Source organism: Lolium perenne, chromosome 6, assembly GCF_019359855.2.
Source record: "Lolium perenne isolate Kyuss_39 chromosome 6, Kyuss_2.0, whole genome shotgun sequence".
In the NCBI taxonomy this organism is placed as follows: Eukaryota; Viridiplantae; Streptophyta; class Magnoliopsida; order Poales; family Poaceae; genus Lolium; species Lolium perenne.
In genome coordinates, this window is record NC_067249.2 from 93,329,494 (window position 1) to 93,401,582 (window position 72,089).

Sequence of the window (72,089 nt, forward strand, 5' to 3'; positions counted from 1 at the left end):
CACATCCACAACCTTAGAACTTTCTGTCACTGTCCCAGATTCAATGGAGGCATGAACCCACTATCGAGCATAAATACTCCCTCTTGGAGTTACAAGTATCAACTTGGCCAGAGCCTCTACTAGCAACGGAGAGCATGCAAGAACATAAACAACACATATATGATAGACTGATAATCAACTTGACATAGTATTCCATATTCATCGGATCCCAACAAACACAACATGTAACATTACAAATAGATGATCTTGATCATGATAGGCAGCTCACAAGATCTAACATGATAGCACAATGAGGAGAAGACAACCATCTAGCTACTGCTATGGACCCATAGTCCAAGGATGAACTACTCACACATCAGTCCGGAGGCGATCATGGTGATGTAGAATCCTCCGGGAGATGATTCCCCTCTCCGGCAGGGTGCCGGAGGCGATCTCCTGAATCCCCCGAGATGGGATTGGCGGCGGCTGCGTATCTGGAAGTATTTCCGTATCGTGGCTCTCGGTAATAGGGTTTTCGTGACGGAGAGAATATGTAGGCGGAAGGGCAGAGTCGGAGGGCTTACGAGGGGCCCACACCATTGGGCGGCGCGGGCCCCACCCTGGCCGCGCGGCCCTATGGTGGCGGCGCCTCGTCGCCCCACTTCGTAACCCCTTCGGTCTTCTGGAAGCTCCGTGGAAAAATAAGACCTTGGGCGTTGATTTCGTCCAATTCCGAGAATATTTCCTTTGTAGGATTTCTGAAACCAAAAACAGCAGAAAACAAAAAGTGGCTCTTCGGCATCTCGTCAATAGCTTAGTGCCGGAAAATGCATATAAATGACATAAAGTGTATATAAAACATGTGAGTATCATCATAAAAGTAGCATGGAACATAAGAAATTATAGATACGTTTGAGACGTATCAAGCATCCCCAAGCTTAGTTCCTACTCGCCCTCGAGTAGGTAAACGATAACAAGGATAATTTCTGAAGTGACATGCTATCATAATCTTGGTCAATACTATTGTAAAGCATATGAGATGAATGCAGTGATTCGAAGCAATGGTAAAGACAATGATTTAAACAACTGAATCATATAGCAAAGACTTTTCATGAATAGTACTTTCAAGACAAGCATCAATAAGACTTGCATATGAGTTAACTCATAAAGCAATAGATTCTTAGTAGAAAGTTTTGAAGCAACACAAAGGAAGATATAAGTTTCAGCGGTTGCTTTCAACTTCAACATGTATATCTCATGGATAATTGTCAACACAAAGTAATATGATGAATGCGAATAAGCAAGTATGTAGGAATCAATGCACACAATTGACACAAGTGTTTGCTTCTAAGATAGAAAGAAGTAGGTAAACTGACTCAACATAAAATAGAAGAAAGGCCCTTCGCAGAGGGAAGAATGGATTACTATTTTTGTGCTAGAGCTTTTATTTTGAAAACAATTTTGTCAACGGTAGTAATAAATCATATGTGTTATGCATAAGACATCCTATAAGTTGCAAGCCTCATGCATAGAATACCAATAGTGCTCGCACCTTGTCCTAATTAGCTTGGATTTACATGGATTATCATTGCATAGCATATGTTTCAACCAAGTGTCACAAAGGGGTACCTCTATGCCGCATGTACAAAGGTCTAAGGAGAAATTTCGCATTGGATTTCTCGCTTTTGATTATTCTCAACTTAGACATCCATACCGGGACAACATAGAAAACAGATAATGGACTCCTCTTTAATGCATAAGCATTCAACAACAGATAATATTCTCATAAGAGATTGAGGATTGCTGTCCAAACTGAAACTTCCACCATGGTTCATAGCTTTAGTTAGCGGCCCAATGTTCTTCTCTAACAATATGCATACTCAAACCATTGGATCATGATAAATCACCCTTACTTCAGACAAGACGAACATGCATATCAACTCACATGATACTCAACAAAGGTGTAATAGTTGATGGCATCCCCAGAAACATGGTTACCGCTCAACAAGCAACTTATAAGAAATAAGATACATAAGTTACATATTCTTTACCACAATAGTTTTTAAGGCTATTTTCCCATGAGCTATATATTGCAAAGACAAGGAATGAAATTTTAAAGGTAGCACTCAAGTAATTTACTTTGGAATGGCAGAGAAATACCATGTAGTAGGTAGGTATGATGGACACAAATGGCATAGTTTTTGGCTCAAGGATTTGGATGCACGAGAAGTATTCCCTCTCAATACAAGGCTTAGGCTAGCAAGGTTGTTTGAAGCAAACACAAGTATGAACCGGTACAGCAAAACTTACATAAGAACATATTGCAAGCATTATAAGACTCTACACTGTCTTTCTTCTTGTTCAAACACCTCACCAGAAAATATCTAGACTCTAGAGAGACCAATCATGCACACCAAATTTTAACAAGCTCTATGTAGTTCTTCATTAATAGGTGCAAAGTACATGATGCAAGAGCTTAGACATGATCTATATGAGCACAACAATTGCCAAGTATCAAATTATTCAAGTCATTATACCAATTACCACATGAAGCATTTTCTGTTCCAACCATAATAATGATGAACGAAGCAGTTTCATCCTTCGCCATGAACATTAAAAGTAAAGCTAAGAACACATGTGTTCATATGCAACAACGGAGCGTGTCTCTCTCCCAAACAAAGAATGCTAGGATCCGATTTTATTCAAAAAAAAAATAAAAACAAAAACAAACAGACGCTCCAAGTAAAGCACATAAGATGTGACAGAATAAAAATATAGTTTCACTACAGGTGACCTGATAAGTTGTCGATGAAGAAGGGATGCCTTGGGCATCCCCAAGCTTAGATGCTTGAGTATTCTTAAAATATGCAGGGATGAACCACGGGGGCATCCCCAAGCTTAGACTTTTCACTCTTCTTGATCATATTGTATCATCCTTCTCTCTTGACCCTTGAAAACTTCCTCCACACCAGACTCAAAACAAACTCATTAGAGGGTTAGTCCATAATCAAAAATTAACATATTCAGAGGTGACATAATCATTCTTAACACTTCTGGACATTGCACAAAGCTACTGAAAGTTAATGGAACAAAGAAATCCATCCAACATAGCAAAATAGGCAATGCGAAATAAAAGGCAGAATCTGTCAAAACAGAACTATCCGTAAAGACGAATTTTTCTGGGGCACTTAACTTGCTCAGATGAAAAAGCTCAAATTGAATGAAAGTTGCGTACATATCTGAGGATCACGCACGTAAATTGGCAGATTTTTCTGAGTTAACTACAGACGGGGCTGCTCAATTTCGTGACAGTAAGAAATCTGTTTCTGCGCAGTAATCCAAATCTAGTATCAACCCTACTATCAAAGACTTTACATGGCACAACAATGCAATAAAATAAAGATAAGGAGAGGTTGCTACAGTAGTAACAACTTCCAAGACTCAAATATAAAATAAAAGTGCAGAACTAAAATAATGGGTTGTCTCCCATAAGCGCTTTTCTTTAACGCCTTTTAGCTAGGCGCAGAAAGTGTGAATCAAGTAACATCAAGAGATGACGCATCAATATCATAACTTTCACAATTTCTCACAATAGGTATATTAGATGCTCCCTCATCCATAGTGGTACTAAGGGCTTTGTCAATTTTAGGCCTATAATAGTTTTTTGGCTTAGGCACCTTAGAGACATACATGAATTTTTGCTCCTTACCCACATAAGCTTTCTCCTTAAACTTAAGAGAAGAAAAAGTTGAACCCAAGGTTCCCATAGCTTCTTAAAGTTCACTAGTCCTATGGGTTTGATTATCATGAGTAGCACAAGTTTCTAAGACGGCAATTCTCTCATTAATTCCACCTAGAGATTTATCAAGTTTATCAGTGCTATTAAGTAACATTCCCAATTTGGTCTTAATACTTGGAAGATTTTGCTCTATGGTCTCCAACTTTTTCATGACATCTTCAAGAGAGATTTCAATTTTAACTTCATTAACAGGTGGTATTCCAACTAGACTCTCAATAATTCAACTAGCTTCTAAGGCAGGAGTGCCTAGGAAATTACCTCCCGCAAGAGTATCAAGAACATACCTATTCCAGCTAGAGATACCAACATAAAAATTCTTAAGTAGGATAATAGTGGAGTGTTTCTTAGCGCACCTATTATGAGCATCACTAATTCTATACCAAGCATCTTTTAAACATTCTCCCCCTTGTTGCTTAAACGAATGAACTTCAACTTCAGGATTAATCATTTTAGTAGTAGTAAATAAAGCAAACTAAATAAAGTAAATGCAAGTAACTAAATTTTTTGTGTTTTTAATATTGAGAACGCAAACAAGATAGTAAATAAAGTAAAGCAAGTAACTATTTTTTTTTGTATTTTGATATAGAGAACAAACAAAGCAGTAAAATAAAATAAAGTAAAGCAAGACAAAAACAAAGTAAAGAGATTGGAAGTGGGAGACTCCCCTTGCAGCGTGTCTTGATCTCCCCGGCAACGACGCCAGAAATTTAGCTTGATGACGCGTAGAGCACACGCCCGTTGGGAACCCCAAGTGGAAGGTGTGATGCGTACAGCAGCAAGTTTCCCTCAGTAAGAAACCAAGGTTTATCGAACCAGTAGGAGACAAGGAACACGTGAAGATCGTTGGTGACGGAGTGTAGTGCGGCGCAACACCAGGGATTCCGGCGCCAACGTGGAACCTGCACAACACAATCAAAGTACTTTGCCCCAACGTAACAGTGAGGTTGTCAATCTCACAGGTTTGCTGCAAACAAAGGATTAAATGTATAGTGTGGAAGATGATGTTTTTTGCGAAGAACAGTAAAGAACAAGTATTGCAGTAGATTGTATTTCAGATGTAAAAGAATGGACCGGGGTCCACAGTTCACTAGTGGTGTCTCTCCAATAAGAAATAGCATGTTGGGTGAACAAATTACAGTTGGGCAATTGACAAATAAAGAGGGCATAACAATGCACATACATATCATGATGACTACTATGAGATTTGATCAGGGCATTACGACAAAGTACATAGACCGCTATCCAGCATGCATCTATGCCTAAAAAGTCCACCTTCGGGTTAGCATCCTGATGCTGGTGCGCAGTTCACGTGCCCGTTGGGAACCCCAAGAGGAAGGTGTGATGCGTACAGCGGCAAGTTTTCCCTCAGTAAGAAACAAAGGTTTATCGAACCAGTAGGAGCCAAGAAGCACGTTGAAGGTTGATGGCGGCGGAGTGTAGTGCGGCGCAACACCAAGGATTCCGGCGCCAACGTGGAACCTGCACAACACAACCAAGATACTTTGTCCCAACGTAACAGTGAGGTTGTCAATCTCACCGGCTTGCTGTAACAAAGGATTAGATGTATAGTGTGGATGATGATGTTTGCAGAGAACAGTAGAACGAGTATTGCAGTAGATTGTATTCGATGTAAAAGAATGGACCGGGGTCCATAGTTCACTAGAGGTGTCTCTCCCATAAGAATAAGCATGTTGGGTGAATAAATTACAGTTGGGCAATTGACAAATAAAGAGGGCATGACCATGCACATACATGTTATGATGAGTAGTGTGAGATTTAATTGGGCATTACGACAAAGTACATAGACCGCTATCCAGCATGCATCTATGCCTAAAAAGTCCACCTTCAGGTTATCATCCGAACCCCCTCCAGTATTAAGTTGCAAACAACAGACAATTGCATTAAGTATGGTGCGTAATGTAATCAACAAATACATCCTTAGACATAGCATTGATGTTTTATCCCTAGTGGCAACAGCACATCCACAACCTTAGAACTTTCTGTCACATCGTCCTGCATTTAATGGAGGCATGAACCCACTATCGAGCATAAATACTCCCTCTTGGAGTTACAAGCAAAAACTTGGCCAGAGCCTCTACTAGCAACGGAGAGCATGCAAGATCATAAACAACACATAGATGATAGATTGATAATCAACATAACATAGCATTCACTATTCATCGGATCCCAACAAATGCAACATGTAGCATTACAGATAGATGATCTTGATCATGTTAGGAAGCTCATAAGATCCAACAATGATAGCACAATTAGGAGAATACGACCATCTAGCTACTGCTATGGACCCATAGTCCAGGGCTGAACTACTCACACATCACTCCGGAGGCGACCATGGCGGTGAAGAGTCCTCCGGGAGATGATTCCCCTCTCCGGCAGGGTGCCGGAGGCGATCTCCTGAATCCCCCGAGATGGGATTGGCGGCGGCGGCGTCTCTGGAAGGTTTTCCGTATCGTGGCTCTCGGTACTGGAGTTATTATCGACGAATGCTTAAGTAGGCGGAAGGGTAGGTCAGGGGGCGCCACGAGGGGCCCACACGCTAGGCCGGCACGGCCAGGGCCTAGGCCGCGCCGCCCTAGTGTGGCGTCGCCTCGTCGCCCCACTTCGTTTCCTCTCCGGACTTCTGGAAGCTTCGTGGAAAAATAAGATCCTGGGCGTTGATTTCGTCCAATTCCGAGAATATTTCCTTACTAGGATTTCTGAAACCAAAAACAGCAGAAAACAAAGAATCGGCTCTTCGGCATCTTGTTAATAGGTTAGTGCCGGAAAATGCATAAATATGACATAAAGTATGTATAAAACATGTAGGTATCATCAATAAAGTAGCATGGAACATAAGAAATTATCGATACGTTGGAGACGTATCAGCATCCCCAAGCTTAGTTCCTACTCGTTCCGAGTAGGTAAACGATAACAAAGATAATTTCTGAAGTGACATGCCATCATAATCTTGATCAATACTATTGTAAGCACATGTAATGAATGCAGCGATTCGAAGCAATGTAAATGCAATGAGTAAACAATTGAATCATATAGCAAAGACTTTTCATGAATAGTACTTTCAAGACAAGCATCAATAAGTCTTGCATAAGAGTTAACTCATAAAGCAATAAATTCAGAGTAAAGGTATTGAAGCAACACAAAGGAAGATTAAGTTTCAGCGTTTGCTTTCAACTTGTAACATGTATATCTCATGGATATTGTCAACATAAAGTAATATAATAAGTGCAATATGCAAGTATGTAGGAATCAATGCACAGTTAATACAAGTGTTTGCTTCTTGAGATGGGAGAGAAATAGGTGAACTGACTCAACATAAAAGTAGAAGAATGGCCCTTCGCAGAGGGAAGCATTGATTGCTATGTTTGTGCTAGAGCTTTTATTTTGAAAACAAGAAACAATTTTGTCAACGGTAGTAATAAAGCATATGTGTTATGTAAATTATATCCTACAAGTTGCAAGCCTCATGCATAGTATACCAATAGTGCCCGCACCTTGTCCTAATTAGCTTGGATTACCTGGATTATCACCGCAATACATATGTTTTAACCAAGTGTCACAAAGGGGTACCTCTATGCCGCCTGTACAAAGGTCTAAGGAGAAAGCTCGCATTGGATTTCTCGCTTTTGATTATTCTCAACTTAGACATCCATACCGGGACAACATAGACAACAGATAATGGACTCCTCTTTAATGCATAAGCATTTAGCAACAATTAATATTCTCATAAGAGATTGAGGATTGTTGTCCAAAACTGAAACTTCCACCATGGATCATGGCTTTAGTTAGCGGCCCAATGTTCTTCTCTAACAATATGCATGCTCAAACCATTCAACTCATGGTAAATCGCCCTTACTTCAGACAAGACGAACATGCATAGAAACTCACATGATATTCAACAAAGAGTAGTTGATGGCGTCCCCAGGAACATGGTTATCGCTCAACAAGCAACTTAATAAGAGATAAGATGCATAAGTACATATTCAATACCACAATAGTTTTTAGGCTATTTGTCCCATGAGCTATATATTGCAAAGATAAAGGATAGAAATTTTAAAGGTAGCACTCAAGCAATTTACTTTGAAATGGCGGAGAAATACAATGTAGTAGGTAGGTATGGTGGACACAAATGGCATAGTGTTTGGCTCAAGGATTTTGGATGCATGAGAAGTATTCCCTCTCAATACAAGGCTTAGGCTAGCAAGGTTATTTGAAACAAACACAAGTATGAACCGGTACAGCAAAACTCACATAAAAGACATATTGTAAGCATTATAAGACTGTACACCGTCTTCCTTGTTGTTCGACCCTTACTAGAAAATATCTAGACCTTAGAGAGACCAATCATGCAAACCAAATTTTAGCAAGCTCTATGTATTTCTTCACTAATGGGTGCAAAGTATATGATGCAAGAGCTTAAACATGAGCACAACAATTGCCAAGTATCAAATTATTCAAGACATTTTACCAATTACCACATGTAGCATTTCCCGTTTCCAACCATATAACAATTTAACAAGCAGTTTCAACCTTCACCATGAATATTATGAGTAAAGCCTAAGGACATATTTGTCCATATGCAACAGCGGAGCGTGTCTCTCTCCCACACAATGAATGCTAGGATCCAACTTTATTCAAACAAAACAAAAATAAAAACATACAGACGCTCCAAGCAAAGTACATAAGATGTGACGGAATAAAAATATAGTTTCACTAGAGGAACCTGATAATGTTGTCGATGAAGAAGGGGATGCCCAGGGGATGCCTTGGGCATCCCCAAGCTTAGACACTTGAGTCTTCTTGAAATATGCAGGGATGAACCACCGGGGCATCCCCAAGCTTAGAGCTTTCACTCTCCTTGATCATATTGTATCATCCTCCTCTCTTGATCCTTGAAAATTTCCTCCACACCAAACTCAAAACAACTCATTAGAGGGTTAGTGCATAATCAAAATTCACATGTTCAGAGGTGACATAATCATTCTTAACACTCCTGGACATTGCACAAAGCTACTGAAAGTTAATGGAATAGAGAAATCCATCAAGCATAGCAAAACAGGCAATGCGAAATAAAAGGTAGAATCTGTCAAAACAGAACAGTCCGTAAAGACGAATTTCTAAGAGGCACCAGACTTGCTCAAATGAAAATGCTCAAATTTAATGAAAGTTGCGTACATATCTGAGGATCACTCACGTAAATTTGCAGAATTTTCTGAGTTACCTACAGAGAATTCAACCCAGATTCGTGACAGCAAGAAATCTGTTTCTGCGCAGTAATCCAAATCTAGTATGAACCTTACTATCAAAGACTTTACTTGGCACAACAATGCAACAAAACTAAGATAAGGAGAGGTTGCTACAGTAGTAACAACTTCCAAGACTCAAATATAAAACAAAAGTACTGTAGTAAAATCATGGGTTGTCTCCCATAAGCGCTTTCTTTAACGCCTTTCAGCTAGGTGTAGAAAGTGTGTATCAAGTATTATCAAGAGACGAAGCATCAACATCATAATTTGTTCTAATGATAGAATCAAAAGGTAACGTCATTCTCTTTCTAGGGAAGTGTTCCATACCTTTCTTGAGAGGAAATTGATATTTAATATTACCTTCCTTCATATCAATAATAGCACCAACAGTTCGAAGAAAAGGTCTTCCCAATATAATGGGACAAGATGCATTGCATTCAATATCCAAGACAACAAAATCAACGGGGACAAGGTTATGGTTAACCGTAATGCGAACATTATCAACTATCCCCAAAGGTTTCTTTGTAGAGTTATCAGCAAGATTAACATCCAAATAACAATTTTTCAATGGTGGCAAGTCAAGCATATTATAGATTTTCTTAGGCATAACGGAAATACTTGCACCAAGATCACATAAAGCATTACAATCAAAATCATTGACCTTCATCTTAATTATGGGCTCCCAACCATCCTCTAACTTCCTAGGAATAGAAGCTTCACGATTTAATTTCTCTTCTCTAGCTTTTATGAGAGCATTTGTAATATGTTTTGTAAAGGCCAAATTTATAGCACTAGCATTAGGACTCTTAGCAATTTTTTGTAAGAAATTTATAACTTCAGAGATGTGACAATCATCAAAATCCAAACCATTATAATCTAAAGCAATGGGATCATTGTCCCCAATGTTGAAAAAAAATTCAGCAGTTTTATCACAAGCAGTTTTAGCAGTTTCAGGCAGTTTTTCACGCTTTGCATTAGAAGTGGAAACATTGCCAACACCAATTCTTTTACCATTAATAGTAGGAGGTGTAGCAACATGTGGAGCATTAGCATTACTAGTGGTGGTAATAGTCCAAACTTTAGCTACATTGTTATCTTTAACATTTTCTTCTTTTTCCCACCTAGCACGCAATTCGGCCATCAATCTTATATTCTCATTAATTCTAACTTGGATGGCGTTTGCTGTAGCAAATGACTTAATATCTTTATCTACATTAGGCATAACTTTCGATTTCAAAAGATCAACATCAGCAGCAAGACTATCGACTTTAGAAGCAAGTATATCAATTTTCCCAAGCTTTTCTTCAACAGATTTGTTAAAAGCAGTTTGTGTACTAATAAATTCTTTAAGCATGGCTTCAAGTCCAGGGGGTGTATTCCTATTATTTTTGTAAGAATTCCCATAAGAATTACCATAACCGTTACCATTATTATAAGGATATGGCCTATAGTTATTACTAGAATTGTTCCGATAAGCATTGTTGTTGAAATTATTATTTTTAATGAAGTTCACATCAACATGTTCTTCTTGGGCAACCAATGAAGCTAACGGAACATTATTAGGATCAACATTTGTCCTACCATTCACAAGCATAGACATAATATCATCAATCTTATCACTCAAGGAGGAGGTTTCTTCGACAGAATTTACCTTCTTACCTTGTGGAGCTCTTTCCGTGTGCCATTCAGAGTAATTAACCATCATATTATCAAGAAGCTTTGTTGCGGCGCCTAGAGTGATGGACATAAAGGTACCTCCCGCAGCTGAATCCAATAGGTTCCGCGAAGAAAAATTCAGTCCTGCATAAAATGTTTGGATGATCATCCAAGTAGTCAGTCCATGGGTTGGGCAATTTTTAACCAAAGATTTCATTCTTTCCCATGCTTGGGCAACATGCTCAGTATCCAATTGCTTAAAATTCATTATGCTACTTCTCAAAGATATAATTTTAGCAGGAGGATAATATCTACCAATGAAAACATCCTTGCATTTAGTCCATGAATCAATACTATTCTTAGGCAAAGATAGCAACCAATCTTTAGCTCTTCCTCTTAATGAGAAAGGAAACAATTTTAATTTTATAATGTCACCATCTACATCCTTATACTTTTGCATTTTACATAGTTCAACAAAATTATTAAGATGGGCAGTAGCATCATCAGAACTAACACCAGAAAATTGCTCCCTCATAACAAGATTCAGTAAAGCAAGTTTAATTTCAAAGAATTCTGCTGTAGTAGCAGGTGGAGCAATAGGTGTGCATAAGAAATCATTATTATTTGTGTTTGTGAAGTCACACAACTTAGTATTTTCAGGAGCACCCATTTTAGCAATAGTAAATAAAGAAAACTAGATAAACTAAATGTAAGTAACTATTTTTTTTGTATTTTTAATATGGAGAATGCAAACAAGATAGTAAATAAAGTAACGCTAGCAACTAATTTTTTTGTGTTTTGTTTTAATGCAACAAACAAAGAAGTAAATAAAATAAAGCAAGACAAAAACAAAGTAAAGAGATTGGAGGTGGAGACTCCCCTTGCAGCGTGTCTTGATCTCCCCGGCAACGGCGCCAGAAAAAGTCTTGATGCTGGCGCGCAGTTCACGTGCCCGTTGGGAACCCCAAGAGGAAAGTGTGATGCGTACAGCGGTAAGTTTTCCCTCAGTAAGAAACCAAGGTTTATCGAACCAGTAGGAGCCAAGAAGCACGTTGAAGGTTGATGGCGGCGGAGTGTAGTGCGGCGCAACACCAGGGATTCCGGCGCCAACGTGGAACCTGCACAACACAACCAAGATACTTTGTCCCGACGTAACTGTGAGGTTTTCAATCTCACCGGCTTGCTGTAATAAAGGATTAGATGTATAGTGTGGATGATGATGTTTGCAGAGAACAGTAGAACGAGTATTGCAGTAGATTGTATTCGATGTAAAAGAATGGACCGGGGTCCACAGTTCACTAGAGGTGTCTCTCCCATAAGAATAAGCATGTTGGGTGAATAAATTACAGTTGGGCAATTGACAAATAAAGAGGGCATGACCATGCACATACATGTTATGATGAGTAGTGTGAGATTTAATTGGGCATTACGACAAAGTACATAGACCGCTATCCAGCATGCATCTATGCCTAAAAAGTCCACCTTCAGGTTATCATCCGAACCCCCTCCAGTATTAAGTTGCAAACAACAGACAATTGCATTAAGTATGGTGCGTAATGTAATCAACAAATACATCCTTAGACATAGCATTGATGTTTTATCCCTAGTGGCAACATCACATCCACAACCTTAGAACTTTCTGTCATTGTCCCACATTTAATGGAGACATGAACCCACTATCGAGCATAAATACTCCCTCTTGGAGTTACAAGCAAAAACTTGGCCAGAGCCTCTACTAGCAACGGAGAGCATGCAAGATCATAAACAACACATAGATGATAGATTGATAATCAACATAACATAGCATTCACTATTCATCGGATCCCAACAAACGCAACATGTAGTATTACAGATAGATGATCTTGATCATGTTAGGCAGCTCACAAGATCCAACAATGATAGCACAATTAGGAGAAGACGACCATCTAGCTACTGCTATGGACCCATAGTCCAGGGGTGAACTACTCACGCATCACTCCGGAGGCGACCATGGCGGTGAAGAGTCCTCCGGGAGATGATTCCCCTCTCCGGCAGGGTGCCGAAGGCGATCTCCTGAATCCCCCGAGATGGGATTGGCGGCGGCGGCGTCTCTGGAAGGTTTTCCATATCGTGGCTCTCAGTACTGGAGTTATTATCGAAGAAGGCTTAAGTAGGCGGAAGGGTAGGTCAGGGGGCGCCACGAGGGGCCCACACGCTAGGCCGGCGCGGCCAGGGCCTGGGCCGCGCCGCCGTAGTGTGGCGTCGCCTCGTCGCCCCACTTCGTTTCCTCTCCGGACTTCTGGAAGCTTCGTGGAAAAATAAGATCCTGGGCGTTGATTTCGTCCAATTCCGAGAATATTTCCTTACTAGGATTTCTGAAACCAAAAACAGCAGAAACAAAGAATCGGCTCTTCGGCATCTTGTTAATAGGTTAGTGCCGGAAAATGCATAAATATGACATAAAGTATGTATAAAACATGTAGGTATCATCAATAAAGTAGCATGGAACATAAGAAGTTATCGATACGTTGGAGACGTATCACATCCGCACCCCTTCCAGTATTAAGTTGCAAACAACAGACAATTGCATTAAGTATGGTGCGTAATGTAATCAACACAAATATCCTTAGAAAAAGCATTGATGTTTTATCCCTAGTGGCAATAGCACATCCACAACCTTAGAACTTTCGTCACCGTCCTGCATTCAATGGAGGCATGAACCCACTATCGAGCATAAATACTCCCTCTTGGAGTTACAAGTATCAACTTGGCCAGAGCCTCTACTAGCAACGGAGAGCATGCAAGAACATAAACAACACATATATGATAGACTGATAATCAACTTGACATAGTATTCCATATTCATCGGATCCCAACAAACACAACATGTAGCATTACAAATAGATGATCTTGATCATGATAGGCAGCTCACAAGATCTAACATGATAGCACAATGAGGAGAAGACAACCATCTAGCTACTGCTATGGACCCATAGTCCAAGGATGAACTACTCACACATCAGTCCGGAGGCGATCATGGTGATGAAGAATCCTCCGGGAGATGATTCCCTTCTCCGGCAGGGTGTCGGAGGCGATCTCTTGAATCCCCCGAGATGGGATTGGCGGCGGCTGCGTCTCTGGAAGTATTTCTGTATCGTGGCTCTCGGTAATAGGGTTTTCGTGACGGAGAGTATATGTAGGCGGAAGGGCAGAGTCGGAGGGCTGACGAGGGGCCCACACCATAGGGCGGCACGGGCCCCACCCTGGCCGTGCGGCCCTATGGTGGCGGCGCCTCGTCGCCCCACTTCGTAACCCCTTCGGTCTTCTGGAAGCTCCGTGGAAAAATAAGACCCTGGGCGTTGATTTCGTCCAATTCCGAGAATATTTCCTTTGTAGGATTTCTGAAACCAAAAACAGCAGAAAACAGCAACTGGCTCTTCGGCATCTCGTCAATAGGTTAGTGCCGGAAAATGCATATAAGTGACATAAAGTGTATATAAAACATGTGAGTATCATCATAAAAGTAGCATGGAACATAAGAAATTATAGATACGTTTGAGACGTATCACAGGCCACGACCCACGAACCACGACCTCTTGCGTAGCCAGGCTGCTGTCCCTCCCCGCACCGCGCCGCTCTGGCCTTCGCTAAAGCCCTCCCCATAGACCTCCAAGGACGGCCGCGACGTGTACCTACATCCAACACTAACACTCACAAACGACATCTACCCTGCGACCCCATCGGCCACGACAGAATATGGCTCTTCTCAAGCCCACAACACTCTGCCGCCACACTACGACAAACTTTCGCGCCCGATTCTCTTGCCGCGTTAGGAACATATATCGTGCTCATTTTTTCTACCCTGGACATATCATCTAATGTGAGTCCCCCCGCGAGCACACCATCCTCAATACCGACTCCACCACCGCCACCACCCATTGTTCATCAAACTCACAACATTACATGTCGCTTACCTAGTCCTCCCGGTCGTCTTAAGCTTACGGTATTACCTCTCTATCCCTCCCAACTATCGATGCAGGATGAGTACGATGCCGTGATGCAGAAGTGCACATGGTCAATCGTTCCCCCTCCTCCTGGTGCAAATATAGTCTCCGGTAAATGGATCTTTCGTCACGAATTTAATTCCAGCGGCTCTCTTTCTCATCTTAAGGCATGCTGGGTTGTGTGGGGTTTTACACACAACATCCCGGTGTCAACTTCGATGAAACCTTTGGGGATGTTGTCAGACCATCCACCATTTGAGGTCTATCCCTAGCTCTTTCGCAATCCTTGCCTATTCATCAACTGGATATCAAAAACTCTTTTCTCCATGGCACTCTCACTGGAGAAGTCTATGGTCAACAACCCTCTGGCTTTATTAATCCTTGTCTTGCATCTAATGTTTACTGCCTTCAAAAATACATGCAAGGTCTCAAATAAGCATCGTGTGCCTGGTTCTAACGCTTTGCATCCCATGCTCAATCTCTTGGGTTCCTAGCAATCAAATGCTTCATGGCCAAAACATTACCCACCTTCTTCTTTACAACATTGACATCATTCTTACAACTTATTCCTCTACCATCCTACATCACATCATCACTTCTCTAGGCTCCGCCTTTGAAATGAAAGACCTTGCCCCCCTTCATCATTTTCTTGGCATCCCAGTCTCTCAGATGCCCACCACTCTCCATCTATCCCAACAACAATACATTATTGAGGTTCTCAACCGGGAAGGCATGCGTTATTGCCACCGTTCTCCAACTCTTATCGGCAAGCAAAACTTTTCGCCTCATATGGCTCTCCATACCTTGATCCGTCTCATTATCGTAGCCTCACAGGTTTCCTACAATACATTATTCTCACTCATCCCGATATCTCTTATGTTGTTCACAAGTGTGCCTCCACATGCACGATCCTCGTGACTCTCACTTTCATCTCATCACACATTTTGCGCTATCTCAAAGGCACTCTTGATCTTGTTCTCCATTCATCTTCTTCTCATCAACTAGTTGCCTACTCGGATGCTAATTGCGCTGGATGTCTGGATACACGTTTGTGTACCTCAGGATTCTGTCTATTTTTGGTCGATAATCTCATCTCGTGGTCATCACGTCCACATATCCTATTGTTTCTCGATCAGCTAAATACCGTTTTGTTGCTACTGTAATTGCTGAAACATGTTGGCTACGTCATCTACTAGTGGAATTTCGCCGACCCATACACACTACAACAGTGATCTATTGTGACAATGTCAGTGATGTTTATCTAACAGGTAACCCAATGCAACATCGTTCAACCAAGCATATTGAAATTGGTATTCATTTTGTGCGAGAAAAGGAGGCGGTTGGTGTTGTCCGGTTTTACATGTGTCATCGAGCTCTGAGTTTGCTGATATTTTTCACAAAGGGTTACATACTGCGTTGTTCCAGGAATTCAGAACCAGTCTTCACGTCGACACTTCTCCACGTACAGACTGCGGGAGTGTGTTAGGCGGATTCTCTCGACCATATCACGTTGGATCTTCTGCCGTTAGTTTAGGTAGTTAATGATCTTGCAGAATCTTCTAGATCAACTTGTATCTCAAATTTACTTGTACCCTAATGTAACCCGGCTATAACTATTTCGAGAGATATGCACAAGGCAAAGGCAATGGGACACCCATGTTTGCCAAACTATCAGCCTAGAAATATGACATGTTTACGAAAGTAATAGAAAATGTTCACAGGATAAAGATCGTTGTGTTATATGCAAAGTGAGTGAGGTATGACCTAGTCAGGCCCGAGATCAGGTCTATACGCAAGAGCAACAAGCTAGCGTAGGCTAATGCAACTACGAAAAGGTTGTCAACAGCTTAGTAAACCATCAAGGCATCAACTGTTTCCGTTGCTTCCGGCCGCGGAGTTAAAAACACTGGCCACGTACTGTTCAAGCAAGATAGGTAAAGTTGACTTCTCTTTGCAGAGATTTTGATCGGTTTACTCTTCCCAATACTTTCGATTGCAGTACGCTAGGGAAAAAAAAAGTCTAGCCTCACGCTAACAATGTCACCGGCCGAGATAAACCGTCCTCCTTACATAAAGGAGGAGGTTGACCAGAGCAGTCGATCTGCCCCAAACCTCTAGTGATTGGTAATAACTGAAATGATTTTGCAACTTAATTTCGGATGTGATCTTGTAATGTTGAAGTTCATTTTTTCGATAAAGAATGTTGCATGTTCATGCATGCAATGCCGATTTATATATCAGAGTTGATCTCTAGCGTACAGAGGCTTGGATGATCTTACTTCACTCAAATCCTCACAGAACATAATACCTTAGAAAACTCGAGAAATGTTATGTATATCACACATGCAAGCCCAGTTTCATGTTATGGAGGTACGCAATTATAGAAGTACTATGAGAATAGTTAGGCCCAAACTGTGACATCTTCACAAACGATTCGGATGCCTAATTAAGCTAATCTTGTCGCCTTGAACGAATGAACGAACGAACGATCGATGCTCACTTGAACTGCAGGTTGCTCGCGAACGTCTGGCCGAACGTCCAGCTGGAGCGCACGATGTTGGAGAAGACGATGGTCTGGCCGTCAGTGATGGTGAGCCTGAAGGAGAGGGTCTGGCCGTTGAGGTAGCCGCCTCTCTGCCAGTTGGCGCCCCAGTTGCGCGTCATGGACATCCAGTCCCCGCCGGACTTGGACGCTATGATGTCCATGGCCCTGACCGATCCCGCCGCCGCCACATTGGTGGGCAGCACCAGCAGGAAGTAGTCGTGGCCGCTGATGGTGAACCGCACGCCGCCCTTCTTCACGCAGGGGACCCTCTGGTATATGACGGGGATGATGCCGCCGCGGTAGACGCCGATCTTCTCCCAGGCCGGCTGCGCCATGTCGAAGTGGGGGCGCGGCGGGTTGCACCAGCCGCCGTTGTCGCTGGGGAGGTCCCAGTTGGGCGGGCAGAAGTTGGTGGCGGTGATGGTCACCGACACGCCAGGCTTGCACCACGTCTTGTCCGTCTTGCGGTCGCACACGAGCTTGTAGCACTGCCCGCACGCCGCGCCGTCGCTGAACAGCGCCGTGCTCAGCGCCGCTGTCCGCGTCCCGTACCCCTGCGCGTACAGGTTCCCGTACCCGCACGCGCCGCCTGCGTATATATATGATCACAAATGTTAGCTAGCTAGAAGACACGAAAAACCCGTACGTACGTGAGCGTCGTTGAGCGTACCCATTGTGCCGGAGGCGTCGCTGCCGCCGTAGAACGTGGCGTGCGCCCTCACCCACCCGCTCGGCTCGAGGGCGTCGGCGCCGATGGCCAGCACGCAGCAGATCAGGGCGACCACGCCCCCCGTGCGCACGTAAGCTCCAGCCATGGCTTACCACCAATCACTTGTCTTGGTTGTTTCTTGTGTGTACTTGTGGGCTATGGCAGGAGATGGTTCGATCGAATCGAATGATCGATGTCTTCCCGGTGAATGGACGCTGGACAAGCCGATGGTATAACACGTGGTATATATACATGTACGTACATAGGGTGTGACGAGACTGGGAAAATAACCAGCCAGATCGACAAGCCCAGGCCGGCCATATCACAAGCTAGCCACGCACACGCTGTGGCGCTGTGCACATGCATAGGCGCGTGACTTGCGCGTGTGGCACATCTTTGAAGATGCGTACGCGCATGACACGGCCTGATCGGCACACGTATCCACCCGTCTACATTTCTTGCTTTGAATCTACACATATGCACATGATGATATCCAGCAAAAAGTAAGCAATTTATAAACCACTTGGCTTATATATCAACCCTACCAAAGGGTGTGGAGGCTTGGCTTAATTTTCATTCAAAGTAATATGTTATTCTCATTGTTTTGCAGTATATATTTTTTTTTACGGTAAATATTTTTTGTACTATGCTTACTTGGTTATAATCCAACCTAAAAATCCCATGCAAATGAAAAACTCGCAACCTCTTGGCTCTGATTACCATATAGGTCAATGCACTAGCCAAATGAATCAAAAGTCCGAACTGATGAAAAGAGACTAAGCAATGTATTTATATACAACAAGGTGTAACCCCACTTGCAACTCAAACACACAATCACAATGTGAATCATACGGTTCTTAAGTTGAATGAGCCCAAACTTAACAATAATCCTACACTTAGGAACGTAATAGCCTTACAAAAACCATACGAACAAACGTGTGGCTTGTTGATTGGTTCAGTTTTGATTCGGTGCTGAAAAACCGGGCCACGTTCTAATCCTTTCCGCTCTATTGTGAGTCTGTAAGATCTTTCCGTAAGTATTGTCCGTAGGTGCAACATTGCTGCAAACTTAATTCTCGGTCTAATTAGAATTAGCAAAACCGATATCCAAAATATCCTAACAAACTCATCTTTATATATATATGGCCAGTTTCGTCCTTAGTTTTGTATATATATGTGGTGGGCGATTAGGGCTTCAGTTTCTATCTTTTGATGCGCCAAACAATTAAAGGAGGCATCCTTCTGCTCTGCTGTACACTCAGAGCCAGACGGTGCGAGAAGATCGGGATAAGACGTTCAGTTGCCACGTTGGTTTGTTAGCTAATTGTGGTTACCGTTTAGTGAGGGAATCGGCCTAGATATGCCACCACCGCAAGCAATGCAGTGGAGTATACAGCTGACTGCACAGCTAGCTTTGCGTTCGTCGGGAGGTCAAGGGCACGTCGTCAATCGCTGGAGCTTGTGGCTGATCCACCTCCGTTTATCTGCTGCCATTACAACTTCTCCGCTGCTTCCATCTAATTTGCTGACGAAGTAATTCACGTGATACATTGGCAGAATAGGCATACTCGTTTCAACCTATAAAGGCACTCCTAACATTTTCAGTGAACTGCAAGAACGAGGATTAAAAAATAGTTGTACCATGTAAGATACTTTCAAGTGGCGGGACAGCATGTTTTAAATTTATATCCCATCCAGCAATAAACTGCTGAACGGAAACCGATGACCAAGATACATGATCAGGCATGAGCAATGTGCAAGGCATGCAGTCAGAAGTCAGAACAGCACAAGGGCAAGCAAAGTGGCAATCAAACTCTGATATGCCCTGCTAGCGCACATGATGTCACAGAGTTCCAAAATCCAGAGTGTAAACATTTTTCTTCTGCATTAATAGGATCAAAATTAAGAACCTTCCAATTATGATCCAGAGTATAAACAACAGTTTTCCTTAATATACATACATACATACAAGGGGCAAAAGCAAGCAGAAACCTTGGAGCAAAATGGTTTCTGTGCTAGCGACCATCCTTACTAATCCCATGAGGAACAGCTCTGTTCCCCTCCTTTCTGATTTCTAGAAGACCCGCTGCCAAACGCATTCCTCTATCAATTTCCAGGGAATAGAAATAGTTACTATCTAAAACTGATGCTGGTGTGAAGTTTGAACTTCGGACCAGCGTTAATTGATTGAAACTTCTACTTTGTCAACTTGACATCAATGAGTGAATCTGGTTTTGTTTCGGGGCCACCGCAATCAATGGTAGTACTCCCTATTCGGCCAGGAGGCCAGTACCGAAAGATAGATCTTCCCAATATGTTTTTTGCGGGAAGAGGGCCCCTGGAAAGAAACGGTGAAGTTGTACAGGCAGATTAAGTTAAATTATAACGAGACAGGCAGTAACATGAAAATAAACTCTAGAAGTATCAATGGAGTTGACAGTATTACCACACATGGGAATCATAACTATTATTTCGGTTATCTCCCATCACAAAAACTGCATTTTCAGGTACTTGCTGCAAGGAAAAAATAGGATAAAGATTGTTAGCTAGCTCAAAAGAACATTATGACCTAAAAGAACCAACTGTTTCAAGGATGCATGTATGTGTAAATAACAGTCACCACATGCATGGACATAAGAAACTGTTTTTGATGTACGATGTATTTTTCTAATATATAAGAAGTTGTAATACATATAAAGCATGAGTACTCGTGCAAATCATTTTTGGCAGGCACCATGCTGTCCGGACTGCAAGATGAAATTATAATTTCTGAGTGATTATGCGGATCAACTTTTTTGGGATTAGTACCAAATATGATTTGGCCCGACACAGGAAAAATCATTGTGATATGTCAGGACCTTCAAATATCTATCAAGTGTTCAAAGTGAACAACAGAAATACTGCCCCTGATGGACATGTCAAGTGCACTGAAACATAATTACCCCATGGAGATCAATTTCCCTGTTTTTCTGTTTTGCCTTACATATGACCAACTTTCCGACCATGAACTCTAAACTGTCTGATTTTAACCACAACCATCAAAACAGTGGTGGAGCTAACCCATTCTTTCAGCCTGGGTAGGAACTAACTAAGGCCAAATTAATCACTGTTTGCCCGAAAATCTCTTAGTTGAACCTCGGCCCATTAGAAGTCCACGGAGATGCACCGTCAGAGACCGGGCAGCTGCCCAGGGTGGCCCGGTGCTCTGCCACTATGTAAAAACCATTTGGATTTCAACCTCGGCCCGATTAAGGGTGTTATTAAGCCAACCTGATCACAACCTGTACGTGTTTGCATCTCTTTTCCCCCTTTAGCCTGACTCCTGTCACTGCCCGGTATAAGAACAATGAGAAGAGGGACGAAGCAGAAAATAGAGTCCAAACTGGCAGACATGCGGCAAGCATTGGCTCAATACCACCCTGGATCGAGTCGGCCGGATAAAGAGATAGTTCCAATAGTTTGAGATTCAAATTGAGATGGTTTTGGTGGCATGCCAGTAGATACATGTACTATGCAACCCCATCCCCAGTGGAAGGAAGGCAAAAGTATGACGCAAATAAAAAATCTATGTAACAAAAAATAAGAACCTGGCCATAAAAAAAATCCAAGAGTTCACTATTGAGGCTTAACACCAATTTTCTATGGAAATTCAAATGATCCTTCTAACATGTCACAGAAAATGGTTCTGGAGATAAATCAAGAGTATCTCCTAGAAATTCTCATAAAAGGTGCTACAATTTATGCAGAAATCTCAGATATTTGTCATCTGCAGCATAAGAAATGTTTTACCACTGGATTCATGTCATAAGAAGGTGGCTCAAGGATGAACTCTTCATTTCGAGCCTCACCATTCACAACTAGTTTTCCTTTATGGACCTGCAGCATAATAGGTAACGAAACATTACGATTTTATTTTGAGAATGTTCTGCTGTTTCCATGAGAAGTAACAACTCCAAAATAAAATTTTCAATCCCACGCAGCAATTAAATTTGTACTGACTTATAATAGAAGAAAATCACTTTAGTTTGAGCTACCGAGATGACTTTCTTCCAATGTGCATTCTGTTTATATTTTCTAATCCTTATCTGTGCTCCATGTGTGACTACTCAAGTTTGCAGATATGCAGTTATGCTCCAATTCTCAATTTGCATGAACTACAACCTGAACGCAACGCTCATTGACTGGTGGCATATCGCTAAGCAGAGCACCCCAAAGCCAATGCACAAAGGCCTTGCACAGCCCTACTCATTCCTTCGATGATCTGGAAGCACCGCAACGACTGCGTCTTCGACAGAGCTCAGCCCTCAGTTAACACCTTGGTCGCTAGGATCAAAGACGAGGCTACTCTGTGGGCTAGGCCAGTGCCCTGGACCTATGGGCCATCCTGACGCCGACATGGGATTTCCACTGATTCTCTTTTTGGCCCTTTAACCTCCTAGGAGGATTGTAACTTAAAACTCTGCTTTTTCAATGAAATGAAAGGGCTTCTGCATTTTATCATGAAAAAAAGAACCTGGACCCTGCTAGGTTCTGCAACATGAAAATATTTTCCCATATTGGGTATGGTTACTTTGTGATTCTTTGGTGTTACTTATTCAAACTATTCACCTAGCTTAGCATGTTTTAATCTAATTAAGAAGAGAAAAGATGTGGAAGTCATCAAATTGTTTCTTGGCAGCACTTTGGTTTATATACAAGATGGCTTTGATTTTCTACAAAATGAATAGAATCAAGATTACTGTGAGTAATGAATACCTCCACTGAATACTAAACGCAACTGGTGAATTAAAGCCATCTTTTGATACGTCCATTTTGCATCACTGAAGAGATATTCATTACTATTTAAAGGGGAAAACACTGCATACAGGATTTAATGGATAGAAAACAAATAAGGACTACATCACTGAAGAGATGTATGTATTCACCTAAAAGTTAGTTTCTGGTTCTGAAACTAACCTCAACAATGTCTCCCGCCCTGGCAACTACTCTTTTGATGAAAACGTCATTATCAGTATACCCGACCTCCTGAACAGGAAGAGTGACAATTTTATATCAGGAAACAGTATCATCTGGAAAAACTGTACAAGAGGACGACCTGTAAGTACCTGTAGCACGGGCGGGCTTTTGAAGATTACAATATCATTTACACAAGGTTTCCTAAAGTAGTATGTAACCTGAGAAATATTGGAATTGGTAAATCTATGCAATGAAGTGAATAGAAAATTGTCTTAGTTGGTGAAATTTCAAATATATCCAACATAAACAAGAATATAAAGAATGAAGGTGTGAAGGTGCCATATTGGTCTATTGAATTATCTTGCATATTTGGAAGAACTAGATCACACTATGTGCTGCTCTACGAACTCCTAAGAGGCCAGAACATGCTGTCAGGATGACCAATTGCAGAAGATGCTTACTTCCAAGACTTCTGCGGATGTTTTATATGTAGTAAATAGCTATCACATATTTTTCGACCAATCACAATATGGTCAAAGTCTGCTAAGTGAATCGTATCCCAGAGCAAATAGCTTCATCTCAGAACTTCTATATTGCCCACAGGAGATACATAACATATACGAAACATAATACTATATTAGCTAACTCGGGAGATGGTTTGTTCTTACATATGGTATTCATACAGAATTATAATTTCAGTCCTGCCACAAAAATGAAAATTTCAGATCTGTTAGTTCGAAGTCCTAGCTAAAGAAATTATCACTGCGTATATATATTCCATATTATATTTGAACTTGTGAAGATATCATCCATTAATACAACAATAAGCCAGCCATTGACTGCAAGTCTAGTATCCCAATGTGCATTTGCATGGTATCATAAAGCACCCATCTTGAGTTTAACATAAGATGGAGCTCAAGCGAACATATGAAGTCTTGTTGAACTTCACACGTGGAAACTGATTGTGAAATACGAAGCATATATTAGCAGATGACTGTTAATATGCACCGTATCATTTTACAAAGATGGAACTCCCCAGTTTATCAATCTCTTATGTAAATTTGAGCCCTTTATCAGAAAAAACAAACAGCTCACCTCAATTTCCGAAAAAAACTAAGTGTGAGGGAAATGAGATGAAGAACTTATGTCTATGTTCACTTGTTCAGCATAGTAATGGTATACCGCATACATCCTGAAAAATTCTCAACCCTCTCGTACATAAAATGAGACAGAAGAAAACTTATATGTCCTAATTGTCAATATGTGAGACAAGAACCATTAACAAAACAAAACAGAAAATTTAGCAGCAGTTCTTGACAAGCTACGACAAATTTGCAATGTTGACACTAGATGGGATTATCAGACATAGTACGGCATTCAAGCAATCAGAGTTCCAAGTTTCAACCAGAACCCATCGCACAATTTAAAAAGTGAGTAAAAGAGTAGAATGACGCAAACGAGGAGAAAAAATAGCCGACGCTGCCCATGAGCTCCACAACTAATTCTAGCAAACGAGGCCACAACTCATGCCAAAAATTTGAAGGCGCCATTTTTACAAAAGAAAAATGCACGTACCTTCTCAGCGACGATGCGGTCGCCGACGTCGTAGGTAGGGAACATGGAGAGGGAGGGGATGAACCGTGGCTCGGCGACGAACGAGCGGAAGGCGAGGGAGATGGCAATGGCCGCGATGACCGTCTTCGCGTCTTCCGTCGTCACGTTAAGCCACTCCGGCAGCAGTCCCTTATCCTCCCCCTCCTCGTCGCCGTCCCCTCCACCCCCACCGCCGTCCCCTCCTCCGCCGCCGCCACCGTCGGGCCCCACGGGCGGCGCTTCGGTCGGTGTTCTCGGCGCGGAGCGGACTCGCCTTCTGAGGCGGAGGTGCGGGACGCTTCGGGCATTGCTGCGGGGGAAGGCGGCGGTGGCCGAGATGGGGTTGTGGAGGGGAGGTTTCGGGGAGGGTTTGAGGAGGCAAGCAGCGGCCGGAGTCTGCGAGGTGGCCGGGAAGAAGCGGACGGAGGACATGGTTGCGGAGGCAGCCGGAAGAGAAGGCGCCGCGCAGCTCGCCGGCGTCCGCCAAGGCCGATGTGGCTGTGGGTTGGGGATAAGCCTAGTGGCGGGGAGGGTGGGCGTTTGGACGGGTCCAATGAACTTTGTTTGACTTTTTTTTTCTCTTCTTCAGTCTTTTGAATTTGTAGTGGTCAAAGATACCGCAAACTACAAATGAAGCCCGAGCTTCATGGTAGCCTTTTTTTTCAATTTCGAAATCTAGTTTCAAAATATTCAGAACAAAAATGATAGGTGTAGATAATGTTGAAGTCTATCAACGTGCAAAATCTCAATTCAAAATTTATTATATATAGGCTACACACAAATGACAAATTTGACAATTTTCAAGTTTTGAAAATATGCTCCGTTTACCACACCCTTTTTCATTTTTTTCTCAGCCTAAAATATGATGAATTTCATAGGGCAGAGAATTTTTACTCCTGGGCACCAATTTTTAAAAAAATAAAAAACACATTTATAAGTTTCAAAAAAATTAGAAAAAATTTATGGTTTAGCCAATGAATTATCCCATAAATGTGAAAATTTTCAATTTCAAATACAAAATATTCTAGGCTACACAAAAATGGCAAACGTGTGGATCTGGGTATGCATATTTCAAATCTCCAAATTTTAACAGATTTTTTATGTAGCCTAGAATATAAAAAAATTCACATCAAAATTTTAGACGCTTGTAGGTTATCTTATTTACTATGCCTAGATTTATTTTTATATTTTTTTTGAAATAAATATATATGATTTTTTTTACTGCAGTAGCACTGGTGCCCAGGAGCCAAAGACACTTTTCGATTTCAGAGTGGCTTCTTTGCACATTAGTAGACTTCATCATTATCTAGGATTTTTCTTCTGATCTATATTAAAACTTTTATATGCCATTTTATTTTATTTTTACAAAATGAGCTCGTGAGTCATTTGTCTGCTCTCTAAAAAAGCATAACTTCTAGCTGATCTTGGGGGAGAAGTGGTGCTTGGGAGGCTAGAGGCGAGTTTGGTTGCTCGTATGGGGTTTTCCCTGTTTTTCGTTTTGGCGCACCAGATGTTGCATAAGGAAATAAACACGTCTTGGTCCTGTTTTTGCACTTTGATTGGGTGTCAATAAAGTCCCATGTAGCATGAAGGCACCATTTTTGCCTAGACTGTTTGGTTGGACATAATTCTTTTTTTTTTTTGTGGGCTGATGCAATGCATTTCATCCGGAAGCCCACATAAGGTCCGATGGGTTACTTTGCACCTCTATATGGTGAGCTTTATCATCTACTAGTTCAGGGTTTAGTGTCTTCCATGTGATCACACATGATAAGAACAACACAAATACACGATCCATAATGATAGGGCAAAGGTGTCCGATCTTTCGATGAGATGGAGATAATTCGATTTGTTGGTGGAGTTCGTGCTTGACGATCCGACTACACGTGCAAAGCTCGTGCGCCAATGCAATCGCTAGGACAATCTCCGGGAGTTACTGATCTTGCGGGAGCACGATCAGCCTGACCAGCGAGGGTCTTAATTCCTACCTGAAATCGAGAACAAGTAAGAACTAATATTGCAATCAGAATATTGCGGATATAGATGAAAGCTTTATTGAAAAGGTGGGATTCCGAATAGTCGGTCTTGTTCTGGGCGTTGGCCTCAAAAGAAGTACACGAGAGTTGCAGCAATGGCTAACTTTTAGTCTAATCAAAATCCAAGTTCTAATGACGGCTACAGAGGGATATATATGGGGGAAGTGAAGGGATTTTCGTCCAACCAGCTAGGGTTGGCCAAAAACACCCCTAAATGGGCCTTCCTCCACTTATATGGCCTCTTAAAATCCCCTAAAATACCTAATCCGAAAATACATGGGCCTAGCCCATTAAATAAGGTGGCGCAGCACCAAAACTAACTCTTTGGACGAATTTTATGATGGAGTAACTTGTATAATTCATCCAATCATCGTTGCTTCACTATGGTGGCTTCAATGTTCTGAAATCCTCGCTTGCAACGCCATCCTGAATCCTTGCAGGTCTGCTGCCATCTCCATGCACGTTCCTAATCCAATGCTTGGCGTCCATGCTAGATCCATTCCTAAATAATATAAATACATTTGATTTAGGTAGCATCATATTCTCATATATATCAGGAAGGATTTCTAGTAACGACTGTACCTGAAATGTGGCTGTAGGAGTATTGGTTGTATCTATCATAGAGATGTCCTCATCATCCTCCCCTACTTGAATTGAAGTCGTCCTCGACGTAGTCTCATCTTTTTCACCAAGATATGCCTTCAAATCGGAGGTAATCATGTCCTCATCATCCTCCCTTTCTTGAAAGAAAAGCCGTCCTCGGCGATGTTTATTCTGTAAACATGCTAACAAAAGAAACAAGGTATATGCATGGTATATGTATATGTCATCCATTTTAACAGCTCTGTCATGTTTCCCATTTAATTTTGTACATATACCAGTATTGTAGTAGCATAGAAGCTCATTAGTTCCCATTAAACATTTATCACAATGCAGTTTGCAGATATAAGTGAAGCACATATTAACTCCTTTCAAATTATAATGCTCATCATTAAACCATCCTAAAGTTGGTAAACCAAAATGTAAGGTCTCAAATTTACTAGCCACGTCATGTTTAATCATACAAATTTGCAGCAAGTTATTTGGCATAGAATGAATACCAACATTGGAGGTCATATCAAAATGAGAAAGCATATATACAAATTCAGTTTTACTGGAACTATAAGAATCATCACACATGATGCAAATCCTATGTACCATAAAAACATTGTTGCTGACATACTCCCCGACCAAATTAAATGTAACATCGGGGGCGTAGACACTCTTTAAACAAGGAAGTTCATCAATTTTATGTCTAGCATGTGACAAAGATATAGGTGGATCCATCACAACAGAAAACAAAGAATTAGCATGAGAAATCTGAGACAACACTTCATTGTTCATAACCAGTTTTATATGATCCATACTAGAGTCAACTTGCAAATCACAAGGTGCATTATCGGGAGCAAGAATTTCAGTTTGTACACTCAAACATATGGAAGAATTAACTTGTACAGTAGGTGTACTCAACATAGTTGGTATATCATTTACACAATTTCCTAACACATGGTCACCCTTGGAAACAAAAGTCTCCGTTGGTACACTCATATCAATGCCTGAATTAGAATCAACAATAGGTGCACTTAAACCATCATCTATCTCAGTTGTTTGATCACATAACATCAAATTAGCAGCACAATCCTCTAATATAGGTGGTGTGACCAGATTATTTTCTACCTCATCACATGGTATATTTAAGATAACCTTGCATTCACCAATCTCATGTGGAGGGACAACATCAGTACCTTTATTGTTACCTTGTGACTCCGACTTAGAAGATGTTCGCAGCGACGTGTCACAAGTCTGTGGCTGGGCAACTCGCACAACAATATTCATGCGTGGAACGTTGGAAAAAACAACCGGTGCTAGTGTGCATGACTTGAAGGAGTTGAAATGGTCCACCTTGTTTTCCTCTTTGTGTTTCTCAAAAGCACAAGCGCGAACATATATACCAATAGTAGAACGAGGAATATACTTAAACATAACCTTAAGATCAGGGTTTAAGCCGTTGAAAAACATGTTTTTAGTACTTTCCTCAAATTCCTTTATATCACAACGGTACATGTAAAATTTAAATTCCTGATAATAAACATGCACAGTATTACTACCTTGTTCTAATCGTTCAAGTTTGCGGAGCAGTTCACGTTGATGAGAAAGAGGCACAAATTTATGTCTCAAAACAGATTTTAAATCTACCCAAGTAGTAGGTGTATTATCAATATTTTCTTTATAATTCCAGTCCCACCAAACGGAAGCAAGATCAATAAAAGTTTGGGCGGCAATTCTTACTTTCTCATGTTCATTAAAATCATGGCATCCAAAAATATTGTCAACCTCAAACTCCCAATCAAAATAAGCATCTGTATTATATCTACCCTCATAAACTGGTAAGGATATAACCTGATCATGATCTCCTGTAAATGGTTGGACATGCATCTCCGTAGTCGTCATGGTACTCGGGTCGATGGCTTGGTCCTCAATTCCTGTCATGGTTAGTACCCAAAAAACACAAATGCATATGCCTACAAACTACGGAATATGGTGGTTCACGCGCAATTCGTCGAGCAAAATACAAAGCTCTTACAAGTTCTTACCAAACAGGAGGAAGGCGATGTAACAACCAGCAAGAATCAGCGTCTCCAAAGATTGCCAAAGCGATTACCAAGTGTCGACACAGTGCACGTGGAGACAATATGTAGAGCTCTGGAAAGGCAAAGTATAGTGATATGGTGGCACAATAATCAAATGAGCGATGCAAATTGAGTAAACGCTCAACGAAGGTACTGTGCTGGTCCTAGGCTAGATCGTATTAGAGACGCGAGCCTAAATCACCAACGAGGTCACGACGCGGCACAAGATGCAAAGGACAGCGAAACTGGCGCTGAAGGATAGAGCAAACTAAGGGAAAGCGAAAAAAAAAATTCGGGGGAATCTACTGTGGCGCTAGACCACAGAGGTCTCTATGGTCGGGCGACCGGAATTTTTTTTTTTTTTGGAATCTACTGTGGCGCTAGACCACAGAGGTCTCTATGGTCGGGCGACCGGAAAAAAAAAATTTCGGGGGAATCTACTGTAGCGCTAGACCACAGAGGTCTCTATGGTCGGGCGACCGGAATTTTTTTTTCAGCTAGATTGCTTTCAGGATTCCGACGGAAAACGCAAAATTGACCAAGAAAACGGATCTAAAACCCGAAAAAACTCTGAAACGAAGATCAAGAAAGACCCTACGATGATGGGAATCAAAGGGAAACAACAAAGAGTTTATGGCAGATGTGGCGGAAGTATATGGTGGCGGTGATATGGCGATGACTGCAAGCGGAGATGGTGCGGCGGCGACGCGACTACTATGACCAGAACTCGAAACTCTAAAGACTCTAGACGCTAAGACCAGCACGCGACACAATGATTGCAGACAAAGACTCAAAAAGCAAAAACTGAAAAGATCATGCAATGGCTTGGCAGGGGCTATGGGACGGATGATCTAAACCTAATATATTTTTGTGGGGTTTTTACTGGGTTATAGGTAAAACAAATCTACACTAGGAAAACTGTAAAATCTCACCGAGCAACCTGAAATCTGATACCACTTGATAGGGCAAAGGTGTCCGATCTTTCGATGAGATGGAGATAATTCGATTTGTTGGTGGAGTTCGTGCTTGACAATCCGACTACACGTGCAAATCTCGTGCGCCAATGCAATCGCTAGGATAATCTCCGGGAGTTACTGATCTTGCGGGAGCACGATCAGCCTGACCAGTGAGGGTCTTAATTCCTACCTGAAATCGAGAACAAGTAAGAACTAATATTGCAATCAGAATATTGCGGATATAGATGAAAACTTTATTGAAAAGGTGGGATTCCGAATAGTCGGTCTTGTTCTGGGCGTTGGCCTCAAAAGAAGTACACGAGAGTTGCAGCAATGGCTAACTTTTAGTCTAATCAAAATCCAAGTTCTAATGACGGCTACAGAGGGATATATATGGGGGAAGTGAAGGGATTTTCGTCCAACCAGCTAGGGTTGGCCAAAAACACCCCTAAATGAGCCTTCCTCCACTTATATGGCCTCTTAAAATCCCCTAAAATACCTAATCCGAAAATACATGGGCCTGGCCCATTAAATAAGGTGGCGCAGCACCAAAACTAACTCTTTGGACGAATTTTATGATGGAGTAACTTGTATAATTCATCCAAGCATCGTTGCTTCACTATGGTGGCTTCAATGTTCTGAAATCCTGGCTTGCAACGCCATCCTGAATCCTTGCAGGTCTGCTGCCATCTCCATGCACGTTCCTAATCCAATGCTTGGCGTCCATGCTAGATCCATTCCTAAATAATATAAATACATTTGATTTAGGCAGCATCATATTCTCATATATATCAGGAAGGATTCCTAGTAACGACTGTACCTGAAATGTGGCTGTAGGAGTATTGGTTGTATCTATCATAGAGATGTCCTCATCACATAACACTAGACCGGGGATGATGAAGTTGAAAGGACACAGATGTCGTCTAGAGGGGGTTAATAGGCGGATTAAAACATTTACGAGATGGGCTTAACAAATACGGAATAAAACTAGCGTTTACTTTGTCAAGTCCAAAGCCTATATACTATGGTTCATCTATGTACACCAGCAACTTATGCTATGCAATATAAGGAACTAGGTGATAGCAAGATATATAACTTCAAACACGATGGCTATCACAAATTAAAATTCATAAGTAAAGAGCTCGGGTATAGAGATAACCGAGGCACGCGGGAGATGATGATTTATCCCAAATTTCACACTCTTGCGAGTGTTAATCTTCGTTGGAGAGGTGCGATGGCTTAGTGCTCCCGAACGCCACAAGAGGCCTCACCTTGAGGTGTGGTTGCTCGATGCACACCAACGCTACAAAGGTCTCACCCAAAGATGCGGTACTCACACCACACACCGAGCGCCACGAAGGCGCCTCACCTTATTCTCCGGTGGCCCTCGCCACAAAGGCCTAGGTCACGGTTCCACTAAGGGATTTCTTTCGAGGCGGAAACCGGGCCTTACACAAAGCTTGAGGCACGCATCCACAACTTAATTGGAGGCTCCCAAGAAATCGCCACAAAAGGCCTCAAATCCGTCTAGGTTTCAAGAACCCAAGAGTAACAACTTTCTTGCTTTCACTTCCACGAATCACCGTGGACAATTCAAACCGATGCACCAAATGCAATGACAAGAACACCACAAAGATGCTCAAGTACTTCTCTCTCAAATTCCAACAAAACTACAAAAACTATTGGGGGAATAAGAGAGGAAGAACAAAAAGGAAGATGAACACCAAATATCTTCCAAGAACTAGATCTAGAGATTCCCTCACAAAGAGAGAAAGATGATTGGTGGGATTGTAGATCTAGGTCTCATCTCTCTTTTCCTCAAATTTGAGCAAGAATCATGGAGGGATTTGGGGTAGAGGAAGCTCTTAGATATTGGCAATGGAGGAGTGAAAAAAGTGTGTCGGAACCCTAAAAAATGAGAGGATGAAGATGGCTATTTAAAGGGCTGCCAGAAATTCTGCCCGTTGGGGCTGTTCAGGCAAGACCAGCAGTATCGGCCTGATATGGTCGGCAGTGCCGCTAGCAAGAAGCAGCAAGCAGCAAACGAGCGGGCGCGCGCAAGCGAGGGCAGCGCAGGCTGGCGAGCGAGCGCGTGGCTGGCCCAGCGAGCAGCGCGCAGATGGGCCATCGAGGCGCGCGATAGGCGGCAAGGAGCGGAGCGGCGGAGCCTGGGCGCGAAGCTGGGCCGGCCCGACAGTGCCGCTGGGGCCAGGCTGGAGGCGTCGTTCTGCGCGGCCCGGTAGTGGGCCGAGCGGTACTGCCGGCCCATCGAGGGCGGTAGTGCCGGCTGCCTCCCTTTTTTCTTTAAATCAAATAGAAGACAAACTTCAAAAGACGATATCTAGAGTTTGGAAACTCCGATCAAGACGAAACCAATTTTGTTGGAAAGAGGACGACAAGAGCTACCCCACAAAAACTGAAAATATGAAAACAAGTGGGGATTGATTTTCTATGAATTTTAGAGGTGCAACACCTCAACAGAGAAACTGAGAAGATCACCAAACTCGAAAACGCAACAAGTGATCTATGCGAAATCCGTTTTCGATGAACTAGAGCTTGTCATGAGAATAAGCACAAGCTCTAAAACACCATATGGATAAGCTCCAACTAACAACCAAGAAAGATGATGCAAGGATGCAAATGCTTGAGCTCTTCGAAGGATACGATCGAGTTACTCACTCGAGAGCCCTCTTGATAGTACGGCAACCGGTCTCCAACTACACCATGATACCGGTAAGAAAGAAATCCTATCAAGAGCAAACCTTAACCTTGCGCGTTCCACTTGAGCTCGATGATGACGATCTTGACCGCAACAAGATGGAACGCATTTCTTGATTGTGCTTGCTTGACGAAGTCTTGTGGATTGCTCCCTCATAATCCACCATGGGAGAGCTTCTTCTTCGGCGCAACTTCACATATCCATGAACACCATATGGATGGCAAGATTCAAACAAATGATCTCTTCGAGATGGCGCATCTTGAACTTGCACTTCATTTGTTTATTCTTCATCGTTGATGTCTTGAAGTTAAACTTGAGGGCTCACTTCATCTTCATCTTCAAGACATACTTGACACTTGATCTTCTTCATTTGCTTCTTACTGCAATCTTGAAGCCAACATATGGTTCAAGCATTGCATGTGGATAACTCCTACAAATATAACTCAATGCAAACATTAGTCCATAGGGATTGTCATTAATTACCAAAACCACACTTGGGGGCTCCATGCACTTTCAGAAGTCCTTCAACCTACTACATTTACCATGACATGCGATGCAAGGAGAGCCATGAACTGTGGTCTTCTGAGCGGCATTACGTGCGATCTTCGAAGCGACATAGTAGCCACACTATTGCGATAAGAACTCGAAGTAAGCCTTTTCTGACTCCTCTCTAGTCTTATACCCTTTGTGGAGGTTGTGCTCGCAACCCATCACTTGTGGCCTAACGTCCTCCCATGACTTGTAGACTCCTGAAACTCTCATGTAGTACCAGCGGGGGGAGGGGGGCAAAACAGAAGAACTAATTCTGTTGGGGCAAATTGCTCAAATTTTCCAGTTCTAGACCTTGTGGGAAAAAAATCTTCAGAATTGGCAACAAGGTGGGGGGTGCCCCCCTGAATGCTTCATAGCTACGCCAGTGTGTAGTACACCATGTACGAATTGTATTTCTATCAAAAGAACATATGAAACATAACAAATAGACAACTGCAAAAAAATGTTCAAAGCACAAACTAAGCAAAAGAAGCATGCATGATCATATAGGAAAAAACATTACAAGTTTAATCTACCAGCTAGTGTGTTGGTACTAACGATCACACCAGCTAATATGGTGTCATCCTACCACCACATCAAAAGGGTGTAATCCTACCACCACAAGTTCGTCATCATGTAAGAGGTTAGTATATAGCACCTCACATAACATACATGCCTTGTCATAAGCGTTCATCAAATCCTAGTTACTTCAAAACATACAACCATCATCATCGTTATGCATGCATCACCACCAACCCATCACCAGAGAGCGCTACACATAGTAGTGCATTGCAAGGTAGTAGGTCCTAAGCCAGAGCTACATGTGGTCCACTGCCATCAAGTTACAGGCCTATTGATGGGACTTCCGTGGTCGGCCACAACTCGGCCGTTTGGGCCCAATCGGCCACAACATGACCGATTGGATCCTAATTTCAAAAAAAATTCAAAAACACGTCATATTCCTGGAAATTAATAAAAATGTATTATTTAACAAAAGCAGAAAACTGCAGCTGTTTTGGTGACCACATTTTAGTAGAGTAAATTATGGCTAATAACTCAGCAATTTTTCATAGCTTAACCTTTTCCAATTATCTTGACATTTGACTGGCCTGTACGCCACCTGCCAGTTCGCAAAGCCAGATGCCCTGACTTCATTGCGGCCTCATCCCGAACACCTAGCATCCACAACCACAAGCCTTGCCCCACAGATACCTGACCTACATCCGCGGACGGACCGTCAGATTACAAGCTTCATCACCCTAGTAATGTTTGTCTGATTCAAATGCACTGTATTTACGTGAAAACAAACTACAAGGGAGCCATCAATAATGTATTAAACTATATTGAAGAGATAAATATTTACAAGCGCATCAGGAGCAACTTCACCTCTGATTGTTCATCACCGCAACCGGATATCATCCTGAATGTATCCTAATTTTTGGCCTAATACTTATTCTGATGATTGATTCAACATCAAGTGAAATCCTAGCTTTCCCTACAATCAGTTCTTTACTATCCGGGGATTTTTGTGGGCATTGAACCCTAGATTTAGAAGCTTTCCCAAACACCTTCTGGCCAGGAAAAGGCGTAGCAAAGTTTTTTGGGAAGACTTGTCAGCATGTGTTTGTACCTAATCTTGATGCCATGCACAAGTTACAACCATCGAGCAAAAGATGGCCTTCCTGTGGCATATCAACAGGCATTTGCTCTTTAGCAAGTTCCACATCCGTTTGCACAATATTGTGGCGTCCGAAAACTAAACATTTAGCATTCTCAGTGCCAACTGCCAAGGTTCAGACAGTAGTCATTTAGCACCTGAAAAACATTGACAAGACAATGTATCAAGGTTCGAATAAGTGCACATATGATGGACCGGGTGAGAGAAATGGTCAAACAATATTTCTGAAAGGGTATTACCGGCAGTTATATATCTCACTGTGCTTGACATTTCTTTTTTGCCACAAATAAAGATCGAGCCATCATAAATATGAAGTGTATCCCCCACCAAGTGGTACTCTTGGATGAAATACGGCTTCGATTGATAGGCTAGGACAGCACCGGAAGCCAACACTCTAATAAAAAAGAAGAATCTTAGCACAAGGGTAGTAAAGCTTCTCTGACAGAAATTAACCCATGAAATCATGAATGCACCATTTACTAATGCTTCGTTTGGATATTTGCATTGGAGGGCTTGGCATTGTATTGGGTTGAATATCTAATACCTAAGATATTGATATTGAGAGCGAATGCCAATATTTCTGTTTGGATGTGTTAGATATTTGGAACCTGACTAAATATTGAAGTTCAGTGACAAATGTTGTTTGGATGGTAAAAATGATGAATTGCAGTTCTACGAGTTTCAATCATTATACAATGTACGCAATATTCAGTCCTTATTTTTATCTAAATCTGCGTTTAAGTATTTAAGGCCAGAGGTAGTAGCTCAATTTGGTTTAAGCTAAATCCTAGTACTGTATATGTCGGGTGCGTTTCGTGAAGTAGTGGTAGCTGATCACAGCAAGGATTATCACGTTGGAGCTTGCCATGCTGAACACCAGGTTGATGGCGTTGGTGATGGACATCATGCGGAACTGCACGAGGATGTGCCCAGCTTCCCGCCATGCCGAGAAGAAGAAGCCTCGTTGGGCGCTGGCACGGAACCACCATCCACCGCGCGGATTGGGAAAGAGGGGCGAACGATGACGGCACCGTTCCAAGCCGCAGAAAGAGGGTGAGAGGCCGGAGTACCTGTACCACCGCCGCTAGGTTTCCATGTGCGAGCTTTGCGAGCGGAGAGAGGAGAGATGTCGCTCAGTATGTGTCGAAGCGGTACAGACCGAATACACAGCGATGTCTACGCTAACCCCTCGACATTTGCTCTGCTCTTTTTCTGCCGTTGGACCGGTTCCTAGATATCGAGCCCGAATGCCAGGCTTCAATACACAGACCTGCCAAACAGCTGAGATTCGGGACTCACACCTCCCGAATGTCTAATATCTAGGCTCAAAGTAAACATCCAAACGAACTGTAAGGGAACGTAAAATGGCTGTTGGTTGAAGCCATCCTGAAATTGGAGATACCACGTCGGATTTGAGTTGGAAGGGAGAGAAGATATGTCGTCGTCAATCTAGAAGGCATGCACATGAAATGATGATGTAGCCCACATGAAATGATGAGCATAATAGTACATCAGTAAGAGAAAACATACCAAGCCTACTCCTCGTCCATCAATTTATTCCACATTGTCTCTCTTTTTCGCCGCTTCTTCCATCCAGTTCCTCATCAACGGCCTTGATGACGTCAATGGTGAACCAATTGGGCGCACTTTCTTATAGAAAATATAGTGCATATGTTGGTACAACAGTTATACGCCTTTATACATTGCTAGATTTTTTAAAAAATGGACGTGGTGAGGAGAAATATACCTGCAGCAGGGCTAGGTTGCCGCAGGGCCATTGCACCATCTCATGTCCACTTCCCAGTTTCTTTATATTATTAATCAAAAAAGCACGTGTGAAACAATTGAAGTTCAATTTCTTCATACGTTTCACGTACTTAACAATTGTTCAGTACTTCAACGGAACTGTTGAGGTGGACTTTGGTGCAAGAACTGTACCAAGGGCCACAAGAACAGCTCTGCGAAGGAAGTCATCGTCAGCTAATCCGCTCTTGATGGCGTCCGCGATCAATCCATCAATACTCAGACTTTCGGAGGACTTGTTCAAAAAATGAGATGGTACCTCATTCATAGCAAATTCCCCATCCTCAAAAAGGATGGTCATTTGTCTTTCAGACCAAAAATCTCCTCCACGTCGACTCCTTTTACAGTAATCGCGGGTTGGTCTTCTTGCAAATTGAATTTTTCAGACTCTGCATCAAATGTCTTAATCATGTGGGTCAGGATAGACCTTCGTGGACATTTGATGCAGAGTCCGAAAAAATCAATTTGCAAGAAAATATCAACCCGCGATTACTGTAAAAGGAGTCGACGTGGGGGAAATTTTTGGTCTGAAAGACAAATCAGTAGATGGACTGGATATTGACACCATCCTTTTTGAGGATGGGGAATTTGCTATGAATGAGGTACAATCTCATTTTCTGAACAAGTCCTCCGGAAGTCTGAGTATTGATGGATTGATCGCGGACGCCATCAAGAGCGGATTAGCCGACGGTGACTTCCTTCGCAGAGCTGTTCTTGTGGCCCTTGGTACAGTTCTTGCACCAAAGTCCACCGCAACAGTTGCGTTGGAGTACTGGGCAATTGTTAAGTACGCGAAACAGATAAACAAATTGAACTTCAGTTGTTTCACACGTGCTTTTTTGATTAATAATATAAAAAAATTGGGAAGTGGACATGAGATGGTGCAATGGCTCTAGGGTAACCTAGCCCTGCTGCAGGTATATTTCTCCTCACCACGTACATTATCTTTAAAAAAATCCAGCAATGTATAAAGACGTATAACTATTGTACCAACATATGCAGTATATTTACTATAAGAAAGTGCGCCCAATTGGTTCACCATTGACGTCATCAAGGCCGTTGATGAGGAACTGGACGGAAGAAGCGGCGAAAAAGAGAGACAATGTGGAATACATTGATGGACGAGGAGTAGGCTTGGTATGTTTTCTCTTAGGAGTAGGCTTGGTATGTTTTCTCTTACTGATGTACTATTATGTTCATCATTTCATGTGGTCTACATCATCATTTCATGTGCATGCCTTCTAGATTGACTACCTTTTGCCTTAGCTAACAGAAAATCTCTTAGCTTTGAAGGGAAAACGTTTTTACCCTGTTACCACATTCCCTATGCACATGTGTGAATCATCTACTGGCCTACTGAATCGTGAGGCTACTGATTTTTCTATTAGTTTTACTCACGGTAATAGATGGCAGAATAATATTATATGCTGGGAATCAGTAAGGATTTTGTGCTCTGGCCAATTTTGAGAAACGTGGCCAATTCTTATCTTATTTTATGATTACCTCTAATACACAAAATTTCAATACGCTCAAATTCAAGCATCTGGAATTTCACAAAATCTTAAAATCAGCTGCTCTTTTCAGGTCAAGTCATTAGTTGTCAACATTCCATTATAAAGGCAATAATTTGTCTCGCTTGCCATGCATTAGTTAATATGTCATATATTCTAGCTGCATCAAAAGGATAGATAAATAAGACAACTTTTTAAAATATAGAACATCTTGAAATAAGTCGAAACTACAGGCAGGGAGACAAATAAAGTTTTTGGATACGAGCGGACACTTACTGGTATGCTCAATATGTCACCTTGAGAATTGGTCAGCACTGGCAGTGTTCGTCTTGCAGAAGCTGGAATAGATCTCAGGACCTCAAGAGCTTCCGTTGCTGATAATTGCAAATAATTAGAGTGATTCAGGAGCTCATCGTCCTTTAATTTCTCACTGGAAACTTTTGAGACATTCTGGTTCTCCTCCACTGAGCCAATTCTAGAAACTTCAGCAAGGAACAACCAATCGGTATCAAACATGTGACGAACTGCGAGACTTCCATCTTGATTCACTGCACAATGCTGGCATATCCCTTTTTGACTGTCATATGAACATATTCCATTTGGAACAGATTCCAAAGTATTCCATGTAATCAAGAACCTGCTCATAAAGTGACATGTTTCGCCAGGCCAGAGACAAAGAACTTTCACATCAGGAAAGCTTGTTTTCTCCAAGTATTGCTCCTCATATTTATGTTCTGTTGTTCTTATAAATTTCTGATGTTCTTCTGTTTGCAGGTTGAGGAGCTTTTCTAACGAAAAATCACCTATAATATTGAGATCCTTTGCTCTATTCAGAACATCAGTAGAGGATTCATGACTCAAAAAAGGTATGCTTGAGCACTGTAGAAATTGGTTAGAGTATAAGCGTGCTTCAAGTGCTACATGATCAATTTCAGGTACCGGTGGTGGCTGTTCTTCATAGGAACACTTGTAGGACATCTCACCAGAAAATGACTCCAGCAAGTCAGCAGAGCAACAGACTAGTATTTTTGTACTTTTAGACCTTGGAAAAGTGCAAATGTAACAACCAGCTACAGTAAGGGCACCCTGCATGAGATTAAAGTATTAATTGATGAATGGACAGGGTCTTCTTATGATAGCAAGGCGTATTAATTACGCACCAGAGAGGCACAAATACACACAGAGCCCAATAGTATTTCAAAGAGAATATATTACACATTGTGTACCGCTGCATATTTCGTTTTGTTAGAAAATATTGGAACTTCGATTAAATCATGTAACATCCCTATTTTCTCAATTTTTAAAAACTAAAACCTTATTTGAATTAAATATTTAGTTTTTCAATTTTAGGGGTGAAGTCCCGAGTCAAAATATACTTCTACCCGAGAGGGGGAGAGACACTTCACCCCTAAAATTCAAAAACCAAATATTTAATTCAAGTTTGATTTAATTCAAATTAAAGCCAAATTCTAAAACACCAAGTTAAGCTTATTTATTCAAATGTAACACAGCAATTTTCTTGAGAGGTTTTATTTCTCAAAAGTTTATAACAGACAAAATTAGGATGTTACAATTTACAAATTCTTAGATATATAATAGGATGGTCAAGCCAGGATCACAAGTCTCAAGTGTTTTTTTAAAGGGAGACTATGCACGAAGCCACGAACCAAGCCCAGCTCACTTCTTTTACAAGTCTCAACTCACCCTTCCTGGTTCACACCAAAAACAGCAGCTGAAAATAAACTTTCCTACTTGATGGCCAACCCTTTCTTGACAATGCATATGTGCTTCTTTAGCAATTATTGTTTTAAACTTGATTCATTTAACAACACAAGGTAAAAATCAACACATGTGGCTCACAGCAAAAGTTTGCAAGACGATACTGAAATAAGTAAGAAAGAACCTTGCAAGGTGTATTACGAATGTAGTCCATGAACAATCGAGTAGCTCTTCCACGGATCGGCCTGTGCCTCTGTGAAACAAACTACAAATAACTGAATATTAGTATCCCATCCCACAAACAATCTGACCAATGAAAAACTTTAATGATAACATTTAGATGGTACATGTTAGAACTAAATACAAAGAAACCATGATGAATCTAACATGTACCTGTAATACGCATGCCAAATATTGTGAAAGAGAAAGATCATCAACATTTTGTGGGTCAAGTTTTTTAAGGTCAATGACAGCGTACCCGTACTGCAACACAACAAAAGAATGTTAAGGGGAAAATAGTGAGTCTAATGAAGTTACCAATCAGAAGGTACTAGGAGACTTCAAATTCAAGTACAGAAGAAGCGCAAACCTCGGTTATTGTGACAGACTGCTTGATGGCCATATTGCAGGCATTGCTGACACACACTCGTGTCAACCGGCATGCATAGATCAGTTTCTGAAGTTCTGATTGAAAGGCACCTGAAGATAAAAAAAAGGCACTTGTCAGATAAATGAATATCTTTGCATTTCTATAATAAGGCATATGTGAAACATGTCTGCAAGCAGATAGATCGGGCACTAGTGGTGGATCTTGATGTTAGTCATGTAAGCCACTAAGCCTTTCTAACTCTGCTCGCAACTTCAGGCGTTCTGAAATTTGAAGCATCTTGGACCCTTTTTTCCTTTTATGCTTCTGATAAATAACTCTACTCCATCCCCTATAATTCCCACTAACTCTAGCTCTAACTCACATTGAGCTAATTATGCTGTTGTTTGACCAACATATTCTATAACCACCTTAAACGAGCAAGATTAGCTTAAGTAGTCTGTTCTCCTAGTTAGATTCCATTGTGTCACCGAGATGCGGACACGCTTCACTATTAAGTATTTTGATTTATTGTTCGGAGTAGAATCGGACCCAGGCAAGAGACATAAAATAATTTTGAATTTTATCCTGATTTCAAGGAGATAATGCAACTCCATTCAGTGAGCGTTATTATTCAACTATTCAAGGGGGTTACAAAATTGTGGATGAGCAATGGGCCAAGTTTGTTCCATTAACCAAGCATTAGTTAATCATAATTAGTTGTGCGGAAACATAAGACTCAAAACTCAGATGGAATTTACCAAGTCTAAATTGTAAGAAACTACAAATGCTCGGCCAAACTCCATTTATCAAATGTTTGTGGGCAGCGTGAGTTGATCATATAGTTGATTGTTACAAAAATGAGATGTACATCTCATGACAAGCATTTTCCTCACACGACATGTCATTTTGAAATAAAATAGAAACAGAGGATCATCAAAACAAAAGACATGGACTATAAAAACGAAACAAGAGTGGCAGCATAAACGCAATTGCAAACCATCTGGGGATAAACATCTCAAAGATGCCCGAATTCGGTTCCTAGCATACTGCATACTATTATTTGTTGGATCTTCAACCCACAAATGATTACTTCCTTGACATATCTGTGGAGAATGATTTACACATTAGTAACACCACATAAAATTGCTATATAAAACAACTGACAGCTCAAATCACTTGAGATGCACATCCATGTTTTTCCTAAAAAAAGCTTTATGCCCAACATTGAAGAGAAAGCTTTAGTCCCCACACATATTATCAAGCCTTGATTCTCCTTAGGATGTTGTCAGTAATATGTGTAACAAACTAACAATACAACTCAGTCAAGATAGGCTGACTAGATGAACTCTGGAAATGAAAGGCTGGGTAAAATGTCTATCTAAAGATGAAAATTTGAGCCTGACCTATCTGAATAACCCTCTCTTTTCTATCAATGCATCGAAACACAAAGCTTTTTGCATTTTCGCGAAAAAAATTGTGCTTTTGTGTTACTTGAGTTGGTAAACTTCACATCTAAACCTCCTAAATTTGCACAAGTGGTCAACAAAGTCTTAAATATATATGACATGTGAAGATATCTAGAACTTTTCAATCTGTCCAATGGCATGTGAAAAGCTTCATCAACTTATCAACTTCAAATATAATGAAATTCATTGATTTTGAAATGTGATCACATGATAAAAGGTTGTTTAGCTTAAGTGTCATCGCATCCTTAGTTACAGTAAGAATATGAATTGGACCTTCTTTATACAAATTTATTGACTCTGGTTAAATGAATTGCTGATTCCAAAAACATGAGATGAGATCAAAAGCTTACCTTATACATGTCATTTTTCGAAAATTCGAGCATGGGCCGAACAAGAAGGATTCCGTAACGACAAAAATTATGTCCATCATATTTCAAATTAGGTGCAAACAATTGGGAGGCAAAGGCTGTGCCAGCAAGACCCAAAACTCCGCTGTTGCGAGATAATCTCAAAACAAAGAGCTCTGCCTGCAGTTAGAAGATGAATTCATTCAGACAGAATTATATAATCTGCAGTGGCAACGAATGACAAGTATAGATCATAAAAACATAAAGATGAAATCATACATGAGACTTATTGATCTTCAGACAGCAAAACGATGTTAAACTATAAAACTGAAGGACTATTGTGTGTTGGCTCCAAACCATTCATCCATTCAATCAAATATCCATGCAAATTTAAGTCGGAAATTAAGTGTGCAAATCAAGATCAAGATACAGCAGTACATGAATGCACAATAGCAACTCTAGTTCACTATATACAAACTCTAACACGAATTGTACTAGCATAAGAGGAAATTCCGAAATTGTTGTGCACATTGAACTATATCAACAAGTGTCATTGAGTTTGATGTTCGTTAATACTAAGAAGTAGTTCCTTGTGAATGTGTACATCTTCCCCATCCAAACAAAAAATGAACACATCTTCATTTCAACAGACCTGGTCATCAGAGTGATGTGCAATAAGTAAGACTCCTATTTGTTGCTTTATACAAATGTCCAATAGTTTTTGGTACCTGAAATTATAAAAACATGTTACATGAGGCTTTATTAAAACGGAGTAAGATGTTCAGCATTTGCTGATAAACTGGCACAGAGAAGCAAAAGGGCACACACTACACTAGGTAAATATAGGTGAATATTCCACAAAGAACACAGCAATCATCTCCATCACGTCAGTATACTAACAGATTTACATATTTTAATGGTCAGTGTGCAACATGTCACTCTTTAGGGTGTGTTTGGTAGGTCGGTTCTACCCAGAAAATCTCCTCCCAACTGAGAATTTTGGGCCATCCAGTGTTTGTTAGGTCGGGTCGGTCGAACTGGGCAGTGCCCACCTCGCACGAAAATGAGCTCTCAGCCCTGCCCGGTAGAGAAGCTCAGATCGAGCTTCGCAGGTGGGCAGGGCTGACCTCGCCCGAAAAAACCCCCCCACGCCCCGCACCGGGCCGAATCCAACAGGGGTCGTGCGCTCTCCCCTTCATTTCCCCCCTGGAACGCTCTCCCCCGAATCCTCCCCTGCGCGCCTCCCCCGAATCCTCCCCTGCGCGCCTCCTCCCGACGCCGACCTAGGCGCCGGCGCGCCGCCTCCCGACGCCGACCTAGGCGCCGGCGCGCCGCCTCCCGACGCCGGCCTACATCGCCTCCCCTGCGCGACGCCTGAGCGCCCGCGCGAGGACTCCCGACGCCGGCCTGCACTGCCTCCCCTGCGCGACGCCTGCTCGCCGCCTCCCGGACGCCGGCCTGCGCCGCCACTCTACCGATGAGCCCCGCCACCATACGGACGAGCTCCGGCCACGGCCAATGGCTAGCGCCACCACGGCCACGGGCCAGCGCCGCCACGGCCGGCCAGGGACTCGATTGCTTTTGATTTTTTATGTATAGGGACTCGATTGCTTTTTTCGTTTTCTTTCCAGGGGCCTTTGTGTAGAAATAGGACCTCAGCCTGGTTAAACACAGAGCTGGGCACCAAACAGCTTCTTGGCCCAGCTTGGCTGAACGTACCCGACCCAACAAACACATGGTAATATCTGAGTACAACTTGTATGGGGTGAGCATGTCTCACCTGAGAAAGATAATCTGTGGTGAACCGACCTACCAAACACACCCTTAGTACTTCAAAGCTTTCTTGGCAAGAGGACACATGTGACCTGGGTTAGGAAGACAGCCATTTAGCCACCACAGCGCTATAACAATGATGCTGAAGAAATTTTAGTTACTACCTTAATAAACTGTGTGATTCTGTTACAGCTAATGAAATGCTGAGTAAAAACATTGTGTCTTAGCAGAAGCCACAACTGAAGACTACCTGGCCAACAATAGGGTTTTATACTAAAGCAGTACCGATGTGCTGAATATTTACAGCTCTCATGCCGTTGGCAAAGAACACGAAACATTACATGGAAAAGTAAAATATCGGATTGAACTTCAGGTGGGACCCTCCCTCGCTGTTGAGGGTTCGAAGAAACAATAGCGGAACTAACTCTAATTACAACGTTTCAAACATATAAATAACCACAAGCACACAGAGTTTGCATCTGCTCAAAAATTTCTTATATCAAAAAACAGGCAGACGAAAATACCTCATTTCACGGGCGGCCTCTTGCAGATGCCCTAGATTTGGCCGCCCATTTGGCCACTCACATGTAGCAATCTCACACATGACACCTACAACAAAATCGTAACACCTCAAGATTCTAAAATCGTATTTAAAGGCTTATGCAAATGCAGCCCAAGGAATAAAATCCGGCTCCAAGTGTCACCGGCTCATCATGCTCATTTTCAATGTATGCAGGTTCTTTGTGAACTAGTTTTTATTCTTTTCCCTTTCTTCAGTTAAGGAATTTAACTTACAGAAGTTATAAGCTTACCCATTGCGTGCACCCGGTCACGCACTAGCTGCGCCTCCTGGGCGCTCTCTAGCCGCAGCCCATGGTCAACCACGACCCCGAGGAGCCCTTCCACGAACCCCGGGGCGACGGATCCCTTGTCCTCGGACTTCCTCTCCACCGCCTTCTTCCAAGCCGCCGCGAGCACGCAGAGCGCCATGGAGTCCGGCCCGCCGGAGACCCCAACCGCTGCAAGAAAGAGGGGGTATGAGGTAGGAGAAGATTGGAAGAATAAGGCACTTGTAGCGAGTACCAATGCGGTGGTGGGGGTGGATGCCAGCGAGGGCCATGCGACGGGCGAAGGATTCGTGGTACGGGGCGGAGGAGACGGGGGAATAGGTGCAGCGGCATCGTAAGAGGCGGCGGATGGGGAGGCGGGGTGAAGGGAAGGGGCGGCGGGAGAAGAGGAGCATCGCCGGAGTTGAGAGTGGGGGAGAAAGATAATGGGAGGGCTTTTCTTCCCTTACTCAGTTTCGGGCTTCAACGGGCCACCCAAGCTGACTGTCTGGGCCCAAAGGCTGGGATTGCTGGCGAACCGTATACACCGCCAAGGTCTTCATTTTTCGTTTCTTTTTGTTTGCTTTTCTGTTTTCTGTTTTCTTTTTTCATTTCCTTTTCTTTTTTCTTCTTTTTCATATTTAAAAATTCTTCATATTTAAATTTTTTAAATTTTGAGAATTGTTTAAATTTAAAACTATTCATATTCTTAAAATATTGATATATAAGAGTAATAAATTTGAGTTTTTTCAATTCTAAAAAATGTTCAGATTTAAGATTTAAAATATGTTCATATTCGAAAATTGTTCAAATTTAAACATGTTTAGATTTTGGAAAAAGTTTTGTTTTTAGAAATTTTGAAATTATTCAAATTAAAAATGTTCGAATTAGAAACCTTCAAATTTTGTAAAATAATAAGTCATTTTTTGAAAACCAAACAAAACCATGAAACGTGAAAAACCCAAAAATCTAGGCGGAAAACTGAAAACCGGGATAGAAAATCGAACAACTATATATGGGCTTGGCCCGGAAGCTAGTTTTGGGTGTGCGGTGCACCGATTTCCTCTGACCTGCTTGGTAGCGAGGAGCTCCCAGGATTGCTAGCTCGCACGGAGCTTAAACCGCGATAACTGGATTTCGTATCTAGGCCAGGCCATATTAGCTATGGTGACTGATACGTCTCTGAAAGATCGAGATGTCGCCTAGAGGGGGGGTGAATAGGCAATTAAAAACTCTTACGAATTTGTCTTGTAAGAATGCGGAATTAAACTATCGTTTAGTTTACAAGCACAAACCCTAAATATGCTAAGCTCAACTAAGTGTAACAATAGCAACTAGAGCTAAGCAAGATAGGCACAAGATATATGTAGCACAAGTAATAGCAAGATATATGTACTTCAAGCACGATGGCTATCACAAGGAAAGAGAGCTCGGGTATAGAAATAACTGAGACACGCGGAGACGAGGATGTATTCCCGTGTTCCCTTCCTTTGCAAGAAGGTACGTCACGTTTGGAGGAGTGGAGGTCCCACGAAGGATTCCCCGCGCCACGAAGGCTCACCCTATTCTCCGAACCACACCCACGAAGGATAATGGCCCTTTCCTTATGGTTAGCTTTTCCTCCGCTCCGGAGATGGCAAGCTCCACAACCACTTCACAAGCTCCACGAAGGAGAAGCCCGGGCCTCTTCACAATCTTCTTGAAGAGATCACCGGAGCACCAACCGCCAAGCCAACTAGGAGGTCTCCCTCCAAGAGTAACAAGCTCACGGTCTCTCACTCGAACTAATCGTGGTGTAGAGCTCAACACTATGCAATGATGCAAAGCAAGAACACTAGAGGTGTTCAAGTCATTCACTCTCAAATCCCACCCAAGCAACAAATGCTAAGATGAGATTGGAGAGGAAGAACAATGGGAAAAGTCAACAAAAGACTCCAAGATCTAGATCCAAAGGGTTCCCCTCACTTAGAGGAGAAAATGATTGGTGGGGATGTAGATCTAGATCTCCTCTCTTAGATTCCTCAAGAAATAGCAAGAGTTATGGGAGGAATCAAAGGGGAGAGCAAGTTCTTCAAAATGCAACAATGGAGGAGAGAGAATGGGAAGAACTATCTTGCTCAAGGTGGAAGAAGGATCTATTTATAGCTAGGAGCAAATAAAACCGTTGGGGGAAAAGGACAAGAAAACTGCAGGAAAAACGGGCCCAAAAAGTGCCCCAGCCGGCTGCCAGGCCGGCCGACCGGAAATGGCGCTGACCAGCCCAGCTGGGCGCCCGGTCGGGCCGGCCCACTGGCCGGGCGGGGCGGCGGCAGCCGCTGGGCGGCATATAGGCAAGGGGCGCGCGGTCCGGTGGGGGCATCCGGCTGGGCCGGGTGGCGGCCGAGCGGCCGTAGGTAACCGGTGCCCGGGCCGGAGGAAGCCGCCAGCCCACGGGATCCCGCCCGGATGGCACAGTGCCTGTGCCGGTTTCGACCGGGTGGGCCGGCGCCTGGCCCGGTCCGGTTGGCGCCCGGTTGTGGACCGGGTGGGCCGGTCGGCCGGCTGGCCCCTGCCCTTTTCTTTTTCTTCTTTTACCTTTTCTTTAATAACAAATGCTCCCGAACTCCGATTCGAATGAAACCAATTTTGTTTGAGAGGTAAGAACAAATGCTATCCTATGGAAAGTGGAAACACAAGAATCTGTAGGAGGGGATTTTATCATGAATATAAAAGGTAGAACCTTTTTTTTGACAATCAATACCACATATATTCATAATAACAAATAGTACATGGTAGAGATACACGAGCTGTCTCCAGCGATTACAAAATAAAGTCTAAAAGATACTAGCAAATCTTCGAGGTCTTCAAACTCTTTCTTCTTCCAAGACATAATCTTGTACTTTTCTGAAGGCAGCCAAAGATAGATAACAAACCATAGACCTGTAAATACCAACGAAGGTTCTCCCATAATTTTAATTTGAGCCGCAATGCCAAGGCTGCGTGCACGCGCGCAACCATTAAAGTAGTCAATCAACATCGGCAAGAGTACCAACACCAGTATATCAGGGAATAAAAACCGATCTGCCTTGTCGATGTTGATGGAGAGCCGAGAATACAAATCACCATTGTCGAGGACGTAGCAACCGGGACAAGAACTGCGAGGATAATCCTCCTCGCGGCAACCATGAGAAAAGATCCAAGATCGATCTGGCGAAGTAAGATCTGAACACCCATACCTAGATAATTGTAATATTTCAGCACCACCATTGACGTCGGGAAGGAGATCTCGTCGTCGAACGAAAGACCGAAGATCACTTATTGCAGACGATGCCATCTCCATTGCGGGGAAACCAACAAGAAAACGGCGATCAAAAACCTAACATAGACTACTGAAAAGACTACTTTTATTGAAAACTCCACTCATAGATCGGGTTTCCCACTCCTCCCGACGCCGGCGAAGCCGGCCGGAGGAGGGGGAACCGATCTATGGAGGAGGCTGAGTCGGGGTGGCTAGGGCTTTTCTCAAGAGGCGACGGCTACAGGGACGTAACCCTTATAAAAGGTAGAACCTTATATCATGAATAACCGACAAAATCACCCAACCTCGAAAACGCAAATAGAAGATGCATGCGAACTCCGTTTTCGATGAACTTAGGCTTGTTGTAAAGCTAGCAACAAGCTCAAGAACCTTACACATAGAAACACCAAGAAGCAATAGGATATGCAAAGTATGCAAAGGATTGAGCTCCCTAAGACGATGAGATCAAGTTACCCAACCGAAAGCCCCTCTTAATAGTGCGGCTATCTATCCTATAATCCGGTCTCCCATCAACCACCTTGAGACCGGTAAAAGGAAAACCTATCAAGGTCATACCTTTGCCTTGCGCATCCCGCTTGATCTTGATGATAACTCTTCAAGCTCTACACAAGCCGGAATGCCTCACTTGATCAATGTTGCTTCGTGAAGACTCACAAATACTCCCCCATACACTATGATGGGAAAGCTCCATTGATGCACATCTTCACATGTCCATTATCACCAAATGGACGACAAGCTTCAAGCATGTGATCCACTCAAGATGCTCATCTTGAACTTGCCCAACTCAACCTTGTATCTTCTCATACTCACATAAGATAGAGCATGGCTAATATTGAGTTCCACATAAGAACTCCATCTCCGTTTCTTCTTCTTGATCATATCACATATATGTCTTTAAATCGATGATCTTGATGCCAATACACAAGGTGTATCTTTATCTTCATGGCATCCATACTTGAATCTGAAAGATCGAGATATCGCCTAGAGGGGGGGGTGAATAGGCAATTAAAAACTATTGCGGATTTGTCTTGTAAGAATGCGGAATTAAACTATCGTTTAGTTTACAAGCACAAACCCTAAATATGCTAAGCTCAACTAAGTGTAACAATAGCAACTAGAGCTAAGCAAGATAGGCACAAGATATATGTAGCACAAGTGATAGCAAGATATATGAACTTCAAGCACGATGGCTATCACAAGGAAAGAGAGCTCGGGTATAGAAATAACCGAGGCACGCGGAGACGAGGATGTATTCCCGTGTTCCCTTGCTTTGCAACAAGGTACGTCACGTTTGGAGGAGTGGAGGTCCCACGAAGGATTCCCCGCGCCACGAAGGCTCACCCTATTCTCCGAACCACACCCACGAAGGATTATGGCCCTTTCCTTATGGTTAGCTTTTCCTCCCCTCCGGAGATGGCAAGCTCCACAACCACTTCACAAGCTCCACGAAGGAGAAGCTCGGGCCCCTTCACAATCTTCCACGAAGAGATCACCGGGACACCAACCAAGCCAACTAGGAGGTCACCCTCCAAGAGTAACAAGCTCACGGTCTCTCACTCGAACAAATCGTGGTGGAGAGCTCAACACTATGCAATGATGCAAAGCAAGAACACCGGAGGTGTTCAAGTCCTTCACACTCAAATCCCACCAAAGCAACGAATGCTAGGATGAGATTGGAGAGGAAGAACAAGGGGGAAAGTCAACTAAAGACTCCAAGATCTAGATCCCAAGAGATTCCCTCACTTAGAGAAGAAATGGTTTGGTGGAAGTGTAGATCTAGATCTCCTCTCTCAAATCCTCAAATATGAGCAAGAATCATGGTGGGGAACAAGAGAGAGAGCAACTTCTTCAAATGCAACAATGGAGGTGAGAGAAAGGGGAAGAAGTAGTTGCTCAAGGTGGAAGAAGAGCTATTTATAGCATGGGAGCAAATAAAACTGTTGGGGGGAAAAAGACAAGAAAAACGGGCAAAAAAACTAGCCAGAAAACGGCCCAGCCGGCTGCCAGGCCGGCCGGCCGGATTTGGCGCTGATGCGGCCGGTGGCCCATCCGGCCGGACTGCCCAATGAGTCGGCGATCGCACAGCGCGCGCGGGCGGCCGGTAAGGCGATGAGGCGCGTGGCCGGTGGGGAGACCCATTGGCCGGGGTGGCCGCCGGCGGCCGAGGGGAAACCGGCTCCTAGGCCGGAGTGGACCGGCGGCCCACCGGAGACCTCCGGAAGGCACAAGCGGCCAGGCCGGTTTTGGCGGTGGGCCGGCTGCGGCCGGAGTCGGCGGCCGGCCGACCCCCCCCCCCCATTTTTTTCTTTTTCCTTTTTATTCTTTTCCCACTTACCTTTTTCTTTAATAACTAATGCTCCCGAACTCCGAATCGCATGAAACCAATTTTGTTTGGAAGATAACAACAAATGCTATCTTATGGAAAGTGAAAACCCAAGAATCTATAGGAGGGGATTTTATCATGAATATAAAAGGTACAACCTTATATTATGAATAACCGGTAAAATCACCCAACCTTGAAAACGCAATAGAAGATGCATGCGAACTCCGTTTTCGATGAACTTGGGCTTGTTGTAAAGCTAGCAACAAGCTCAAGAACCTCACACCGAGAAATACCAAGAAGCAATAAGAATGTGCAAAGTATGCAAAGGATTGAGCTCCCTAAGACGATGTGATCAAGTTACCCAACCGAAAGCCCCTCTTAATAGTGCGGCTATCTATCCTATAATCCGGTCTCCCATCAACCACCTTGAGACCGGTAAAAGGAAAACCTATCAAGGTCATACCTTTGCCTTGCGCATCCCGCTTGATCTTGATGATAACACTTCAAGCTCCACACAGGAATGCCTCACTTGATCAATGTTGCTTCGTGAAGACTCACAAATGCTCCCCCATACACTATGATGGGAAAACTCTATTGATGCACATCTTCACATGTCCATTATCACCAAATGGACGGCAAGCTTCAAGCATGTGATCCCCTCAAGATGCTTATCTTGAACTTGCCCAACTCAACCTTGTATCTTCTTATACTCACTTAAGATAGAGCATGGCTAATATTGAGTTCCACATAAGAACTCCATCTTCATTTCTTCTTCTTGATCATATCACATATGTATCTTCAAATCAATGATCTTGATGCCAATACACAAGGTATATCTTTATCTTCACGGCATCCACACTTGAATCCAACACATGGAGAACAAGAGTACCTATGGAATATTCCTTCATATAAACTCAATGAAAACATTAGTCCGTAGGGGTTGTCATTGATTACCAAAACCACACATAGGGGCAATATACCCTTACAATCTCCCCCATTTTGGTAATTGATGACAACCACAATAAGAGGGTTTATATAATGAATATTAGTGACAAGTACGCAACTTATCCGAGAATAAGTTGTATACAAGAGGTTGTATTTGATATGGTCAAGTAACACAAAGCTACTAGCCCATATCAAAACTGGCTCTACTCACACAACTACAACAAATGCAATGGATGTGAGTAGAACCAATATATATAGAGAAAACTCCCCCACAATGTATGCACGTGTGATGATCATGAATTCATTGCATACATTGTCAAGATTAACCTTTGGGATAGTTTCCACTATATATATACAACCATGCAAGACATATAAATATGGAATGCATGAGAGGCAAAACACTTAAACACAAACCAAACTTAAGTATAAAACCATTCCCTTAAACCCTCTAAACTTCTCCCCCATTGGCATCGATTGTCAAAATGGGTGAAAAATTTAGAAAGCCAATATAATGTGAGTTCCTCCCCAAGGTGTGCACTTCTCATAATTTGAGTGGAATCAAATGCACATATCCAATGATGAATACTTGAAGGAATTCAAACTATATTGAGGATCAAAAATTGCACAAGGATATCATGGTGAAGGAAGTTTTAACAAATAAAGCAAGCAGTCAAAGATCCAATTGGACGAACAAAGATATCATGATAAGAGAGATATAGTGCTCTAAATAAAAATAAGGAAGCTCCCCAAGGTTCGTGCATAATTTATAATGTTTGCATTTGAATACAATATGCATAAACATGGAATCCTCACTCCCTCTATATCATGTAGAACACAACCAAGATAGAGATAATATGCTTATCAAGAATAACTCGGGTCCAACAATTACGAGATATGAGTGCATGAAGAAAAACAAGTAAACCAAGCACTCATAAATCTTCTTTACCAACACTATTAAAAACAAAAGGGTAAAAGATGGTTGGCAAAGAACAAGGATATCAAGGTGATGGATTAACGCTCTCATGTATATAAGTTTCTAAAGTGGACATAGTGGTCCATAAAGAAACATGCACACACAAGAGGTAAAAAAATAAGATACGATATCCAAGATGAAGTCATAAAATATACCAAAGGATATTTGCTTAAAAAGCATATATAGCCTATGGCTCCAATTTTCACTAGTGGTATATGAATGAGCTTCAACAAAGAAAATCTCAAAAACATCACAACCAACAATAAGGGAAGTAAAGCTAGTTGGAATGTTTTGAGAAAGGCAACAAGTATCATAAATATGGATTTTTCATCAATATTGCACATAAGAGCTCTTTGAGGAATTGATATGCAATAAATTGCTAGAGGGCATATTTGAGATAGGTGAATCATAAACATGATATATATATATTCCTATCATATGCATCTTCTCAAATTACTCAAATGTACAATAAGAAGTTTTCTTTAAAAGGATTTTTCAAGAATCGCAATATTTTCGAAATAAAGAATTTCATGCCAAGATGCAACCTACAAGAGGTTGGATGCTATATGAGTATGCATGAATAAGATACTTGTTACCGAGATAGCAATGGCTTGATGTAGTAGATAAGAGTTCATCGATCATCCTAGCTTGACTCCAACTTTCATATGGTGACAACACCTTCCTTATAGATGGGATAAGCCTCCATTGCATCTCCAATGTACCTAAAACATCATTCAAGTACATCTTGGTCCCCAAACTCATTGGGTCCAATATGGTTAGACTAACCACAATATATAGGACACACTCCATATAAACATGTGCATATTTAGATGAAATTTGAATTTCATGCACATCTTAGCCATTTAGGATTTGATGGAGTATATCCTACATAATGGATCAAAAGAAAGCAAGCATGCTATAAGTATAAACAAATTACATATAAGCATGCACCAAAACTTTTAAAGATCCAAGAAAGATATACTTTGGACAAAACACCAAAAGAATTAAATAAGGCATAGAGGTGTTTACAAAACAAATTTGTTGTCCAAATTATATCTAAGAATCAAATCTCAAAAGATTTGTTCAACAAAGTTCAACAAATGAACTAAGAAGAAACCATTGAGCATAAAGGATGAAATAAAGCAAACATGCTCAAAGATATATCTCATTCAAGCAAATAGAATATGTAAGAAGGAATGAGATAGCAAACTCCCCAAAAGAGCAAGGTTCAAACAAATAAACCAAGCCCTCTACACTTTTCACAATGGCACAATGTACCGTAAGGAAAAGGTTTGTCTTTCAAAACAAACACTTGATATGAATCAAGAGAATTTATCAAAAGGTTTTTCAAAGGGACAAGGAAGACACATGGGAGCAACAAAGATTTCTTGGAAATAAAGTAAGGAAATAGGAAGCAATCCAAGATGAAGATGATCCATAAATTCAACCACATACAAGGTTATCAATTGTCAAAGACAATGAGAATATTGGAATTAACTTCTGGTGGTATATAACAAGGATAGTAAGGATCAACTTCACAATAAAAGGCATAGGATAAGTATATAGAATTAAGCACTATGCACGGATGAAGATTCTTGATAGCTTCAATTAGTCAAACAATCACGCACGGCAATGATTAGAATAACTTGAAGCAAATGGTGTCCCAAATAAGATATAGAGATATGTATTTGAGGAAAACCATACCAAGAATCTCTTACTCAAACAAGAACCAAAAGATGAGCAATAAAAGCTTTTTACTACAAGTGGAGCTTGTTTGAGCAAAACATGCCACCTAGGAGCAAGATAATTAAGAGCATCAACTCTAAGTGGCAAAACCTCATATGTTCACATTTTCTAGGCTTGTGATATGTACAAAACATATTACTCCCCCATAATGTGATAAAACATTTCTTCTAAACACGAGGCAACTAAAAATCGATTAGAGATGATTAATGGACATTTAGAATTTGAATTTCTCATGAGTATGACACACCACATAGTGACTAGATAATCTCGCAATATCAATACTAAGTGGTGCTACCCATATACACACATTTTATAGAAAGAGAGATGCACAAAGCATATCACTCCCCCAAAATGGGATGCTCCATTAATCACTCAAAGAGAGCCAAATAAGATATCATCAAGATGCATTAGGCTCAAAACAATACATAAGTATATGATGAGTCAAACAAACATACTTGAATACACAAGATAAGCAAGTAAGACACAACACATACATACACATATTTGGTACAAAACCAAACATGCAAAGGGGCAAGTAACTTACAATAAACATGAAGAGTTGAAGTATAAGTTACCGCAAAGAGGAACATTGGATATAAGATATAGATGATAATCCATACGACTTGGCTTGGTAAAAATACAATATATGAAGATCCCTTAATTCTTCATGAAGTAGCCAAATCTCCAATGCCCTCCACATGTACCTATTGATCAAGTTTGAGATTGTTGGTCCCCAACCAAGTTGGGTCCTAGGAGGTTAGTCACAAGAGGCTTGGCAACCCAAATGGTTCTTTTCTTGAAACCACTTTGAGTTCCAACAAACTTGGCAAACACATTGCCATCCTTATCCTTCCCTAGAGAATAATCATCATCAACAATTATAGGGTTAGATAAGGTACCACCTAAGCAAGAAGAAGCAAAATGCCCCTTCTCACGGCATAAGTAGCAAGTGTTCCCCTTTCTCTTCTTTATTGATTTCTTCTCTTGGGGAACAATATCTTGATTCTTCTTGGGAAGTGGCCTATCTTCAACTTGAGGTCGAGCATGAGCTTGACCTTTACCTTGTGGCCATTTCCCTTGTTGTTTCTCACTCAAGTGCTTCTTCTTCTTCAATGGGCATGATCTAACATGATGCCCTTCAACCTTGCACTTGAAACAAACCAACTTGGCCGGATCCTTGACTTTGTCTTGGCCCTTCTTCTTGTTGCTCTTGCTCTTGGACTTGTTTTTGTTATTGGAGTTGAATCCAAGTCCACTCTTGTCATTGGGGGATTGTTGCACACTTAGCATCTTGTCAAGTGCGGATTTCCCTTCATGACGCTTTTCCAAGTCGTTCTTTAAAGAAAGGACTTGGGCCTCGAGCTCTTTGATTTCCTCTACATGGTTAGTAGAAATACAAGTACTAGAGGAAGTAGAAGCTTCATTGTTAGAGCAACAAGGCAAAGTGAGTAATCCAACACAAGGTGTATCACTAGTTTGACTAGATGGATTACAAGGACTAGCACATGGCAATATAACATTTGTAGTAGAGATTGTGCTAACATCCATATGAGGCTCACAAGATCTTACCTTAGTGATACTTGCCTCATGAGCTAACTTTAGCCCATCATAGGAAATTAGAAGATCATCATGAGAGCTTGAGAGCTTTTTATGACTTTCTTCCAATTCCCTATAATTGCTAGTTAGCAACTCAAGTTGAGCCCTTAGCTCAACATTCTCCTTTAAGGTCGATGCTTCACAAGAATTAGAGTTAGTAGCACAAGCATCAACAATAGTTTTCTCATTTTCATGCATATAGGATTCAATTTTTTGTGTAAGCATGAAATTAGCATGCTTCTCATCTTTTAGCTCATGCTTGAGGAGAGTGAATCTCATTTCCCCATTTTCAACATGGGATTCCAACTCCACTATGGTTTCCCTATATTTATTCAAGGTATCCATAGAGTGTTCGAGATAAGCACGAGCTTCTTTATTACCATGAAGAGAAGCATATACCATTGCCATATCATGCACCAAGATATTATGTTCTTCATCATTATCATCATCATCACTCTCATCATTAGAGGATGTGTTAGGAGTCAAAGTAGGAGATACCTTTGGTCCATTTGCCATAAGGCACATGTGCATACCTGGAGGATGAAGATGAAGATATTCTTGAATCCTCATTTGAAATCATGTCTTGATCCATAGAGTGTTCGGTTTCCTCTACAATGTTAGTCAACAAGCAACTAGAGGAAATAGAAACATTTTGATTATGGGAGCAAGACAAGGCAAGCATATCCTCATGAGATCTATGTAAGCAATTTACACATGATATGCAAGGACTATCAACACAAGCATGTAGATTATTTTCAATGCAAGATGTGTTTAAGTCCAAAGAGGAAACATTGCAATGAGATAGAGATGAAGAGTCATCACTATTGAGCACAATATCAACATTGCAATTTCCCTCACACTCACCATATCATTACCTTGTGTCTTGCAACACGTTGGTGAAGTGGAAGAAGATGATGACTCATCACGGCCGGAGGTGGAAGCAACTTGGAGCTCTTCATGATGTGAAGAAGAAGAGAGCTCCTCGGAGTCACCACCGACCAAATGAGAAGTGGATCCACCAAAAATTTCCTTAAGCTTGATCCACATCTCATGAGACGACTTTCGCTTTATATATATCAAGAACCTACGAAAATCGGGTCTCAAGGAGAATAAAAGCTCATTAGATACTTGAGCTTCAAGATGTAAGTTTTTCTCATCCTCTAAAGATAGATTTTGAGAATCCATCGGAGGAGAAAAACCGACATCTAGAAATTGCTCTATATGTGGACACAAGGTCCGAAGATTACAAAGCAAGCAATTTCACCACAAAAGATAATTTGTGCCATTAAAAACAATTGTGTCATTGTGCACTATACTAGCCGACATCTTTACTCTCAAGGCGGTGAAGCCTAAAACAAGGAGAGACCTTGCTCTGATACCAATTGAAAGATCGAGATGTCGCCTAGAGGGGGGGTGAATAGGCAATTAAAAACTATTGCGGATTTGTCTTGTAAGAATGCGGAATTAAACTATCGTTTAGTTTACAAGCACAAACCCTAAATATGCTAAGCTCAACTAAGTGTAACAATAGCAACTAGAGCTAAGCAAGATAGGCACAAGATATATGTAGCACAAGTGATAGCAAGATATATGAACTTCAAGCACGATGGCTATCACAAGGAAAGAGAGCTCGGGTATAGAAATAACCGAGGCACGCGGAGACGAGGATGTATTCCCGTGTTCCCTTGCTTTGCAACAAGGTACGTCACGTTTGGAGGAGTGGAGGTCCCACGAAGGATTCCCCGAGCCACGAAGGCTCACCCTATTCTCCGAACCACACCCACGAAGGATTATGGCCCTTTCCTTATGGTTAGCTTTTCCTCCGCTCCGGAGATGGCAAGCTCCACAACCACTTCACAAGCTCCACGAAGGAGAAGCTCGGGCCCCTTCACAATCTTCCACGAAGAGATCACCGGGACACCAACCAAGCCAACTAGGAGGTCACCCTCCAAGAGTAACAAGCTCACGGTCTCTCACTCGAACAAATCGTGGTGGAGAGCTCAACACTATGCAATGATGCAAAGCAAGAACACCGGAGGTGTTCAAGTCCTTCACACTCAAATCCCACCAAAGCAACGAATGCTAGGATGAGATTGGAGAGGAAGAACAAGGGGGAAAGTCAACTAAAGACTCCAAGATCTAGATCCCAAGAGATTCCCTCACTTAGAGAAGAAATGGTTTGGTGGAAGTGTAGATCTAGATCTCCTCTCTCAAATCCTCAAATATGAGCAAGAATCATGGTGGGGAACAAGAGAGAGAGCAACTTCTTCAAATGCAACAATGGAGGTGAGAGAAAGGGGAAGAAGTAGTTGCTCAAGGTGGAAGAAGAGCTATTTATAGCATGGGAGCAAATAAAACTGTTGGGGGGAAAAAGACAAGAAAAACGGGCAAAAAAACTAGCTGAAAACGGCCTGGCCCGCCAAAGCCGGCCGGCCGGATTTGGCTGATGCGGCCGGTGGCCCATCCGGCCGGACTGCCCAGCAGCCGGCGATCGCACAGCGCGCGCGGCGGCTGGTAAGGCGATGAGGCGCGTGGGCCGGTGGGGAGACCGGCTGGGCCGGGGTGGCCGCCGGGCGGCCCGGAGGGAAACCGGCTCCTAGGCCGGAGTGGACCGGCGGCCCACTGGAGACCTCCCCCGGAAGGCACAAGCGGCCAGGCCGGTTTTGGCCGGGTGGGCCGGCGCGCGGCCCGGCAGGCCGGGCGGCCGACCGGCTTCCCCCCCTCCCATTTTTTTTTCTTTTTCCTTTTTATTCTTTTCCCACTTACCTTTTTCTTTAATAACTAATGCTCCCGAACTCCGAATCGCATGAAACCAATTTTGTTTGGAAGATAACAACAAATGCTATCTTATGGAAAGTGAAAACCCAAGAATCTATAGGAGGGGATTTTATCATGAATATAAAAGGTACAACCTTATATTATGAATAACCGGTAAAATCACCCAACCTTGAACACGCAATAGAAGATGCATGCGAACTCCGTTTTCGATGAACTTGGGCTTGTTGTAAAGCTAGCAACAAGCTCAAGAACCTCACACCGAGAAATACCAAGAAGCAATAAGAATGTGCAAAGTATGCAAAGGATTGAGCTCCCTAAGACGATGTGATCAAGTTACCCAACCGAAAGCCCCTCTTAATAGTGCGGCTATCTATCCTATAATCCGGTCTCCCATCAACCACCTTGAGACCGGTAAAAGGAAAACCTATCAAGGTCATACCTTTGCCTTGCGCATCCCGCTTGATCTTGATGATAACACTTCAAGCTCCACACAGGAATGCCTCACTTGATCAATGTTGCTTCGTGAAGACTCACAAATGCTCCCCCATACACTATGATGGGAAAACTCTATTGATGCACATCTTCACATGTCCATTATCACCAAATGGACGGCAAGCTTCAAGCATGTGATCCCCTCAAGATGCTTATCTTGAACTTGCCCAACTCAACCTTGTATCTTCTTATACTCACTTAAGATAGAGCATGGCTAATATTGAGTTCCACATAAGAACTCCATCTTCATTTCTTCTTCTTGATCATATCACATATGTATCTTCAAATCAATGATCTTGATGCCAATACACAAGGTATATCTTTATCTTCACGGCATCCACACTTGAATCCAACACATGGAGAACAAGAGTACCTATGGAATATTCCTTCATATAAACTCAATGAAAACATTAGTCCATAGGGGTTGTCATTGATTACCAAAACCACACATAGGGGCAATATACCCTTACAGAATCCAACACATGGAATACAAGTAGTACCTATGGAATATTCCTTCATATAAACTTAATGAAAAAATTAGTCCATAGGGGTTGTCATTGATTACCAAAACCACACATAGGGGCAATATACCCTTACAATCTCCCCCATTTTGGTAATTGATGACAACCACAATAAGAAGGTTTATATAATGAATATTAGAAACAAGTACGCAACTTATTCGAGAATAAGTTGTATACAAGAGGTTGTATTTGATATGGTCAAGTAACACAAAGCTACTAGCCCATATCAAAACCGGCTCTACTCACACAACTACAACAAATGCACGGGATGAGAGTAGAACCAATATATATAGAGAAAACTCCCCCACAATGTATGCACGTGTGATGAACATGAATTCATTGCATACATTGTCAAGATTAACCTTTGGGACAATTTCCACTATATATATACAACCATGCAAGACATATAAATATGGAATGCATGAGAGGCAAAACACTTAAGCACAAACCAAACTTAAGTATAAAACTGTTCCCTTAAACCCTCTAAACTTCTCCCCCATTGGCATCGATTGTCAAAATGGGTGAAAAATTTAGAAGGCCAATATAATGTGAGTTCCTCCCCAAAGTGTGCACTTCTCATAATTTGAGTGGAATCAAATGCACATATCCAATGATGAATACTAGAAGGAAGTCAAACTATATTGAGAATCAAAGATTGCATAAAGATAACATGGTGAAGTGAGTGAAGGAGATATGCCCAAGAGGCAATAATAAAAGTGGTTATTATATATCTTTATGTTTATGATAAATGTTTATATACCATGCTATAATTGTATTAACCGAAACATTAGTACATGTGTGATATGTAAACAAACAAAGAGTCCCTAGTATGCTTCTTATCTAGCTTGTTGATTAATGGATGATTAGTTTCATAATCATGAACATTGGATGTTATTAATAACAAGGTTATATCATTGTATGAATGATGTAATGGACACACCCAATTAAGCGTAGCATAAGATCACGTCATTAAGTTATTTGCTATAAGCTTTCGATACATAGTTACCTAGTCCTTATGACCATGAGATCATGTAAATCACTTATACCGGAAAGGTACTTTGATTACACCAAACGCCACTGCGTAAATGGGTAGTTATAAAGGTGGGATTAAGTATCCGGAAAGTATGAGTTGAGGCATATGGATCAACAGTGGGATTTGTCCATCCCGATGACGGATAGATATACTCTGGGCCCTCTCGGTGGAATGTCGTCTAATGTCTTGCAAGCATATGAATAAGTTCATAAGAGACCACATACCACGGTACGAGTAAAGAGTACTTGTCAGGAGACGAGGTTGAACAAGGTATAGAGTGATAGCGATGATCAAACCACGGACAAGTAAAATATCGCGTGACAAAGGGAATTGGTATCGTATGTGAATGGTTCATTCGATCATTGAAGTCATCATTGAATATGTGGGAGCCATTATGGATCTCCAGATCCCGCTATTGGTTATTGGTCGGAGTGAGTACTCAACCATGTCCGCATAGTTCGCGAACCGTAGGGTGACACACTTAAGGTTTGATGTTGAAATGGTAGAACTTGAAATATGGAATGGAGTTTGAATATTTGTTCGGAGTCCCGGATGAGATCCCGGACATCACGAGGAGTTCCGGAATGGTCCGGAGAATAAGATTCATATATAGGAAGTCATTTTATAAGATTTAAAATGATCCGGAAGGTTCTATGGAAGGTTCTAGAAGGTTCTAGAAAAGTCCGGAAGAAACCACTAAGGAAGGCGGAGTCCCGGAGGGACTCCACCTCCCATGGCCGGCCAACCCTAAGGGGGAGGAGTCCCAAGTGGAATCCCCTAAGGGGGCCGGCCACCCCCTCCCAAGGAAGGGTGGGAATCCCACCTCTAGTGGGAGTCCTAGCTTGGGTAGGTTTCATGTGATATGGAAGGTTTTGGTTTGGGGTCTTATTCAAAGACTTGTAGACCAACTCTTGGGTGTTCCACCTATATAATGAGGGCCAAGGGGAGGGGGCCGGTGATACGTCCGAAACATATCTACTTTCCCGAACACTTTTGCTATTGTTTTGCCTCTAATTTGTGTATTTTGGATGCAACTAACACGGACTAACGCTGTTTTCAGCAGAACTGCTCTGGTGTCTCATTTTTGTGCAGAAATCCAACTTTCAGGAAAATCCTCGGAATTTATGCAGAAGGCCCTATTTTCCCAGAATATTGGCGGAGCCAGAAGGGCAAGCCAGGTGGAGGCCCGAGGGCCCCACACCATAGGGCGGCGCGGCCCAGGAGGGGCCCGCGTGGCCCTACTGTGTGGCGGCCTCGGTCAGCCCCCGACGCCCTCCTTCGGACTATTTATTGCCTTCGACCTAAAAACGCACGGGAAGAAGTCGAAGTCGCCAGAAACCCTCCAGAACGCCGCCACATCGCGAAACTCCGTCTCGGGAGCCAGAAGTCTCCGTTCTGGCACTCCGCCGGGACGGGGAATTGGAGGAGATCATCGCCATCATCACCACCGACGCCTCTCCATCAACCAGCCATGCTTCCCCCATCCATGTGTGAGTAATTCCCCCGCTGTAGGCCGAAGGGGATGGCAGGGATTGGATGAGATTGGTCATGTAATAGCATAAGATTGTTAGGGCATAGTGCCTAGTGTCCGTAATTGGTACTTTGATGATATTGTTGCAACTTGTTATGCTTAATGCTTGTCACTAGGGCCCGAGTGCCATGATCTCAGATCTGAACATGTTATTGTTTCATCATGATATTGATTGTTTATGGTCTTACCTGCAAGTTGTATACACATGTCGCTGTCCGGAACCAATGGCCCCGAAGTGACAGAAATCGGGACAACCGGAGGGGATGGTAGTGACGTGAGGATCACATGTGTTCACGGAGTGTTAATGCTTTGCTCCGGTGCTCTATTAAAAGGAGTACCTTAATATCCAGTAGATTCCCTTGAGGCCCGGCTGCCACCGGCTGGTAGGACAAAAGATGTTGTGCAAGTTTCTCATTGCGAGCACGTACGACTATAATTGGAACACATGCCTATTAATTGCTTTGTACTTGGACACCATTTTATTATTATCTGCAAATGCCCTGCTATGATTGTTACACGAGTTTCTCTCATCCATGCAACGCCCGTTATCCGTCCCCGTGCCTACAGTATTTTAATCCTGCTATTTACTATAATCACTACTGCTGTCTCTGTTACTCTGCTGCTATTATTTCACTACTGCTACGTTTATAAATCACATTACTGATAAACTCTTGCGAGCAAGTCTGTTTCCAGGTGCAGCTGAATTGACAACTCCGCTGTTAAGACTTTCAAGTAATCTTTGTCTCCCCTTGTGTCGAATCAATAAATTGGGTTATACTACCCGCGAAGACTGCTGCGATCCCCTATACTTGTGGGTCATCAGCCGGCCACCCCAACAACACAAGGTGGCCGCACCACCTAGATGGCCGGCGCCCCCCTCTCCCCAAACCCTAGCCACCCCACTCCTCCTTCTTCCCCGCACGCTTAGCGAAGCTCCGCCGGGATTCTCCACCGCCACCGACACCACGCCGTCATGCTGTCGGATTCAAGAGGAGCTACTACTTCCGCTGCCCGCTGGAACGGGGAGGTGGACGTCATCTTCATCAACAACCGAACGTGTGACCGAGTACGGAGGTGCTGCCCATTCGTGGCGCCGTGATCAAGATCTTCTACGCGCTTTTGCAAGCGGCAAGTGAACGTCTACCACAGCAACAAGAGCCTCATCTTGTAGGCTTTGGAATCTCTTCAAGGGTGAGACTCGATAATCCCCTCGTTGCTACCGTCTTCTAGATTGCATCTTGGCTTGGATTGCGTGTTCGCGGTAGGAAATTTTTTGTTTTCTATGCAACGAATCACTACAGTGGTATCAGAGCCGTGTCTATGCATAGATGGTTGCACGAGTAGAACACAATAGTTTTGTGGGCGTTGATGCTCTTGTTATCTTTAGTTTGAGTACTTTGCATCTTTGTGGCATAGTGGGATGAAGCGGCTCGGACTAACTTTACATGACCGCGTTCATGAGACTTGTTCCTCGTTCGACATGCAACTTGTATTGCATAAGAGGCTTTGCGGGTGTCTGTCTCTCCTACTATAGTGAAGATTCAATTTACTCTTCTATTGACAACATTAGTATCAACGTTGTGGTTCATGTTCGTAGGTAGATTAAATCTCTCTCGAAAACCCTAAACCACGTAAAATATGCAAACCAAATTAGAGATGTCTAACTTGTTTTTGCAGGGTTTGGTGATGTGATATGGCCATAATGTGATGATGAATATGTATGAGATGATCATTATTGTATTGTGGCAACCGGCAGGAGCCTTATGGTTGTTTTTAAATTTCATGTTGAGTAGTATTTCAAAGTAGTTGTAATAGTTGCTACATGGAGGACAATCATGAAGACGGCGCCATTGACCTTGACGCTACGCCGACGATGATGGAGATCATGCCCGAAGATGATGGAGATCATGTCCGTGCTTTGGAGATGAAGATCAAAGGCGCAAAGATAAAAGGGCCATATCATATCACATATGAACTGCATGTGATGTTAATCCTTTTATGCATCTTATTTTGCTTAGATCGCGACGGTAGCATTATAAGATGATCCCTCACTAAAATCTCAAGATAATAAAGTGTTCATCCTTAGTAGCACCGTTGCCAAGACTTGTCGTTTCGAAGCATCTCGTGATGATCGGGTGTGATAGAATCAACAAGTGCATACAACGGGTGCAAGACAGTTTTGCACATGCGGATACTAAGGTGGCCTTGACGAGCCTAGCATGTACAGACATGGTCTCAGAACACGTGATACCGAAAGGTAGAGCATGAATCATATGGTTGATATGATGAACACTTTGAGTGTTCGCCATTGAAATCACACCTTGTCTCGTGATGATCCCGACTTAGGTGCGGTGGATTTGGTTCGTGTGATCACTAAGACAATGCGAGGGATATTGTTTTGAGTGGGAGTTCACCTAGATTTTTAATTATGTTGAATTAAAATTTGAACTCAATTTGTCATAAACTTAGTCTAAACTTTTGCAAATATATGTTGTAGAGATGGCGTCCCCAATCAATTTTAACCAGTTCCTAGAGAAAGAAAAACTTTAGAGCAACGGTAGCAACTTCACCGACTGGTTCTGTCATGTGAGGATCTTCCTCTCTGGCGGAAATTTGCAATATGTGCTTGATGCACCGCTAGGTGACCCTCCTGCAGAAACTGAAACCGATGAAGTAAAGGCTGTTTACGCGACTCGGAAAACTCGGTACTCTCAAGTTCAGTGTGCCATCTTGTGCAGTCTGGAATCCGATCTTCAAAAATGTTTTGAGCACCACGATCCTCATGAGTTGATGAATGAGCTGAAAGCTATATTTGAGACTCATGCGGCCGTGGAATGCTATGAAGCATCGAAACATTTCTTCAGCTGTATGATGGTAGAAGGCAGCTCCGTTAGTGAGCGCATGCTCGCCATGACCGGGCATGCGAAGAAACTCAGTGACTTGGGAATAGTGATTCCTAATAGACTGGGGATTAATCGTGTCCTTCAATCACTGCCACCAAGTTACAAGAACTTTGTGATGAACTACAATATGCAGAACATGAACAAGGAGTTACCTGAACTTTTTGGCATGCTAAAAGCTGCTGAGATTGAGATCAAGAAAGAGCACCAAGTGTTGATGGTCAACAAGACCACCAGTTTCAAGAAACAGGGCAAGTCTAAGGGAAAATTCAAGAAGGGTGGCAAGAAAGCTGCCACGCCTCCTATGAAACCTAAGAACGGCCCTAAGCCTGATGCTGAGTGCTATTACTGCAAGGAGAAGGGACACTGGAAGCGTAATTGCTCCAAGTATCTGGCTGATCTGAAGAGAGGCCTTGTCAAGAAGAAGAAAGAAGGTATATCTGATATACATGTTATATATGTTTATCTCACTGGTTCTCATTCTAGTACCTGGGTATTTGATACTGGTTCGGTTGCTCATATCTGTAACTCGAAACAGGAACTAAAGAATAAACGAAGACTACTAAAAGATGAAGTGATGATGCGCGTTGGAAACGGATCCAAAGTCGATGTGATCGTTGTCGGCACACTTCCTCTAAATCTACCTTCGGGATTAGTTTTAAGCCTAAATAATTGTTATTTTGTACCCGCGTTGAGCATGAACATTATATCTGGATCTTGTTTAATCCAAGACGGTTATTCATTCAAGCCTGAGAATAATGGTTGTTCTATTTTTATGAACAATATCTTTTATGGTCGAGCACCTGAAAAGAATGGCTTATTTCTGTTAGATCTTGATAGTAGTGATACACATATACATAACATTGATGCTAAGTAAATTAAATTGAATGATAATTCTACTTATATGTGGCACTGTCGTTTTGGTCATATTGGAGTGAAACACATGAAGAAACTCCATACCGATGGATTACTTGAATCACTTGACTTTGAGTCACTTGATAGATGCGAAGCATGTCTAATGGGAAAAATGACTAAGACTCCATTTTCTGGTATGATGGAGCGAGCTACTGACTTATTGGAAATCATACATACCGATGTATGCGGACCAATGAGCGTAGCATCGCGCGGTGGTTATCGTTATGTTCTAACCTTCACAGATGATCTGAGTAGATATGGGTATATCCATTTCATGAAACATAAATCTGAAACTTTCGAGAAGTTTAAGGAATTCCAAAGTGAAGTAGAAAATCAACGTAACAAGAAGATTAAATTTCTACGATCTGATCATGGAGGTGAATATCTGAGTTATGAGTTTGGCATGCATTTAAAGAAATGCGGAATACTTTCACAATTGACACCGCCGGGAACACCACAACGAAACGGTGTGTCCGAACGTCATAATCGAACTCTCTTAGATATGGTTCGTTCTATGATGTCTCTTACTGATTTGCCGTTATCATTTTGGAGTTATGCATTAGAGACAGCCGCATTCACTTTAAATAGAGCACCATCAAAATCCGTAGAAACGACACCGTATGAATTATGGTTTAATAAGAAACCTAAGCTGTCGTTCCTTAAAGTTTGGGGTTGCGAAGCCTATGTAAAGAAGTTACAAACGGACAAGCTAGAACCCAAAGCGGAGAAATGCGTCTTCATAGGATACCCTAAGGAAACTATAGGGTACACTTTATATCACAGATCCGAAGGCAAAATCTTTGTTGCTAAGAATGGAACCTTTCTTGAGAAAGAATTTCTCACTAAAGAAGTGACTGGAAGAAAAGTAGAACTCTATGAGATTGATGAATCTATACTCGTTGATCAGAGTAGCGCAGTACCGGAAGTTGTACCTGTACCGCCTACACCGGCAACAGAGGAAGCTAATGATAATGATCATGAAACTTCGAACGAGGAAACTATTGAAACTCGCAGATCGACAAGGGAACGTGCCACTCCTGATTGGTATGATCCTTGTCTAAATGTCATGATTGTGGATAACAATGATGAGGAACCTGCGACGTATGAAGAAGCGATGATGAGCCCAGATTCCAACAAATGGCAAGAAGCCATGAAATCCAAAATGGGATCCATGTATGATAACAAAGTATGGACTTTGGTAGACTTACCTGATAGCCGCAAGGCTGTCGAGAATAAATGGATCTTCAAGAGAAAAACAGATGTCGATGGTAATATTATCGTCTATAAAGCTCGACTTGTAGCAAATGGTTTCGGACATATTCAAGGAGTTTAATACGATGAGACTTTCTCACCTGTAGCGAAGCTAAAATCTGTGAGGATTTTGTTAGCAATAGCTGCATTTTTCGATTATGAGATTTGGCAGATGGATGTCAAAACGGCGTTCCTTAATGGAGACATTGAGGAAGAGGTGTATATGGTACAACCCAAAGGTTTTGTCGATCCTAAAAATGCTGACAAAGTATGCAAACTTCAGCGTTCAATCTATGGACTGAAGCAAGCATCAAGAAGTTGGAACCGACACTTTGATAAGGTGATCAAAGACTTCGGGTTTATACAGTGTCATGGAGAGGCCTGTATTTACAAGAAAGTGAGTGGGAGCTCTGTAGCATTCCTGATATTATATGTAGATGACATATTATTGATTGGGAATGATATAGAACTATTAAGCAAAGGTAAAAGGTTATTTGAATAATAGTTTTTCAATGAAAGACCTTGGTGAAGCATCGTATATATTAGGCATCAAGATTTATAGAGATAGATCCAGACGCCTCATAGGGCTATCACAGAGTACATACCTGGACAAGATTCTAAAGAAGTTTAGAATGGACGATAGTAAGAAAGGGTGCTTACCAATGTTACCGAGCAAGGTCTTGAGTAAGACTCAAGGACCGGCTACGGCAGAAGAAAGAGAAAGGATGAGTAATATCCCCTATGCCTCGGCAGTAGGATCTATCATGTATGCCATGCTATGTACTAGACCGGATATAGCACATGTTGTTAGTTTGACTAGCAGATATCAAAGTGATCCAGGAATGGAACACTGGACAGCGGTCAAGAATATCCTGAAGTACTTGAAAAGAACTAAGGATATGTTTCTTTGTTATGGAGGTGACCAAGAGCTCGTTGTAAGTGGTTACACCGATGCAAGTTGGAACACTGATCCTGATGACTCTAATTCACAGTCTGGGTACGTGTTTATATTGAATGGTGCTGCGATGGTGGGCAAGCTCGAAGCGATTGCACGGTGGCGAAGTCTTCAACAGAATCAGAGTACATAGCGGCTTCAGAGGCTTCATCAGAAGCGGTATGGATGAAGAGGTTCATTGTAGAGCTCGGTGTGGTTCCTAGTGCATTGGACCCATTAATCATTTACTGTGATAACATGGGTGCCATCGCCAATGCACAAGAACCAAGGTCACACAAGAGGCTGAAGCATATCAAGCTGCGTTACCACTCGATTCGCGAGTACATCGAAGATGGAGAAGTAAAGATTTGCAAAGTACACACTGATCTGAATGTAGCAGATCCGTTGACTAAAGCTCTCCCTAGGGCAAAGCATGACCAACACCAGAATGCCATGGGTGTTAGGTACATTACAATGTAATCTAGATTATTGACTCTAGTGCAAGTGGGAGACTGAAGGAGATATGCCCAAGAGGCAATAATAAAAGTGGTTATTATATATCTTTATGTTTATGATAAATGTTTATATACCATGCTATAATTGTATTAACCGAAACATTAGTACATGTGTGATATGTAAACAAACAAAGAGTCCCTAGTATGCCTCTTATCTAGCTTGTTGATTAATGGATGATTAGTTTCATAATCATGAACATTGGATGTTATTAATAACAAGGTTATATCATTGTATGAATGATGTAATGGACACACCCAATTAAGCGTAGCATAAGATCACGTCATTAAGTTATTTGCTATAAGCTTTCGATACATAGTTACCTAGTCCTTATGACCATGAGATCATGTAAATCACTTATACCGAAAAGGTACTTTGATTACACCAAACGCCACTGCGTAAATGGGTGGTTATAAAGGTGGGATTAAGTATCCGGAAAGTATGAGTTGAGGCATATGGATCAACAGTGGGATTTGTCCATCCCGATGACGGATAGATATACTCTGGGCCCTCTCGGTGGAATGTCGTCTAATGTCTTGCAAGCATATGAATAAGTTCATAAGAGACCACATACCACGGTACGAGTAAAGAGTACTTGTCAGGAGACGAGGTTGAACAAGGTATAGAGTGATACCGATGATCAAACCTCGGACAAGTAAAATATCGCGTGACAAAGGGAATTGGTATCGTATGTGAATGGTTCATTCGATCACTGAAGTCATCGTTGAATATGTGGGAGCCATTATGGATCTCCAGATCCCGCTATTGGTTATTGGTCAGAGTGAGTACTCAACCATGTCCACATAGTTCGCGAACCGTAGGGTGACACACTTAAGGTTTGATGTTGAAATGGTAGAACTTGAAATATGGAATGGAGTTCGAATATTTGTTCGGAGACCCGGATGAGATCCCGGACATCACGAGGAGTTCCGGAATGGTCCGGGGAATAAGATTCATATATAGGAAGTCATTTTATAAGATTTAAAATGATCCGGAAGGTTCTATGGAAGGTTCTAGAAGGTTCTAGAAAAGTCCGGAAGAAACCACTAAGGAAGGCGAAGTCCCGGAGGGACTCCACCTCCCATGGCCGGCCAACCCTAAGGGGGAGGAGTCCCAAGTGGACTCCCCTAAGAGGGCCGGCCACCCCCTCCCAAGGAAGGGTGGGAATCCCACCTCTAGTGGGAGTCCTAGCTTGGGTAGGTTTCATGTGATATGGAAGGTTTTGGTTTGGGGTCTTATTCGAAGACTTGTAGACCAACTCTTGGGTGTTCCACCTATATAATGAGGGCCAAGGGGAGGGGGCCGGCACCCCAACAACACAAGGTGGCCGCACCACCTACATGGGCGGCGCCCCCCTCTCCCCAAACCCTAGCCACCCCACTCCTCCTTCTTCCCCGCACGCTTAGCGAAGCTCCGCCGGGATTCTCCACCGCCACCGACACCACGCTGTTGTGCTATCGGATTCAAGAGGAGCTACTACTTCCGCTGCCCGCTGGAACGGGGAGGTGGACGTCGTCTACATCAACAACCGAACGTGTGACCGAGTACGGAGGTGCTGGCCGTTCGTGGCGCCGTGATCAAGATCTTCTACGTGCTTTTGCAAGCGGCAAGTGAACGTCTACCGCAGCAACAAGAGCCTCATCTTGTAGGCTTTGGAATCTCTTCAAGGGTGAGACTCGATAATCCCCTCGTTGCTACCGTCTTCTAGATTGCATCTTGGCTTGGATTGCGTGTTCGCGGTAGGAAATTTTTTGTTTTCTATGCAACGAATCACTACAGTGAGCTTCAACAAATAAGGTAAGCAATCAAGGATCCAATTTGGACAAACAAAGATATCATGATAAGAAAGATATGGTGCTCTAAATAAAATAAGAAAGCTCCCCAAGGATCGTGCACAATTTATAATGTTTGCATTTGAATACAATATGCACAAACATGGAATCCTCACTCCCTCTATATTATTTAGAACACAACTAAGATAAAGAGAATATGCTTATCAAGAACAACTTGAGTCCAACAAATACGAGATATGAGTGCATGAATAAAATAAATAAACCAAGCACTCATAAATCTTCTTTACCAACCCACTAAGAACAAAGGGGTAAAAGATGGTCGGCAAAGAACAAGGATATCAAGGTGATGGATTAACGCTCTTATGTATATGAGTTTCTAAAGTGGACAAAGTGATCCATAAAGAAACATGCACACACAAGAGGTTAACAAAATAGATAAGACAAGATATCCAAGATGAAGTCATAAAATATACCAAAGGATGTTTGCTTAAGAAGCATATATAGCCTATGGCTCCAATTTTCACTTATGGTATATGAATGAACTTCAACCAAGTTAAATCTCAAAAACATCACAACTAACAATAAGGGAAGTAAAGCTAGTTGGAGTGTTTTGAGAAAGGCAACAAGTATCACAAATACGGATTTATTTCACAAATACATCAATATTGCACACAAGAGCTCTTTGAGGAATTGATATGCAATAAATTGCCTGCTGTTTGGCTTGGTCAAAAAATAATATATGAAGATCCCTTAATTCTTCATGAAGTAGCCAAGTCTCCAATGACCTCCACATACACCTATTGATCAAATTTGAGCTTGTTGGTCCCCAACCAAGTTGGGTCCTAAGAGGTTAGTCACAATAGGCTTGGCAACCCAAATGGTTCTTTTCTTGAAACCACTTTGAGTTCCAACAAACTTGGCAAACACATTGCCATCCTTATCCTTCCCTAGAGAATAATCATCATCAACAATTATAGGGTTAGATAAGGTACCACCTAAGCATGAAGAAGCAAGATGCCCCTTCTCACGGCATAAGTAGCAAGTGTCCCCCTTTCTCTTCTTTATTTATTTCTTCTCTTGGGGAACATTATCTTGAGTCTTCTTGGGAAGTGGCCTATCTTCAACTTGAGGTCGAGCATGAGCTTGACCTTGACCTTGTGGTCGTTTCCCTTGTTGTTTCTCACTCAAGTGCTTCTTCTTCTTCAATGGGCATGATCTAACATGATGCCTGATACATCCATTTTGCATCACTATTTTATATCATAATTTGCTGATTATTCATTGATATATTTCATATTTGGAGATGATACTTATGTTATTTCATCTATTTTGCATGTTTCATGATTATTGGAGGATCGCGCACCGGAGTCAGGATTCTGCTGGAAAAAGCGCCGTCAGAATGCAATATTTCGGAAGATCAACAATTGACGGAAATTATA

The 72,089-nt window shown here is 42.2% G+C and overlaps 3 protein-coding genes across 6 annotated transcripts; all 3 read right to left on the reverse strand.

Annotated features, from left to right (window-relative positions):
* Nucleotides 1-17,007: 17,007 nt before the first annotated feature.
* Nucleotides 17,008-18,157, reverse strand: LOC127344920 (expansin-A13). Its single transcript, XM_051371280.2, has 2 exons — nt 17,897-18,157; nt 17,008-17,815 (listed from the first exon to the last, which is right to left on the reverse strand). Exons 1-2 carry the CDS (start codon nt 18,039-18,041, stop codon nt 17,178-17,180), a joined length of 783 nt encoding a protein of 260 aa, XP_051227240.1. The 5' UTR covers nt 18,042-18,157; the 3' UTR covers nt 17,008-17,177.
* A 1,641-nt stretch (nt 18,158-19,798) lies between these two features.
* LOC127344919 (chloroplast processing peptidase) lies at nt 19,799-25,044 on the reverse strand. Its single transcript, XM_051371279.2, has 6 exons — nt 24,467-25,044; nt 23,041-23,109; nt 22,892-22,960; nt 21,725-21,811; nt 20,382-20,449; nt 19,799-20,273 (listed from the first exon to the last, which is right to left on the reverse strand). Exons 1-6 carry the CDS (start codon nt 24,914-24,916, stop codon nt 20,132-20,134), a joined length of 885 nt encoding a protein of 294 aa, XP_051227239.1. The 5' UTR covers nt 24,917-25,044; the 3' UTR covers nt 19,799-20,131.
* Nucleotides 25,045-34,068: 9,024 nt separating this feature from the next.
* Nucleotides 34,069-45,568, reverse strand: LOC127344921 (uncharacterized). 4 transcript variants are annotated; one of them, XM_071821909.1, is made up of 13 exons: nt 45,365-45,568; nt 45,094-45,300; nt 44,806-44,890; nt 43,161-43,236; nt 42,512-42,688; nt 41,693-41,798; nt 40,696-40,805; nt 40,500-40,589; nt 40,291-40,371; nt 38,664-39,473; nt 35,313-35,467; nt 34,782-35,210; nt 34,069-34,612 (listed from the first exon to the last, which is right to left on the reverse strand). In XM_071821909.1, the coding sequence occupies exons 1-11, from the start codon at nt 45,522-45,524 to the stop codon at nt 35,375-35,377; spliced, it is 1,995 nt and encodes a 664-aa protein (XP_071678010.1). In that variant the 5' UTR covers nt 45,525-45,568; the 3' UTR covers nt 34,069-34,612; nt 34,782-35,210; nt 35,313-35,374. The 4 variants fall into 4 exon arrangements, with proteins under 4 accessions (XP_071678010.1, XP_071678011.1, XP_071678012.1 ...); XM_071821910.1 differs by having other exon boundaries at nt 34,070-34,607; XM_071821911.1 differs by lacking the exon at nt 34,069-34,612 and having other exon boundaries at nt 34,718-35,178.
* Between the last annotated feature and the right edge of the window lie 26,521 nt (nt 45,569-72,089).

What these genes read in the sequence shown, in the direction of transcription:
- LOC127344920 (XM_051371280.2), bottom strand. Translation starts at nt 18,041, where the DNA reads ATGGCTGGAGCTTACGTGCGCACGGGGGGCGTGGTCGCCCTGATCTGC. An exon ending in CGACGCCTCCGGCACAATGG is followed by an intron (nt 17,816 to 17,896) that starts GTACGCTCAACG and finishes ATATATACGCAG; the next exon opens with GCGGCGCGTGCGGGTACGGG.
- LOC127344919 (XM_051371279.2), bottom strand. Translation starts at nt 24,916, where the DNA reads ATGTCCTCCGTCCGCTTCTTCCCGGCCACCTCGCAGACTCCGGCCGCT. An exon ending in GGGCGGGAGACATTGTTGAG is followed by an intron (nt 21,812 to 22,891) that starts GTTAGTTTCAGA and finishes ATTATGCTGCAG; the next exon opens with GTCCATAAAGGAAAACTAGT. An exon ending in CTTATGACATGAATCCAGTG is followed by an intron (nt 20,450 to 21,724) that starts GTAAAACATTTC and finishes TTTTCCTTGCAG; the next exon opens with CAAGTACCTGAAAATGCAGT.
- LOC127344921 (XM_071821909.1), bottom strand. Translation starts at nt 45,524, where the DNA reads ATGCTCCTCTTCTCCCGCCGCCCCTTCCCTTCACCCCGCCTCCCCATC. An exon ending in GAGATGTTTATCCCCAGATG is followed by an intron (nt 40,806 to 41,692) that starts GTTTGCAATTGC and finishes TTTTATCTTCAG; the next exon opens with GTGCCTTTCAATCAGAACTT. An exon ending in AGTCTGTCACAATAACCGAG is followed by an intron (nt 40,590 to 40,695) that starts GTTTGCGCTTCT and finishes GTTGTGTTGCAG; the next exon opens with TACGGGTACGCTGTCATTGA.